Below are 60,948 nucleotides of genomic sequence, written 5' to 3' on the forward strand. Positions count from 1 at the left end.
CATATCTGGTAAGACCATGAGAACCAGTACGTGTTTCCAGGAAACAAACAGTACTCTCCCGTGCATGTGTATCTCTGCGTGTGGTGCCTATAAATAGACTCCGACACGGTGCTTGGCTCAAGTCTCACGCAGGGCCATGGCAGCGTCTTGCCACACTCCCTGAACTGCCTCTGCTGCTTCCTCCCCTCCCCTGGCAAGGCCCAGTCCCATCAAGCACCACCTTTCATCACCCAGAGGGCAGGGCCGGGATCTGACCTATCTTACCATGTTCCCCCTAGGACTCCAAGGCCAGTGTCTGAACTACCGACTAAAGGATGTGAGTTTGGCCAAAGGGGGAGATATGGAGACTGTGTGACTCCCCCGTGACAAGGGTGAAAAGGAGAAGTGGGTTTGAAAACCTAACCCCCCCCTCCTCCAGTGGTTCAGGGACCACCCTGGTCAGAGGTAGTGAGTGGATACGATGACCCTCGTCCCACCCATGGGAAGCTCTATGACCTTTACGTTAGATTAATGAGGAGAGAGGAAACAGAGGCAGAGAAAGATAATATATATGTATATGTATATGCATATCTAGAGATACACATGTGAATATGTAGATACGGTATATACAAGTATATGTATATAAATATATACATGTATACCCACATATGTGTACATATGGAGAGAAAGACAAAAAAGGCACAGGAAACAGGGACAGAGACAGACAGACAGACAGCTAGAGACAGAGAGATGGGGCAACCAACGTGGGTTTTAACCATGGCGATCTTCAAAGCCCCAGCTAGAGCAGACCTGCTAAGATAGGGCAGAATCGGGGCGCCTGGGTGGCGCAGTCGGTTAAGCGTCCAACTTCAGCCAGGTCACGATCTCGCGGTCCGTGAGTTCGAGCCCCAGGTCGGGCTCTGGGCTGATGGCTCGGAGCCTGGAGCCTGTTTCCGATTCTGTGTCTCCCTCTTTCTCTGCCCCTCCCCCGTTCATGCTCTGTCTCTCTCTGTCCCAAAATAAACGTTGAAAAAAATAGAAAAATAAAAAATAAAATAAAATAGGGCAGAATCGATGCTGAGGTGCCACGGAGTCCAGCCTAGTTCCCCTTCCACATCCCCAGCTCAGAAATTTACATCAGTTTCTCCCTCTCTTGTCAACTCTGGGGGGAAAAAAAAGCAAAAAGCAGGAGGACAGCAAAACAGAGAAAACCCAGACTCACAGGGATTCGCAGAGTGAAGCCCCCCGCCCCCCAAGGGCTTACTAACCCCTTCTGCTCCAGGCTGAGGGGGAGCCCACGTTCTTGGCAGTTCTTTGTGAGGCTGAGCCCTGTCCCAGAGGTCGGGGCCCGGATCGGGGAGGGCACTGGGCACCCGCCTCTCCTCTGGAGCACCAGGACCTGGCATGTCTCACCAGGCAGCCAAGTGGAGCCCAGTGTCAGCCAGGCCGCCCTCCTGAGCCACCCAATTCATCAGGAGCTGCAGGGACCTTGGGAGACAGCAGAGTCCTGCTCTTCACATGACTTCCGGATGAGAGATATCGTCCTTTCCCTCTTGGGCCTCAGTCTCCTCATCTGGAAAATGGGAATAAAACACCTGCTACCGCGTGATCTCCCTTATACGTGGAACAACAACAAAACACCAAGCCTGTAAATACAGAGAACAGACTGGTGGTCGCCAGAGGGGAGGACGGGGGCCGGGGGGAGTGGGCAAAATGGGTGAAGGGAGCCAAAAAGTACTTCCAGTTATAAAAGAGATAAGTTATGGGGATGTGATGTACAGTATGGGGCTGCCGTGAATGCTACTGCATTGTATATTTGAAAGCCGCTAGGAGAGTGGATTTAAGAGCCTTCATTCTAAGAACAATAATTTTATTGCAACTACATACGGTGACGATGTTAACTACTCTTATCGTGGTGATCATTTTGGGATATAGACAAATATCAAAATCATTACAGTTGTACACCTGAAACTAATACGCTGTATGTCAATTGCACCTTAATAAAATTTATTCTTATTTATTTTTGAGAGAGAGCACAAGCAGGGGAGGGGCGGAGAGAGAGGGGGACAGAGGATCAGAAGTGAGCTCCGCGCTGACAGCGGTGAGCCTGATGCGGGGCTCCAACTCACAAACCACGAGATCATGACCTGAGCCGAAGTCCAACACTCAACCGAGTGAGCCACCCTGGCGTCCCCATAAAACATTTTTAATCAAAAAAAAAAAAAAAAATCTGCTCTCCCATTTTACAGATGATGCAGCTGAGACACAAAGAGGTTGGGTAACGGGCCCATGGCACTATCTTCCCCAGGATTTGGGCCAGGCAGTCTGGCTCTAGATCCTGTGCCTTTCGCCGCATGTCTTCGCTGCCTGTCTGCGTCACCAGCATCGCGGGAGGCCCGCCGCAGCACGGTGAGAGATATTTGTTCAAGCGTGTGAGGCTACGATATCTGCATAAGATCATCCACTTTGACTCTAAGCTTGAATCCCAATTCCTACATCCGCACTGACTTCGGGTTGAACGACGGTGGTGGCCTCTGTGTCGAGGCTGGTGTGGGGCAAATCTTCAGGTTGCAGGGTCTATACCACGGTACGACCTCCCCTTCCCCGCACCTGAGAAAACGAAGGAGGCAGTAAAACTCCCAGCCTTAGCAAATTGAGATGGTTGTACACTATCTAGAACGTGGCAGGATTTTAACGAAATGCTCAAGAGCTGAATCATTACGCATGGAGCACTTTTCAAAAAACCCCCTGATTCTTGAGGTTTAGGGACTACTAATAAAAGTTTCTGAAATGCCCAACACAAACGAACAAACAAACAAAACCCCAAACCAAGCACCTGCTCTGCTTCCCCCCCGCAGGCCTGCTGTGAGCAGGGATTAAGGTGGTATCATTGCGGGGATTTTGTAAGCTGCACATGACTGGCCCGTGTGCTCCAGGCTGATGCATGCTTCCACGGCCCCCCCGGGCTCCTAAGCGCAGCAGGATGGAGACCCAGCCTGAGTGTGCTTTCTTAGAGGGTGTGTCTGAATCGGGGCTCCCCAGGAAGACCTGTTTGGGGACTGCCTGTCTCCCTCAGGGGTTTGTGTACAGAATGTGGGGTAGGGATCACCGTCGGGAGGGGGCCATCAGAGGACAAGAAAAGACCTTTTTCTTTTCGTGCTCAACCAAGCTACCCACAGCCTCTTTCCTACCCAGCTACCCCAAATCTCCAGACTCCTCAGGGGCCCTCAGATCTTCCGGGAAGGAGCACTCTCCAGGCAAGAAGCACTCCGGGGAGTGTCGGGGAGCAGACCACTCTGCGTTGCCCAGCTCCCATACCCGGAGTGCCCAGAGTGGACCCTTGGAAAAGCTCTGTGCACTCGAGCTGGAAAGGGGGACCAGCGGGATTTGAGGGAGGACCCAGGAGGGCAGAGGCGCGCGAGGACCTGTTTCCAGCGTCTGTGGGAAGCCTCCCGCCTCGGCCTCTTTGTGAAGTTGGTCTTTGCCGCCCCTGGGCTATAACAGCCATCCATTTATGAGGTCTCGTCATCCTACACCCTCGCTGCGCCATAGTTACATGAATGAGGCCCCTGAATTTGACACTTCTAAAATCCACATCACTATGATAACAAAACAGTTACCATTTACGGAGTCCCGTCTGCACGCCTGGCAAGGCGTCAGTCACCTAACACAGCTCAAGTCTAATCCTCTGCACAGCCTCAACTGAGTTGGGGCCCCAACTGAGAGGTCGGGAAGCCGGGTCCCACAAGGAGAAGTCACGTGGCCGAGGTCACGCCCAGTAGCATCATCCAAGTCCCAGCCTCGGAAGCCTGCGTTCTTGGGTAATGACCTCTCCAGGGAGGGCATATGATTGGCCCCTCCACCTCCTGTGTGTTTGGTGCTGTAAGCCAGGCCCCCCAGAAGTTAACCGACCCTGGTACCTGAAAAATCAAAGGAAAACGAGTTCTAGGCCCATCAAGCTAAGTCAGGCCCTGTTGTTCCCACCCAGGTTCTGCCTCGGGCGGTTGGGGCGGTGGCAGGGGCAGAAGCTATCGAAAGAACCAGTCAAGGCTTGGGACGTGCAGTCAGAGCTCCTTGCTGTGTGTCCTGAGGTAAGTTAGTTAACTTATCTGAGCTCCACTTTCTGATCTACCTCACAGAATAAAGGTAGGTGTGCCTGGTCGCCAGCACCACCAGATGTGCCTGCCTGACCCACTGGTCCTAAGTCCCTCCAGGACAGGAATCGCAGTTGGGCCTCGTTCCTGTCACCGGCCTCGACAACTTCTCTGCTTCCTTCAGGTGTCCTTGTAGCTGGCCCTCCCTGGTACCTTTCCCATCAAGGGGCTTCCTCAGGGCCTGTCACTCTGTGGTGATTGTCCAGCGCCAGCCCTGTTCTGTAAGCTCTTTGTGTCCCCAACTTGGGAAGGATGGTCACACAGTGGCTTTTCAGGAAGTGTTTAAAAGGGGGCACTCTGAGGAGTCGGGAAAGCAAGAAGAGAGCCGGCCGCTGACTGGGCGGTGGAAAGGCCCTGAACACTTTGTCTACTTGGCAGGCCGAGTTCGCCTTCTCTGCCCCCGTGGGGCCTCAGGCCTTTCTCGAAACAGTCTGACTCGTCTTTGGGAGAATTGCATCCTGCAAGCTGTTCTCTCCTGCATTTCCTGTGGAGCGGACAGCATTTCCCCCTCAGGCCAGAGCCCTGGGGCCCAGGCCATGCTTCTGAACCTGTCCCCATCAGGCCCACGCAGGCCGGGTCCATTCCCAGGGCTCACTGCTGACAGAGCCCAGGCTGGCTGATTTGACTTGAGCAATTTCTGGCCTCGGGGCAAGACCGTGATCTCGCTGAGCTTTTCGTTTTGTGTTTTGTATTGTTTTGTTTTGTTTTGTTTTGTTTTGCCTTCTTGTCCAAGAACCTGAGAGCTCTTTTGCAACCTTTAGTCCCTTTCCTCTGGCAAGAGAAGGAAGGGAGACTTCTTCCATCCTGGGCCCATTTACACTGACTGGGGAGCGGGAGCAAAGGGGTGTGTGTGTGTGTGTGTGTGCCACAGGGGTCACCCGCCGGGCTGCCTCCAGGGGCTTTCTCTAGAGGACACCCGAGCGGGTCCTTCCCATCGTAGGACCTACAGAGTGACTCCTTTCTGGACTGAACACAGAGGCAAGGTGTTCCAGACCCTTGCCCAGCACCGGGGACCCCATCTCCAAGCCCAGGAAACAGGCTGCCTGGCCACTGCTTGGAACCCGGGACATGGGCTGACGGGAGAGGCCCCTTCCCTCCACTCAGGACAAACCCAGGGCCACACGGAGCCACTGCCCCCGCATTCGGCTTGTCGCACGCTCTGTGCACTCAAGTACTTCTATCTACGCACACACCCAGGGGAGTCAGCCGGTGAGATAGGGTGACTGGCTTTAAATAAACACCGTCAGCTATTTTAGGCCCCTGGGACCGGGTGCGTTTTCCCGGCCTGACACGCCTTCCAGGAGCCAACACCTGCGGAGACGTGCCCAGCTCCCAGCCGGGCGGCGTAGACCAACACGGAGGCCCGGCTCCCCCTGCTGGTGAGTCTGCAGTGTCTTCTCGTCTCCATTGGCCAAGGCCTCCCCCTTGCCCTGTTCTCCCTGGCTGCACAGTGGCCAACGCCACACCGCTGACACCATCGGGCTCCACGTGACCTGCCTGAACAGCAGCTCCTCGTACTCAGTGGTGTGAACACGCCCGAGGTGGCTGTGTGACACGGAAAGCTTCTTTGAAGGAGGCTGAGGAGCCATTTCTACATCCTAGGCCCACTCGTGAGCATCTAGGCCAAAGGAATTACTGATGTTCAACAGGTACGTGGTCAGACAGGGGCAGTGGGACAAGGCGGGCACCCATCGCTGTGGAATCAGTGCCTAGAAGGTAGAGGGTCCTGTGGTAGGAACCAGGGGTCCAGGAGAAGGAGCCTGCCATGGCCCTCCTAAGGGGGGAGCTCTCAATCATGGGAAAAGCAGGCCAGATGGACCTACCAAGAGATCGCATCCTCAGGCAGGGAGCCACACTGAATTTACACGCGAAGGTGAAATGGCCCCAAAGGTGAAGGTTGGGGGACTCCTGAGGCTGAGGCCAGGATGGTGTCTCTGGCGGGGAGCCAGGCCTGGATCGTTCCCTCCATGTCAGGAGTCTCCTGTGTCATCCTCTCCTCGACACCCAGCCTCTCCGGGATTACAAGGGCCACTTACTAGTCCTTCTAGCGAGGGGCCCCTCTTCTGCCTTCTAGAGAACCTACAGGTTGAGACAGCGTCCACGTTCTTTCTGCTTTTCTTGGGCCGGGACCACCTTGGCGTCCCTCCTCCTGGACGCCCCCGTATTTCAGGCTGAAATAAATTCCTCATGACTGACTGCAGCTCCCAAAGAAGCTTTTCCTTTTCAGAGTTTCTGCCTAGGGATCCAGGGCTTTCTCACTTCTACCTGGTCCTGGCTCTCTGCCCTTGAGGCCAGGGTGATATGAAGAGTGTATGGGTGAGCCCCAAGCTGATCCCATGTTATTACTCACAGCACCTCTCCAGCCTCCGGACTTCTTGCTTGGTTGATTTGGTGGTAACCACTGGGGTCGATGACCCCACAGTCCCCCAAGCTCGATCTCCTCACCTGCGAGAAGACTTCCTTCACGGCACACCCTACTTACCCATTCTGCTGTGTGGCCAAGATCCCTTAGCAACAAGTTCCAGTATGGGCCGTGGGTTACCCCTGTTTACTGTAGCATAATTACAGGACCAGGATTTGGAACCAGATAGACTGGGATCTGAATCCCAGTTCAACCTGTTACTCTCTGTGTTACCTTGGGCAATCTGCGTAACCTCTCAGAATCTCAGTTTCCAAATCTGGCAACGAGGATAACACAGTTGACTGGACAGCATAGGGGGGACGATTAGGCACCAACCCTCCACACAGTCAAAAATTCGAGGGTAACGTTTGACTCCCCAAAACTTAATTACTAAGAGCCTACTGTTGGCCAAAATTCTTACCGAAAACATAAACACTCGACTAGCCATTATTCTGTATCCTATATGTGTTGCATACCAGATTCTTACAAGAAAGCTAGAAAAAAGAAAATATTATTACGCAAGTCATAAGGAAGAGAAGCTACATTTACAGCTCTAGAGTGTATTTGTCAAAAGAAATCTGTATAGAGGCGGACGGGTGCAATGCAAAACCCATGTTGTTCAAAGACCAAGATGCCATGGTTGTATGGCATGAGGCTGTGCAGGAAGGGAAGGGGATCATGCAGCGACTCCAAGAAATATGTACACTGGGCCAAGGCCAGATGAATCTGAAGGAAAAACATGGTATATCTTGCTGGAGAGTTAATTTAACCAGAAAAAATTTAGGGAAATATATTCTGAAGGAACCCAGCAAAATGTACACCTCGAGTGCATTTCAAAGAAGCGAGAGGAGGCTGGAAGAAATGCTTTTACTTATGGTCACTTGCTTTGGGTTATGCTCTAAACTTGGGGGTCGGGGGAGCATCTGGTTAAGGGTCACGCTCTCAGCCTTTGGGAGTCTTTTGATAGAAGAGTCTGATGTGTGTGAGGAGCGGGTCCCTTCTTGTGCACAGAGAGACCTCGTCAGGGGAGCTGCCCCAGACTTTGTACAGGCTTTTGCACCTCTGAGATCTTTCCTTGAATAATCCTGACTCTCCCGGGCTTCAGCCACCAGCACCAGGACACGAATCTGAGGCTCCAGTGAAGGAGCTGCGACCGACCGGTGTTCTCTTGCACAAAATCGCTAGCTGATTAAGAAAGGTGGGTGGGGAGAATCTCTTTTCACAGATTCCGGGGGGGTAGGCGTGGGGATGAGGCAAGTCACTATTGGCTTATTCTAGTACTCTGAGGCCCAACCGCAGAAGCCCTGGGAAATTTTTGGGCTGACCCTGGGAGTCAGGTTGGGGAGAACACTCAGAAACTGGTTACAGGAGCCCTGGCCACATTTGAGAGGAATTCCGGAAACCACACATTCCAGAACCCTGGAATCAGAGAGGAGAAAAAAGGGAGGTGGTGCGCAGCATGCTCCGGGCTCTGGGCTGGATGGTTTGCACGTGAGGTTTCAGTTACTAACAACAGCTTGTATAAGGTAAGGTAACATTATCTCCACGCCCAGAGAGGTCGTGAGACTTGTCCAAGGTCACACACCTTCCGTGGTAGAAGCTATTAGTAGTTCCCCAATAATTGTCTACTACTTGTCTAGGCAGTTAGAGCTGCCCAGAAAGGAGACTACATTTCCCAGCCTCCTGTGTGGCTAGGCATGGTCATGTGACTGAGTTCTGACCAGTGAGAAGTAAAAGTCTTGTGGCAGTTTCTAGGAACCTTCCTTAAAGCGGTTTGTTTTGTGCCCTCTGCCCCTTCCTCTTGGTTCCTACTTCTATTTTGCTGTTTGGCAGCTAGGTGCCACCTTGAACCGTGAGGACAAGGGCCACCCAATAAGAACAGCAGAACAGTGATCTGGAAGAAGACTACCTCTAGGCTTTTACGCGGGAGAAACATAAACCACCTTGTTAAGGCCACGTTGGTGCAGGTTTTCTGTTACCTTCATTTGTACCTCACCCTGACTGAGATACCTAGTAAGTGATGGAGTAGGAGTTTGGACCTGAGTCAATGAGATCTTAAACCCACATTCTTCTACCACAATATGATGTTTCTGGGGCACCCATGTGTATTCCAGCTGTATTGCTATAAGGTCTTGGGTGTGAAGCATTCCTTGGAACCATGATGGCATGGGAGGAGGTGGAGGGGGAAGCTTATCTAATGCAACTTTTCACGCTCATTTATTCGAGGCAGCCCAGGGGTCTTTGATGGATCCAGAGGCACCTTGAGGCCAAAGTCCAGGCCCCTGAGAGGGTCGTGGAGGCAATATTCCCCCTGAGATCCAGGAAACTCCATCTTTCTGCCATTGGACTTGCTACACGGCCAACCTCTTGGGGTAGGTGAAAGCTGCATTCAGGTAGCCCCCCAACCCCACCCCAGTCTCCTCTGACAGACTGTGGCCACTTGGGACGCCTCTAAGGAAACTTTGCCAAGGAAGCCTGCTAAAACAGGTGAGCAATGCTCTTTCCATTGAGGAGTGTTGTAGGAGTTTTGTGAGCCCAGAACAATCTCACGTAGGCAAGGCATGGCCCCGTTTGGGGAAGGAAGTATGTTTTCTTTTACCCAATCTCAGAAGGGGTGGTTGGCAGCTTCATTAGAACTTAGTCTGAGTTAAAAGGGCTTTACGATCGTACTGTAGACCACTAGAACCTTCACATCACCGAGGAGAATCTGAAGTAGGAGCCACAACGGCTGGCTCTATATCTGAGAAGATGCTATTCACAAACAGAGAAGACAGTTATCTGGCTGGGTGATCTGGAGGAACTCTCCTACCTTGTCACTTCCCTGGTTCCTATAAGGGGCATTATAATCACTACCTCTCAAGGTTACTGCAACATTGAATGAGATGAAATTGAATTGATGAAAACACGCTAAATTCTGCAAAGCACTTACCGATGTGAAAGATTACCGATTCCACATTTGCATAGTAGAAATAAAAACACTGTTGCTGACACTTTGTGCCCAGCCAGATCCTCTTTCCTGGGCTAGTTGACCCGCAGTTGTGTGAAGACTGGTGCTAACAGTTCACAGGTCTTCCTTTCCAGTGAGTTCCCTTGGCTGAATGGAAGCTGCCTTGCCTGGGGGCCTGCAGTCAGTGACTGGCTGACTCAGGGGCAGGAAAGGCCAACCCCCTTACCTTAAGGTAGGATTATCTCTGGTACAATCCCTGCTCTGGAGCTCCCCTGCAGGATCAGGCTGATGCTGGTCCACAGCTGAGACCACAGCCTCACTTAGCTCCATCCCCTGCCCTATCCTGCTTCTTTTTCTTTCTCCTGAAAGTTCTTCTTCAGTAGACCACATGTGCTGAAATCTGCTTTTAGGGAACCTGACCCAAGTGTTTACCTCATAAAATTGCTCTGAAGATACAATGATATAATATAGATAAAGAAGTTAGTCCCATACCTGATGTACAGCAAGTGTTCAAAAAAATGTTAGACATTGTTACCCAGGAGACCAGAGCATCAGAAACCTTCTAGTGTCATAGTAAGGGATAGAAATCTGGTGGGTTGGTCAGTGGATTGAATTTCACCTGCTAAGGCAATGGGATGAGTGGAGAGGGGCGGCTGAATTTTTCCTGGCTATCACTGGTTCTCTCTGCTTTGGGCAGTCAATGAAGATCAGCAGCGGATGAAAAAATTTCAGTCATTACATACATTTACCAACAGAGGGCGCCATTTCCACACAAATAAGTGCATTTCCTGGGCTAATCTGAACTAGGTTTCATCAAGGCAGCTCAGGTTGGTAGGGATGATCAGTTACATGGCAAAGCAGATTTAGGAAAATATCTTTAAGACCAGCACAGATCATTGGAGAGGAAAGAACAGGGAGAAACAATGGGTGAAGCTGGTGGGGAAGCTTCCCAGGAGGTGAAGCTTAAGCTGGGCACTCAGGAACGAATGGGGTGATGGGACATCACATCCCCAGAGGAAGCCATCAGCCTAGGCTAGGTGATCAGGGCCTGGGCAGGGCAATGGCAGGGAGGATGGCTAAGGGCAGGTGTGAAGGACCTCAAAGAGGGAAACAGGACTATGATTCCAACCAACAGATTATAAGAGAACAGTAGGCTCAGTGACATAGGAGCAGAAGTCAGGAAGGACAGTTTTTATGGAACACTGGCAGCACTTTCTCCAACTGGTCTGACTGCCTTGTTATGGCGTGTACAATGACCTCGCCCTACATAGCACCTTTCCAGCAAGCCATAATTCTGCAGGATTCCTGCTCTGTGAAGATTCTAGAAACCAGTGCAATATTCAGAGATGTTAATAGCATTAGGATTCCATTGGTTCTTTCTATTCAGAGTAGAGAAGGCAAAAAATGACCCACAGTTTTCCCTAGCCTCTGCTCTAGGAGAGAGGAATCATACAGTAATTTGAACAGGGAAGGTTTGATAGAAGAAATATCAACTATTTTGTGTAGGGAATTAACTACACGGTGGGAATAGAAGGGAAGATTAAAGAATCTCCTAGGACTGACAGAGAACACACAAAGAAGAAACACACTTGGAAGGGGAGGGAGCACCCAAGGCTGGGGTTCAGCTCTTGTTGGAGAAAGCATGGTTACAGCTCCCTGGGTGGCAGAGAAACTGTCTGGGTTGTTTCTGGACAAAGCTGGTCCATACTCAGAGAGCCAAGATTGATGAGCAGAGAATGGCAGGTTGGGGCTGTTGGCTGGAAGCCTTCTGTTGGGTGCCCAAGTAATTTCCCCAGGAAGTTGCTTTTGGGGGATGCTGATGAACTCATGGCAAAACCATCTAGGGCTCACTCAGAAACCTTTGGGAAGCTGCTCCTGGGAGAGCACTGAGTCCTGCACTTTACCGGAAACTGGCCCAGTCACCTCTCCTTTGGGAATCACCCTTGTGAAGGTGCAGCAGAATCTTGGAAAACAGGTGGGGCACCCACAGAACTAGCCACGAAGATGCCAGCAAGGAGTGATGCCGAAACTAGCTGGGTATGAACGCCCCCAGGGTTCCCCCCTGGGGTCCTACAACCCTGAACAGAAATTTCCTCTCCCCACTACCTTGTTCCTCTAGCGCTCTCTACCGACAAAGTTTAACATGTACCAACAGGCAAGGGAGAACTGTTCCAGGCTTATATGAAGGGTGGATTTAGAGCTGAAAGGCAATAAATTGTTAATTGCTACAGATGTTAGTGGGTTCCTTTGGGGGCGAGGGCGTAGTGGGAGGGCTCTTCCATAAAATCTTTTTGAAAAATACTACATTAGGAAATATCCCTGCCAGCTAAGAAGTGAATCAAAATGAAGAACTCAAAAAATGAAGTTCTAAAACAAAAGGCAAAGAACAATTAAATCAGTAGAACCAAATAAAACTACACAAACTAAATAATTGTGATTCACATGATGCAAAAGTCCAGAAAAAAATGAGGTAAAGATAATTCTTACAATTATATATGGTATAATAAAGATTTCATCATTATGAACTGGGATTTTAGAATACAATTCACTTTGACAAAAACTGGAAGTAGCAAAGTTAAAATTTTCATCTAGCAAAGGAGACATCAATAGGTATGGGAGCGGGGTGCCTGGGTGGCTCAGTCGGTTGAGCGGCCGACTTCGGCTCAGGTCATGATCTCGCGGTCTGTGGGTTCAAGCCCCGCGTCGGGCTCTGTGCTGACAGCTCAGAGCCTGGAGCCTGTTTCGGATTCTGTGTCTCCCTCTCTCTGACCCTCCCCCGTTCATGCTCTGTCTCTCTCTGTCTCAAAAATAAATAAATGTTTAAAAAAAATTAAAAAAAAAATAGGTATGGGAGCATATGAATTTGAAGACAGGTCAAAAGAAGTCATCCAGTGGAGCAGAACAGAGTTCTGAAATAGACCCACACACATATGGTCAAGTGATGTCCTACACAGAATTAAAAAAAAAAAAAAGCTAACCATAAAAGAAATACTTCTTTTATGAAGTCTTAGAATATGATTTACTCAAAATTAAAGACTGCTGTTCATCAAAAGACTCAACTGAGAAAAGAAATAGACAAAACCAAAGATTGGTAGAAAACAGTCACAATACATGTATCTGAACATGCACTTCTGTCCAGAATATATTTAAAAAACTTGCATAACACAGTAACAAAACCAAACAACTCAAGAAAAATATGGATGACAGACTCAGACACTTTACATAAGAAGACATACAAATGGACAGTAAACACAAGAAAGAGTGCTCAACATCATTAGTCAGCAGGAAAAAATAAAAACCACAGTGAGCTGTCACTACACGCCCACCAGAATATTTAAAATTTCTGAAACCAGCAACAACACATGTTGGCAAGTATTTGGCATAACTGGAACTCTCACACATTGCTTTTGGATGTGTCAAATGGTACAACTACTTTGCAAAGCTGCTTGGAGGTTCTTATAAAGTTAAACACACATCTACTCAATGATCCTGTAATTCCACACCTATATATTTATCCAGATGTTACGGACTGAATGTGTGTGTCTTCTCTCCCCCCCCCAGTTCATGAAAACCTCACCTCCAATGTGATGGAGACTTTGGGGAGTAATTAATGAAGCCTTTGGGAAGGAGAGTGGAGCCCTCATGAATAGGATTAGTATCTTTATAAAAGGAGACAAGAGAGACATCAGTCTCTCTTCCATGTTAGGGTACCATGAGAAGATGGTCAGATGTAAACCAGGAAAAGTGCTGTCACCAAAAACCCAACCATGCTGGCATCCTGAGCTTGGACTTCCAGGCTCCAGAATTGTGAGAAGTAAATGCTAATTGTCTTAGCCAGCCAGTCTACGGTATTTTGTTATAGCAGCCTGAACTGATGAACGCACCAAAGAAAATAAAAACATATGTCCACAAAGAGACTTATACATGAATATTCATAGAAGATTTACATTCATAACAACCCCAAAATAGAAACAACCCAAAGTCAATTAACAGGAGGAATGTATACACAAACTGTAGTATAATTATACAATGAAATACTTCTCAGCAATTGAAGGAAACAAATATTGATAAACACAATACTATGGATGAGTCTCAAAACGTTATGCTGACTGAAATATGCCAGATGCTAAAGGGTATATACTTTGTGATTCTATTTATATGACATTCTAACACAGACAAAACTAAATCTATGACCATAGAATAAAATCAGTGGTTTTGGTGTGAGGGGTTACAGATTGACTGGGAAAGGCACAAGAGAAGTTTCTGGAGTGACAAAGTTGTTCTCCACCATAATAGAAATATAGGTTATACAGGTGTGCACATTATAATAATTCATTTAACTGTACATGTAAGATGTATACATTGTAATGTACATACGTTATACTTCAACACAAAGGAAAAGTAAATAAGATAAATAGGTATAAAATTTAACTGGACAAAGGAGAAGGCAAAACTACATGAATGAAAACCAGTAGAAACAACTAAGAAATAGACCCAGACCCAAAAGGGATGTTGCAGTTATCGGACACATACTTTAAAATAACTGTGCTTACTATGTTCAAGGAGATAGAAAATAGATGAATATTTGCAGAGAACTGGAAACTAAATAATGTGACATAACCGACTTGAAAAAGATGCAAATATAAATTATAAAACTGAAAAAAAATTTTAAACTGAACATAAGAACTCAAAAAAGGAATTTTACAGCAGACTAGATGCAGTTAAAGAGAGAATTAGTAAACTGAATGAGAGATCCAAAGGAAATATCCAGAACAAAGCATCACACAAATCTTGGTGTTGTATTTTCACTTTCATCTGGCTTGAAGTATTTTTTCATTTCTCTTGAGACTTTTTTGACCCTTGTATTACTTAGAAGTGTGTTGTTTAACCTTCATATATCTTATGATTTTCCAGCCATCTTTCTGCTACTGATTTCTAGTTGTTTTTTTTTTTTTTAATTTTTTTTTCAACGTTTTTTATTTATTTTTGGGACAGAGAGAGACAGAGCATGAACGGGGGAGGGGCAGAGAGAGAGGGAGACACAGAATCGGAAACAGGCTCCAGGCTCCGAGCCATCAGCCCAGAGCCCGACGCGGGGCACGAACCCACGGACCGCGAGATCGTGACCTGGCTGAAGTCGGACACTTAACCGACTGCGCCACCCAGGCGCCCCAACTGATTTCTAGTTTAAGTCCATTGTGACCTAACAGCATACTTTGCATGACTATTATTCTTTTAAATAGGTTAAGATATGTTTTATGGCCCAGAATGTGTTCCATCTTGGTGACTGTTCCATGTAAGCTTGTGGGGAATGTGGATTATGCTCTTGTTGAGTGAAGTGTTCTATAAATGTCAATTAGATCCAGCTGATTAATAGTGTTGCTCAGTTCAATTATATTCTAACTGATCTTATACCCGCTGGATCTGTTAGTTCCTGGATGGGTGTTGAAGTCTCCAAATATAATAGATTTGTCTGTTTCTCCTTGAAGTTCTCAGCTTTTTCCTCAATATTTTGATGTCCTATTGTATACACACATTAAGAATTACCATGTATTCTTGGAGAATTAACACTTTTATGTTTATGTAATGTCCCTCTTTATCTCTGATCATTTTTCTTGTTCTTGTTTTCTTGTCCTGAAGTCTGCTTTGTCTGAAGTTAACATCTGCTTCAGATTCATTTTGATTAGTATCAGCATAGGATATCTTTCTCCATCCTTTTACTTTTTCTTTTTTAAAGTTTATGTATTTATTTTGAGAGAGAGAGAGAGAGAGAGAGAGAGAGAGAGAGACTCTTTTTTTTTTCCCCCACAGCCTTAATGGGTTTAATAAGATTACCCCTTCAGGGGCTCCTGGGTGGCTAAGTCGGTTAAGTATCCAACTTCAGCTCAGGTCATGATCTCATGGTTCCTGGGTTCAAGCCGTGTGTTGGCCTCTGTGCTGACAGCTCAGAGCCTGGAGCTTGCTTCAGATTCTGTGGCTCCCTCTCTCTCTCACCCTCCCCTGCTCATTCTCTCTCTCTCTCTTCTCTCTCTCTCTCTCAAATAAACATTAAAAAAATAAGTTTACCCCTTCAGGTCCTATTTGCAGCAACCAGTATTTCTTTGAAATGCCACACAGACCCAGCAGTAGCCAACAGTACTCTTCAGATCTCGAGTTAAAAGTTCAGGTTCTCTGAGAATTTGGTGTTGCAGTGGCACTTGCCCAAAACTGATACCTCCCTACAGCTGGATAACTTTAAATGTACCGGTGAAAAAAAGGCTTTTTTCCCCATTAAGGGGAAGAAGGAAAATCACTCCTCAAAACCCGCAGACCTGGCTGTGAGGTCTTTCCTCCTGTCCCATCTCTTCGAGTTTGCGTTTTGCAGTAGAGCAAGAGAGACTAAAATCTAACCTGACTTACAAGAAACAAGACAGTGATGGCTATAAAGGGAGTGACCAGGAGCAAATGAGATATTCCTTCACCTCCCACATCCAATATATGTGCCTCGCAGAAAAACAACAAAAAATAACGGTCCACAAAATACAACAGCTAAAATTACAAAATCCATTCATCCAACGATGGTGGAAGGCAGGAAGGGGAGTTGCAAGGATAAATAGCACAGGGAGAAAAAAGAAAAAAGTATTCAAATCGCTCCAGGCACGGGGGCCGACAAGTGCTAGAAAAGAGCTGCAGAAAAACCTGTGGTCCATTCAGAATCACCGGTGTCAAAAATCCACATCCTGGGGTCGGGAAGATTCTGCCTTATGTGCACCAGTGACAAAGATCCCAATTCCTCAGAGAGAAGGGAATATGCAGCGGGCCCTTGGCAGAGTGGGTCTTGCCTTCCCAGGTGGAGGAAGGGACAAGGAAAAGAGATCCTACAGCCTCCTTCCGATCCCACCCATCCCCTTTGGATGGCAGGTGACTCAGTGGCCGGCAGCAGCCTTCAGTTTGGCAGGAGAGCGATGGCGGTGAAGGGAATTTCTCTGCAGAGATTGAGCTACTCAGGGCAGACCATAGGTAGACCGTCTTGTGGAAAAGTCTGTTGCTTAAGAAAACCACCAAGGAGAAGAGGCGCCACTGCAAAAGGCATGCCGTGCCAGGGGTCTTTGCTTCATTGCCGCCCATAATGAACAGAGGAACAAGGATGGGGAGGAGGCATCCACTGAGAATATACCAGGACGGCGTTGCTGTGTGGAAAGCCAAGGGCAACCCAAATCCAAAGTGGTGAGGCCAGTTCCTTTCTGTGCTTGACAACTGCTGGTGCCTTTCAATTCCTCTATTGAACCAATGATATTCAAAGCAGTACAGTGAGTAGAGGAGGGACATACGCAGAAGACTAACGAGCTGACCAACAAGGTGGTTGAGAAGGAGACTCACAAACATCCCCCGGATGAGAAAAAGAGCCTGCCGCAAAAGGTTGAAGAGCATGTCAGTAATTATTTGGCTGAGACTAGGGAATGGGTGAGGCTTCCTCCCTGATACCTCAGATGCTAGATCAGCTATGTCTTGAAAACAAATGGCGTTGACAACTTTGCTAAGCACAGAGGAAGCATGCAAAGAGCACTGAAAATGGATGGAAGGAAGAAACATCTCCACGTAGTGATGGATCGCTGACAATTTGGGCTGTTATGGAGTGGAGTACAGAAATGAACACCTGATAAAACAAGAGGAGACTCAACCAGAATGCCCCGCCACCCCAAGTGCAGCACTGGAAAATTCCACTAAGGCTATGCGGCTCAGTCTCCTGCTTCCTTTCTGTACGTTGGGCTGTCCTCGGCGTCAGCACACCTGCTTGCCCTTCTTGGACGCTGCTCCTCTCTCTTTTGCTGAATCTGAGCATGTAGCTTTGAGATGGCACAAATTCCCTACAGGGAGTCTTTGATTTCCCTGGCAAAGTCCTAGAAAAAGGTTTGACACCTGTCAGCCATGTCTTCACCACCCAAAACTTACCAACTACGCAGAGGAGACAGAAGCATCTCAAAATCTCTCATCATGAAGGACCTTCTCTTCAAGAAAGAGGATACTCCGAGTGGAAACTAACAAGATCAGAGAAAGGAACGAAGCATTCAGAATGGAAGCCTGAGAGAGAAAGAATCTGAAGCAGTCTCCATGCTCGGTGTGGAGTTAACATGGGGCTCGATCACATGATCCTGGGATCACGGCCTGAGCCGAAATCCAAGAGTTGGACGCTCAAACTACTGAGCCACCCGGGTGCCCCTCCGTCCTTTTACTTTTAATCTGTGTCTTTATATTTATTATTTTTTTAAAGTTTATTTATTTATTTTGAGAGAAAGAGAATGGGGGGAGGGCAGAGACAGAGGGAGAGAGAGAATCCCAGGCAGGACCTGCACTGTCAACAGGGCTCAAACTCACAAACCACGAGATCATGACCTGAGTGGAACGCAGGCGCTCAACCTCCTGAGCCACTCAGGTGCTCCTGCCTTCTCTAGTTTTAATTCAACATTTCACAAGATTGCACTTCCTCTTTTTTTTTCAGCATATCGGCATACCGTGTACTTCTTTTAAACCGTTCTTGGTGGTTGTCCTAGTATTTGCAATATACGTTTACAACTAACATTACTCCAGCTTCTTTTTTTTTTTTTTTAATTTTTTTTTAACATTTATTTATTTTTGAGACAGAGACAGAGCATGAACGGGGGAGGGGCAGAGAGAGAGGGAGACACAGAATCGGAAGCAGGCTCCAGGCTCTGAGCCATCGGCCCAGAGCCCGACGTGGGGCTCGAACTCACGGACCGTGAGATCGTGACCTGAGCTGAAGTCGGACGCTTAACCGACTGAGCCACCCAGGCGCCCCCTACTCCAGCTTCTATACCATTTCACGAGTGTGCAGCTAACCTTACAACAGAATATTCCCGATTCCTCCCTCTGTCCCTCATAACATTGTTGTCATTCATTTCACTTATCCATATGCTATAATCCCCCAACACGTTGTTGCTATTATTACTTTGAAGACTTATCTATCAGATCCATTAAGAATAGGAAACAGGAAAGATTTTATTGTATCTTTATTTATTCCTTCTCTGGTGCTCTTTGTTATACAGATCTGAGTTTGTGACCTGTGTCATGTCCCTTCTTTCTGAAGAATTTCTTTAACACTTTTTTTAAAGTTTATTTATTTTGAGAGAGAGAGAGAGAGCACAGAAGCAGGGGGAGGGGCAGGGAGGGAGGGAGAGAGGGAGTCCCGAACAGGCCCCCCACTGTCAGCGCAGAGCCCGATGCAGGGCTTGATCTCACAAACCGCGAGGTCATGCAAGTGGGGGTGGGACGGAGAGAGAGGAAGAGAGAGAGAGAGAGAGAGAGAATCCCAAAGTCGACTTGGGGCTCGATCCCACGAACTGTGAGATCGTGACCTGAGCCGAAGTCAAGACTCGGACACTTAACCGACTGAACCACCCGGGCGCCCCTGAAGAGATCTTTCTCTAAACTGTAACGTGAGGAGGAAGTGGGGCTTCCGGAGGGAAGATCTATAACGCCTGACACCGCTCCTCAGACTGGACCCCCAGCGGCTTTTCATTCTCAAGCTAGCCCGCCCTCAGCCTCCAGCAATTCATCACAATCACTATTTAAGGGTTCCTCCCAGCTTATTAAACTTGTAGAATCAATGAGTAAACATATGAGAGTGTTTTCCTTCAAAAGATGAGTGAAATACACAAAGCTTGGGCACGCTAGTTTTTTTTTTTAAAAAAGGAAAAACTCAAAGGCCCAGAATTGAGAGTGAGAATCATACACGAGTGTACAAGGGCACGATGTATGACGTGTCCCGCCGGGCCCTGCCCGGGCCCAGCCCAGGGCATGTGACAAAGCACCCCATGATGGCCTTGGGGGGCCCACAGGAGAGGAAGCACGTCCTCGGAGTCACTCAGCAGGCGGGGAGTGTGGATGGAAGTGCCTGAAATAGAAGCCTGTGCACAACCTCTGAGTGGGAGCTGAGGGAACCCTTCTAGGGCTGAGATGTTCCCACAAGGAGCGGGGGTTTTGTGTGTGTGTGTGTGTGTGTGTGTGTGTGTGTGTGTGTGTGTGTGTTTTGGCCGATCCTGTCTGCCTGGCTCCCTAGAGGCTGAGTGGAACCCATCTCAGGGGCAGTCCCGGTCCAAGGTCCCGAGCTAAAGGCCACCACCGCTGCACGCGTTTAAAACCTTGAGTGATAAGGAGTCTCAGCTTCAAGTTTGGGGGAAGATAAGAAAAGCTTCAAAGCCTGTGGTTGGGACCAAAAGTGCTCCCTCCAAGGGGCCGAAGCGTGAGTTACGCAGAAGGCTGCGCCTCCCCGAGGGATTTGCGTTGAGGAATGACCTCAGCCCAGAGCAGTGCTAACCCTGCAGGCTATTAGCTCCACAGAGACAGCGGCTGTGAATGGATCTCGGGGTGCCCAACGCCTGGCACAGTAGTTGCGAGCTAGAAGGTATACAGCCAACAGGCTCATCAACCATTTTTTTTTTTTTTTTGTAAATAATGAAAGCGATGTTTGCTCATTGTGAATAGTCAGAACGTAATTGCCCGAGGTTGAAAATCCAAAGCCCTGGGGCGCCTGGGTGGCTCAGTCGGTTAAGCGTCCGACTTCGGCTCAGGTCACCATCTCGCGGTCCGTGAGTTCGAGCCCCGTGTCAGGCTCTGGGCTGATGGCTCAGAGCCTGGAGCCTGTTTCCGATTCTGTGTCTCCCTCTCTCTGACCCTCCCCCGTTCATGCTCTGTCTCTCTCTGTCTCAAAAATAAATAAACGTTAAAAAAAAAAATTAAAAAAAAAAAAGAAAAGAAAATGCGAAGCCCTGTCTGACACCTGCTCTGATTTCTTGAAGTTCCTTTTTTTTTCTGTTTGTTTTGGTCCATCCTTCACGTGGGGACTCTTTCATCAAGCATCTGGTGATCCTGGCTTTTCTTGCGCATGCGATCGTGAATCATCGCCATCGGAAGCTCTGGGGCTTGGGAGGTTTCTCATCTGAGGCCCCATCTTGGGGTGATGGGACCAGGACACGGGTATTCCTCTGGGGGCCCCCACACGGCGTTGGAGCGTTGGTGGTCAGAGCTTCAGTCACTTTCCCTTGGCAGTTTTCCCTGAGAATAACTTTTCAATGCCCGGCTCGGGGCTGTAGTGGAGCGAAGGGCTGGGGTCTGAACACCCCACATGCAGACTGTCACGTAATTCTCCGGTCATCCGTCTCTGTCTTCAGTCTGGCGTCCACACCCCCATCCTCACTCCCCTCTGTGCTGAGCAAGGTGCTCCCAAGTCTACAGTCGCTCTGGTCCTTCCTTGCATTTTCTGGCTGGCTCCCAAGACGCTGGGCAGAACCCACTTGGACAGGCAAGGCCACTGGAAAAAGTGGATCTGGGGGTGTAACAGTTCACCCAGAACTATAATTGTCAGCCTCGCCCCACTTCATGACATTCTGCCAACTCCTGCGGCTTTCCAGGGTGCCTTGGCATGAGTCCCCTGCTTCCTGTGGGCTCGTCACCTGCAGTCTGAGGTCTCAGCTTCTCCAGGTCTGCTGAGTTAGGTCCACTTGTTCACTCTGTGTTCATCATCAAAGGTGAACATTTGAACGCATGGTCGAACATTTGTTGACCTCTCTCATCTATTTTGGTCCCCTCTCCCATTTGCTCCGTCTTATGTCATTTTATTCCTTTAACTGCTATTTTGGGGGAGCTTCAGAAGAGTGGAGATAAATACCTTAGTTCAATCTGTCAGGTGCTATGGGTACACCTTGCTTTTCCCCTTTAACAATGTATTAAGGAAGGTCTTTCTTTCTTTCTTTCTTTCTTTCTTTCTTTCTTTCTTTCTTCTTTCTTAAAGTTTATTTATTTTGAGAGAGACGGGGAGCAGGGGAGGGGCAGAGAGAGGGTGAGAGAGAGAGAATCTCAAGCGGGCTCTGCAATGACAGCCCGGCAATGTCTGATTCGGGGCTCGAATTCACAAACATGAGATCATGACCTGAGCCAAAATCAAGAGTCAAATGCTTAACTGACTGAGCCACCCAGGCGACCCCCCCCCCACCTCCCCGCCCTTTATTTCTTTTGTGGAAGATTTTATTTTTAAGTAATCTCTACACCCAGCATAGGGCTCAAGAGTCAAGAGTCACATATACCACCAACTGAGCAAGACAACCATTCCCTGTATTCTTTTTTTTTTTTTTATGTTTATTTATTTATTTTGAGAGAGAGAGAGAGAGGGCAAGAGAGCTCTGCACCATCAGCAAAGAGCCTGATGCGGGGCTTGAACTCACAAACTGTGAGATCATGACCTGAACTGAAATCAGGAGTTGGATGCCCAACCGACTGAGCCACCCAGGATCGCCCCCCCCGCCCCACTTTATTCCTTTTTAATGGGATATAAAATTCCAGGCTCAAGAGGGAACACCTAAGCCTGTTTTAGGTTTATGTTACATTCTTGAATGTTGCAAGGAGCGTAATGGACATTGTTGTACATCAATAATTATGTGTAGAAATATATAAGGGACGGAAGAAGAGAGGGAGAGAGAGAAAGAAAGAGAAAAGGAAAGAGGAGGAAAGGAGTCTGTGTGGAATGTCAGGCGTCTGAACCCGACAGGTGGGGGGAGAGCCTTGGGGGCTGAGTACGCTGTGTTTCCCATCCTGACCCATTCTGCCCGGACCGCAACCTTCCCTCTCAGTTCTGGTACCCATGGCCTGCCCACCGCCTCAGGCTCAAACCTGTTACTGGTAAGAGAAGCAACTTCCCCTTGGGTTATGGTCCACCAGGATCTGGAAACAAGCTGACGCTTGGACGGACAAGGCCACAATCTTCATGGCCAGAGTGGACTCTGTGTGCATTTTGTCCCCAAAGGATGCCCTGACTCCCAGACCTGAGTGTCAGCATGACTGAAGGAACATCAGCCAGCCATCATGAGCTCTACTGTCGCCTGAGACTCAGGCTCATCCGAAGGTGCCTGGATAGGAAAGGGAAGAGCCCAGGAGTCTCCAACTCGGCTCTGCCTCCTCTTGTATCCGGCTTTGGTCAGGTTTGCAAATTCTCTGGCTTCTCCTTCCCCACCTACTCTTGGGAGAGAATGGCTTCTGCTAATATATTAAGGAGATTTGATTTGTCTATTTAGATCATACAAGTATATTTGTATATTTAGGGGAGGTTTGCATGTCTCACATCAAGCAGCTACTTCCTGAGCACTTGACATTGACTGAGTATTGAAGGATACTGAAGAATAACGTCCAACAATCAGCTCACTCAACAGATATTAACTGAGGCCTCCTGTTGTATGTACCAGCCCCTGGGGCTGTCGGTGCATAGTAGCAGGCAAACAGACACGGTCCCTTCTCTTATTCTGAGTTCAGAGGGGTCTTAGCAGGAGGATCTGATCTAAGTTTCTCAAAGACCGGCCGGGCTGCTGTGGGGAGAATGACGAGCAGGGGGCAAGAGAAGGACGAAGGAAGGGCAGTTATGAGGCTCCCTCAGTGGATGGGGCGAGAGAGAATGGTGGTTGCTGGTGGCGGAGGAGGTGGAAGAGGAGGGAGGACTTCTTGTAGCATCTGGTCACGTGAGGGTGGGGGAAAGCGTCATGTGACTGCAGGAAGAGGGTGGACGGTGATGCCTTTTACCGTGATGGGGAAGAACTGGCTGGAATGTGGGAAGGAGCAGTTAACGGACGCATCTGAAGGCTCAGCACAGGCTCAGCCCTGGGAGGCATGGAGAGGCGTGTGGGGAGAGGCCCAGGCAGCTCCAGGGATGTGGTGCCTGTGTGCAGCAAGGGAAGAGGGGCGTCACGCCAGCCACTGTGATCGTGGTCTCCTCATAAGACCTGGTTGGTGCTCTGTCACTTTTAAGCCCTTTCACACACTATCTACTCGATCCACATCGCAAGTAAGATAGGTAGTGTTATCTCCATTCTGCAGATGAGGAAACTGAGACTTGGCGAGGTTGTCACTAACCCCAACTCGGACAACCGGGATGGATGTGAACCGGAGGAGGCTCTAAAATGTCTGTATAGGAGTCTGCTCTGGGGTGGGCTGGGCTGGGGCTTTATCTTGAAGTTTCATTGTATATCAGTCGCACCAGTCTTACTTGAATTTGTGTTTTTGGGTGGGGGGCACTGGGAGAGGGTGGGAGAAACCAATGGGCATGGAACGAAGGGTATAAAGCCCCTCAGGTCATTGGTTGGGAGATCCACTGAGGCACACCCAGCTCTGTCTTGAGCACACCCAAGCAGGGAGTGCTTTCCTATTCTGGATGGAAGGAATTGTTCCCAGATCACAGGAGATGGTGTGGACCAGCATGGCTGGGGAGGAGGCAAAGCCTGACTCAGATGGATCCCTGTAAGATTTGAGGGGCCGGGAAGGCTGCCCCAGGAGGGAGGGGGTCAAGGAGCAAAGGGCTGGTGTGCTATCAATTAGAAGATACCAGGACCTTTCAGCTCTAGACATGGGCCACCTGCACTGGGGGGCTGAGACTTTCGTACTTGAGTTAGAAATTGGGGCGCGGGTGTTCTGGGTCGGTGCCCGCGAAAGGTTCAACCCTAGCTTCACAGGACATGGGCCTGCCTTCTCCTCCCCAGGCCCCCACCTCCAGGCAGCAGCTTTGTATTCCTTGATATTTTGCAGTTTTGATCTGCCTATCAGGTCAGCCTCAAATGTGCCCTACCTGGCCTGAGACATAATTGTAGAAGTCCAAGATAGTAAAGCAACGCACCCCTCTCCTCTCCTGCCGGCATGTCCAGTGCCCTCCCACCCAGACCCCCTTAGCAGAGATGACCCCACCCTGCTGTCCTCAATCAGTGGTTCTCAACTGATGGGATGCATGCAGGGTTTTTAACCATCTCGCTGTCCCTGCAGTCTGATGGGAGGTTTTGTCTGAGATGATCCGTGAGTGAATATCTGGCCAGAACCATCCTGCCGTTCTCCCTCTGTCTGCAAAACTACTAGTTCTCAAAGCTCTCCTCGAGCACCACCTCCCCCGTCTTCTCCCCCACTCGGGCTGGGTTCTGGCCACCACCCCCCCTTTACTCCCAGGGCACCCCTTCATCCTGCCCCTTGTCTTTGCTACTATATACGGTGCAAGTGGTACAACCTTGATTTTTTTTCCCATTTTGGTAGACAATTAAGTCGTTGACATTGATGAAACATCCTTTTCCTACTCAGTTGAAACATTGCTTTTGTTGAACGTGTTTTCCACGTATGCTCAAATCTACCTCTGTCTGTCTGTCCTGGTGCCTGTTCCATGCTTTGATCTCAACGAGTTTATAGTAAGTTTTGAATAGTATGCCCCTGGTCATTGCTATCTTTTTGTTTGAACTCGAGGAGAACTGACATGTTTTATGATATTGCTTCCGTATGCGGGAACATGTTCGGATCTTGTTTATATCCTGCACTAGGTTTTGTAGATTTTACTATCTAATTTATTGTGATTCAATTTAGTCCTAAGTATTTTATAGCTTTTGACACTCCTGTAGATTCATTTGCCCCTGCTTCTATTTCTAATTGGTTTCTGCTAACGTACAGAAAAGCTATTAATTTTTGTATATTCACCTTAAATCCAGCAAATTCTATTTTATTCCTGGTCTATTTTTTTTTTAGAGTCTAGAAAACTGAAGGCTTTTGTAGATATCCAAACATATCTACAACTATTGGCAGTTACATCATAATCATACACACACACACACACACACACACACACACACATGTATTTTTCCCCTTTTCTTAGTATAATAGCCAAAATTTTTAAGACAATGCGGAGCAACATGGTGGTACCCTTCATGCTTTTTTTTTTATTACTTATTTTAATGGCAACACCTTTAGCATTTCAAAGTTTATGGTGTTTATGGTTGGTTTTTAGGAAATAGGGCATATATGTGCGTTTGCCAGAGTACCTGACTGAAATCTCTCCCCCACAGGGGTGCCCATGGGAGCTGATGTTGACGAGGTGTTGATTTTAGCATCGAAAAGACAAGTCAGAGCTCCTGACCACCACAAGATTTTTTAGCAGAGCAAATTAGAGGATCTTATTTCATATGTTAGGTTTCTACTTATTTTCCTTTGGAGAAATGGTCTGGGACAAAAATTAAAAGAAAACAATACAATAATAATCATCAGGAGAAGGAGGAGAAGAAAAGAAAAAGAGAAGGAGGAGGAGGAGGAGGAGGAGGAAGGGGAGGGGGAAGGAGAGGAGAATCAGCTGCATTAATCAAGGTAGTGATGTTAATGTTGGGCTATTGGGTGTCCTAGAGACCCCAGATGAGTTGGGACAGGTCAGTATTTGGAGCAACTCAGAACCCTGGGCCTCTGCAGTGCAGGGTCCTCTTGGGGACAGGAAGCTGAGTCAGAAAATCTCAAAGCTGACATGTGTACGTGTATGGGGGTGGCAGGCAAGTGAAGGAGGCAACCGGCCTCTCTGGTGAAGCAATCTTTACTCCCACATTCCCCCTCCCCTTCTCGTTCACATCCCCGGAGCTGAGGCACCTCTGTAGATCTCAGGTGACCCTGAGCAGACTCCTTTGCAGGACCCCCATATGAAGGGAACAGAAATGACCAAAACAAGGGGCCGGGGCTGCCACAGAGAAAGCAAGGACACAGGGCCCGGGGGCACTGGGCATGGGGGTCCCACCCTCAGATCTCTGACACACACAGAGACTGGGCAGAACCAGGAATAATAACTACCAACATGTAGCACCTTTACAACAATTCTCTGGGCATTTCATTTTACAGATGAAGAAACTGGAACTCAGAGAAGTTAAGGAACTTGCTCGACGTTGCACAGATAGTAAATGGCAGAGCTGGGATTCAAATCCAGGCAAACTGACCCCAGAGCCTGTTGCCCCAGAATGTTCGCACTCAGCCATCCAGGCCACTCGATGGACCAAAGATCCATGGTCAAGGACCAAAGATCAGATCATCTAAAAGCTGCCAAGTTTTGCCTGGGACCCTGGAGTTCATGCACACACCAGACTTTGTCTGCAGACAGAATAAGTAACGTGAACATGGTTAGGTCCCCGAGTGGGTTGTATGGTACTCCTCCCCATCCCGCCCCCCCACAAGATATCTCCACCCAGAATCTCAGAATGTGACCTTATTTGGCATAAGGGTCTTTGCAGATGTAACTGAGGTAAGAATCTCAAGATGAGATCATCCTGGATTAAGGTGGGCCCTAAATCCAGTAACAAGTGTCTTACTAAGAGGCAACAGAAAACACACTGAGACACAGGGGAAAGACCATGAGACAGAGATTGACTTAATGTCACCACAAGCCAAAGAATACCAGGAGCCTTCGGAGGCTGGAAGGCACAAGGAAAGATTCCTCCTTAGAAACTTCAGAGGACAGATGGCCTTGCCAACACCTTGATTTCAGACTTCTGGCCTCCAGAACTGAGAGAGAATGAATTTCTGTCATTTTAAGCCCCCCAGTTTGTGGGAATATGTTACAACAGCCGTAGGAAACTAATACAGCTCCCTATGACTTGTAAGAAACAGGGCATTTAAGGGGCACCCATCTGACTCAGTTGGTGGAGCGTATGACTCTTGATCTCCAGGTCATGTGTTCAAGCCCCAGGTTGGGCGTGGAACTTAGTTAAAAAAAAAAAAAAAGGCAAAAAACCAAAGGCATTTAAAACTACTACTAAGCTCATCCTTGCTATTTGCCGTTATGTACTTTTCTCAATCGATGGATATAAAATACATCCATTGTGTCCATATGCGTCATGTGGATAGTGATGAAATTTGACTTTTATGAAATATATGTTACATTTGCAACCCCATCGTCTTACAGAGAGGGCACGTGGATTCCAGAGGGGGCGGTGAAGAAACAAGCGAGCAGGCTGGTCTGGAGTCCAGTTCCCCTGACTTGTGAGTCATCCCTCTTCCTCCAGAGCCCAGTAAATTATAGATCACTCATAGGTCTTCACCAACTGACTCCAAGGAAATCAGAACCCTCCTTGTCCAGCAGGAGGCTTAGAAACACTTCCTGCTTCCCTCTCTTTGCCTCCCGATTTGGTCATGTTAAGGGCCCGGTTTACCCACCGCCATTGTTCCAGAAAACCAAGAATTGCTAAAGGCCATTGTGTCAGGTTTGCCCAACCCACGCTGTGTGACCTAGCCCTGCGCGCCCCACCTCAACCCCTCTCGCCCGCCTCTGCCACCCCCTGATTTCACCACTCTGGGCTAGGATGGAACGGGGCAGCCTGATAAAAGGAGAGCAGGGTCTAGAGAGTCGGTTGCACAGGCTGGAGACTGGTGCCGAGCCAACGCCATGGCATGGTCCATGGCCCGGGCAGGTGAGTAGGCCGTCAGGGACAGTGGGCGGGGCCCTGGGGGCTGTAAGGCAGGGAGGTGGCTTCTGCCTCGTGGCGCTGTTTGGGAGGGTACCGAAGCATCAGGAGAACCTCAGAGAGCCATCCTATTCCTTCCTCTGCCTCTATTCCTGTGGGCCCCCTTTGGCTCTTTCAGTTCAAGAGCCTTTGTGTTGCAAGGAAAGGCTTTTCTCAACAGGCTGAAATGGACTTTTCCTGTGCCCCCTCACCCCCTCCGGGTCCTGGAAGCCCAGAGTCGGTGAACACCACTGCGGTGGGTGGTTTTGTCTTTCCCACGTTCTTAGGCTTCTGCTTTTGGTCCTCATGCAAGAGATGCCCCCTGCCAGCAGCTTCCCCAGCCCCGTGCTGGTTGTCTTGCAAGAAAGCGGGCAGCCTGGGGGCCACGACCTTGGGTGCCCTTGCAAGTTCTCTTGCCCTTGCAAGCCCTTGCAAGGCTTTATTAGGTGAATGGGAAAATTCAAGGTCATCAGAAAGGTGAAATAAATCTTTTTAAAGGAGTCCTGCCGAGCCTAGGTCTCCAAGCATGTTGGGAACTCAGCTAACCTCCTGAGAGGCATGGCGGGAAAGCCACAGAATGTGGTAAATACTGGCTGTGAGCAGAGGCACAGAGGCCTCCCTGAGAGATGGGATCTCTGGCCTAACCCTTCCAAATTGGCTCTTTCCAGCCCCAGGACAGCCCCAGGTTTCCTGCCTGCTCGAAAAGGGAAACTTTCTCTCTGAAAACCTCACAAGTTAGTGGTTTCCCTAGATCTTTCTCAATACACACCGTCCTCCACTGGCGCTCTAGGGAGGGACAACCTCAACTCACGGAAACTTCCATCAGCTCTAGGACTAGTCTAGGCCAGGGAGGGGCCCCTGCCGTCTGGCCTGGGGGTGAAGGGATGGACACAGTGCCCTCCTGGGTCCCTTTTGGACAGAGGAAGGTTGATTTGCGGGAAGCCATCCTGGGTCTACCCCCCTCTGACCACCTCTACCCACTGTGTTTCAATAGGCATACAAGGCCCAGAAAAATGCAAATAACTTCGTAACCTCTGCCTTCTCTCCTGTGCTGTTACAGGTTTGATAGTTCTACTGATGATCCAATGGGGTAAGTGGTGCCTTTCCTTTGTCGTTTAAATGTTGATTTTATTTTTGAAAGAGAGAGAGAGAGAGGCAGAGAGAGAGGGAGACGGAGAATCCCACGAGGGCTCCTTTCTGTCGGCACAGAGCCTGACGCGGGGCTCAAACCCACGAACCGTGAGATCGTGAACGGAGCCGAAATCAAAAGCTGGACTCCTAACCGACTAAGCCACCCAGGTGCCCCCATAAGGGGTGCCTTTCTTGAGGGTAGCCGTGGATTCCCTCGGCGCCTTCCCTGGGGGAAGGACAACAGTCCTTTGAGGTAGGAATGATGGTCGTTGTCATGGTATGGAGGAGGAAGCTGAATTGCCTGGCTACAGAGCAGCAGAGTTGGGATTTCAAGCCAGGCATGAAAATTCCAGAGACCCTGTTCTTAACCACCGTATTTCATTGCCCCTATAGTACAAAAATCCATGCATAACGTTTTTTTTAACGTTTTATTTTTTTAATTTATTTGAGAGAGAGAGAGAGAGCACAAGCAGGGGAGGGGCAGAGAAAGAGGGAGAGAGAGAATCCCAAGTAGGCTCTCTGTTGTCAGCACAGAGCCAAATGTGAGGCTCGACCTCACAAACCATGAGATCATGACCTGAGCCAAAATCAAGTCAGTGGCCCAACCGAATGAGGCACCCGGGCACCGCAGGATATTTGATATGATACGACAGGATATGATGTAAGAAGAGACTCCGGGCTTCTTCCTAGATGGTCCTACGATGTGTTCCCTGGGTTAACTCTTTGCTTTGGGGAGTTCACCAACCCTCCTCCTGTATCACTACAGGCTGTACTCTCAGCCCCCAGTGGCAAGTTCTGGCAAGTTCTACTCCTAACTGGCCTCTGGCTAGAGCCAGTGATGACCCAAGAACTCCAGCTTCCCCTTCGGGAGCCACCGATCTGCCCAGGGGGGTCCCAGATAGTCCTTCATGTGCTGGGTTCCCACACAGCCTCCTCTGGCCATTTTGCACCTTCTTCCCCTCCCCTGATCTCTCAGTGGCCAAATGGAGGCTGGGGGGGACTGTGGAGAGACCCTGTTGGGACAAAAAGAAATCCTAGAGTCTAGACACTGGCCATAGATGTGCTCCAGTACAAACTCCCCATTCTGCCAAGTCCTTGGCATAAAATGTTGGCTTGTGCAAACCATACCCTCACAGATGACAAGTTCTAGAAGAGCCCTCAGAGACCACACAATCATTTTCAGATGGGGACCCTGGGCCAGGGCTGAAGGGGCAATTGGCCCAAAGTACATTTCTGGCAGATACAGGAGTAAAAACCAGCATTCTTGCTTTCTGGTTATCTTGTCAACCTAACATAGCACCGACCTCAGTGGAGGCCCTTGCCGCTAGATCAACCCCCTGGGAACAGACATCCCCACCCACCCACCCAACGAAAGTCCCCAAACTTTCTGAGGACTCCAGAAACAAGCTGCCTTTTCCTAGCTAAAACAAGCTCTTTATTAGGACCTTATCAGCAATATTCATAAACATAGATTCTCTATAAGAGATAACAAGAGGGGCGCCTGGGTGGCTCAGTCGGTTGGGCATCCGACTTCGGCTCAGGTCATGATCTCACGGTCCGTGAGTTTGAGCCCCGCGTCAGGCTCTGTGCTGACAGCTCAGAGCCTGGAGCCTGTTTTATATTCTGTGTCTCCCTCTCTCTCTGACCCTCCCCCGTTCACGCTCTGTCTCTGTCTCAAAAATAAATAAACATTAAAAAAAAAAATTAAAAAAAAAAAAAAAGAGATAACAAGAAAATGTAAAATATTTAAAGCAAGACTAAACCACAAACTCAGGCTTGTAACTGGGGCCTCTTAAGTATTTGCATTTAATTTTTAAAAAAATTTTTTTAATGTTTTTATTTATTTGTGAGACAGAGAGAGACAGAGCATGAGCAGGGGAGGAGCAAAGAGAGAGGGAGACACAGAATCTGAAGCAGGCTCCAGGCTCTGAGCTGTCAGCAGAGAGCCCGATGCGGGGCTCGAACTCACAAACTGCGAGATCACGACCTGAGCTGAAGTCGGACGCTTAACCGACTGAGCCAGCCAGGCGCCCCTGTATTTGCATTTTAATGAACATTCTGAAGTATTCCAAGCAACATGTTGAAAGTCCTGCCTCTCCGCTGTCAGCCGATCAAGTGTCATGTTTAACACCCTCTGGCATTAGGTAGAGGGGGTCAGTCCTCAGCAGACCCTTCTGACCACCATTTCTTTTCTTGGTCCCGAATGGCCAGGCTCTGCTGCAAAGCTGGTCTGCTACTTCACCAACTGGGCCCAGTACAGACAGGGAGCTGCTCGCTTCTTGCCCAAGGATGTGAACCCCAATCTGTGCACCCACCTCATCTACGCCTTTGCGGGCATGACCAATCACCAGCTCAGCTCCATAGAGTGGGATGATGAGGTTTTCTACCAGGAGTTCAACGGCCTGAAGAAGATGTGAGTTGCACTGGACGGGGATGGGGGTTGGTGGAGGCAGGAACCTCTTTCCAGAGCCAAAAACCTTCCCCAGCACTGCAATCCTGCTACAGACCTGCTGTGTGGCTTTGGGCAAGTCACATCACCTCTCTGGGCTTTCCTGTGCTTATACGGGAGGAGTAGGGGTAGATAGGGACTCCTGAAGGGCCCTTCCATTTAGGTCTAGGTGGGATCTGGCTTGGGAAACTGTTTTCTCTGCCTGGAATGTATGCCCTTCTTCCTCCTACAATCTATGCGTTTTTTCAGCTCCCGTGTTATCATCCTCTTGACAAAGCCACTCTGCGGATACGCCCTGATCTCTCTTCCTGAGTTCTTCATGTGTATGTCTCCCCAGCCAGATAGGAGGCCCTTGAACACAAGAGCATGCTGTTTCTTTCCCAATCTAGAGCTCCCCTCACCCAGGATCTATGCATAGGGACTTACACCTTCCCCCCCACCCCATCAGTGCCCATCAGGCGTTACTTTCCCTTGCTTTCCCAGTCAGTGAGGTGAGCCTGGGGAACTGGCTGGGCATTAAAACCTGCAAATTCTGGCATTTGTCTTATCTTTCCCAGGAATCCCAAGCTGAAGACACTGCTTTCCATCGGGGGCTGGAACTTTGGCACTCAGAAGTGAGTTGGCCACGGCACCTGTATGGCAGAGCCACTGGGTGGTGACCTGACTCACTGGCAAGAGAGAACCCGGCCAGTGGGTTCTGGGAATCAGGCCAGGTGGAATATAGTCAGGGTGGGGGATCAGGAGGGTGGCCTGGACTCTGGGGGCTGACCTTCCTCTTGGGCTCGTGGTGCCTCATCGGGAGGGCTGTGGAGGGGGCTTAGCTCTGACTGTTACACATCCGGTCTTGCCGGGAGCACAGGAGAGATCCTGGCCTCTTTCCAGGCCTCAGTGTCTTCCTCCATGAAATGGGTACAGGGAGAGTCCCAACTAACCTCAGACAACATACAGTGACGACATTTCCTGAGCTCTGAGACAGGATATCTTGTTTGAGAATTTTTGTTCCACTCCTGGGTGTCAAAGGCAGTCTGTGAGAACAAGCTCGGATGCCAAACTGTGGGCATTTTTGAGGAATAGGACGTTTTTGAGGAATTCGGGAGATGATGGAATGGGACATATGAAACTAGACTTTTCCTAGAAAGTCCACAATATATGGTTCCCAAAGTTCTAAACTACTCTTTCTAAAACTTTTTGGATCATGAGACCTTTTGAAAACCTGATACAATTTATGACCCACCTTCCCCAATCTTTTATTGGAATGAGGGGATTCTTAGCCTGGGGTTCCCAGGCACATGGACCCCAATTAAGTGCTGCTATTAATTAAATCAGTAAATGAATAGAAAACCAATTAAAGTAGGATCCGTCTATAAATACCTCGAGACACTTATAGGGATCTTGGGAATCAGGAGATGTGGGGAGGGGGTTCCTGGGGCAGCTTGGGATTTTAAGGGGCTCCAGACTAGTCATAGTGATGGCACAAAGCATTTTACAAGTGTGAGTTTGAAGAAAATGACCACATTGACCCACCAGAGAACGAAAGCAGCAGGTTTCCAGGTTACTCAGCTCCTTCTACTTCCCTTTGTGATCATATTAGAAACTGTTCCCTCCTTTCTAAACCTCTACCCTCGGGTGACAGCCGGCTCTGATTCAGGGGACCACAATTCCCTGAGCAGGGACAAGGCAGTAGGCGTGTGGAGGGAGTTTGGGGAGGCAGAGCTCCTGGCAAGTCACTGTGCCCTGGGGGCCGGACACCCTTCTAGACGGTCCCTTTCCTTAGGCCTGGCTGGTAAGTCAACAGCAAATATCCCAGCAGCATCTGAAGCAGCCCTCCCAGCATCCTCCTGGCCTGAACAGCCAAGCACAAATATCCTGCATAGTTTCTCGTCTGCCTGTGAGGGAGAGAGTGGCCTCCTGTCAGCAAGACAGGCCCATACTGCCCTTCATCACCTCGCAGATTCACAGATATGGTGGCTACAGCCAACAACCGTCAGACCTTCGTCAACTCAGCCATTAAGTTTCTGCGCAAATATGATTTTGATGGCCTTGACCTTGACTGGGAGTACCCAGGGAGCCGGGGGAGCCCTCCTTCGGACAAGCAGCGCTTCACAGCCCTGGTGCAGGTATGGTTGGCGGTCACCCAGTTGGCCTGGGGCGGGGGAACCCAGATTGATGGCCTCACCGGACAGGCCGGTGCTGTTCTGTCCCCAAGGTCTGTTGCTTCGGGTATGTGCAGAGCCCAGACGAGCCCTGCGGTCAGTTTTCAGACTCCTGAGAGTGAACATCTGCTTGGGGCCCACAGGGGCCAGCCTGGCCCCTGCCTTTGTATTCACTGTGAGCCACCTCTGCAGGACCTGGCCGCTGCCTTCCAGCGGGAAGCCCAGACGTCAGGGAAGGAACGCCTCCTTCTGAGCGCAGCCGTCCCGGCCGGGAGAAAGAACATAGAGGCTGGATACGAGGTGGACAAAATTGCTCAGTGAGTCTCAGGCCGATGGCGTGGAACGTGTGTTCTCTGAGGTGGGAGAGACCGAGGTCGGGCTGAGTCGCCTCAGGACTAGAGCAGATGGTCACCCGCAAGGTACCGTCTGGGGAAAGCCCTACCCCTCCACCAGCAGATCCAGGAAGGATTTGCTCACGCTGTCTGCTTACTCCAGTGTCCTGGAGTCTCTCTTTTGGAATCCTTGCCCTTTTCCTTGGGAACTCGGTCTTAACATCAAGCACCCTGGGAGCGCAAGAGTGAAACCAAGAGGACAAGTCGTCTGGCTCTCTGCACCCCAAGGTGTTGAGCGTTAGAAATGCAGAATCTCCGGCCCTACCCCAGGCCTCCTAAAATTAGAGCCCGCGCTTTAATGGCTTTCCCGGGTGATTCACATGCACACGAAAGTTTTAACAACACTGAGCTAGATTTCCCTCCCAAACGGTAAGAGTACGAGGGGGGAACTAGGGAGTGCTGTCTAATCCCCTCTCCCAGGACCAGGCGAGAGCCTGCACCGCTGCCTCTTACCTCGAGGGCCCTTCCCAGGCCACACACTGAGGACAGGCGGGAGCAGGGAGGGACTGCTCACTAGCCCGTCACCCCTCTCTCCATGCCTCCTGCAGGAGCCTGGATTTCATCAGCCTTATGGCCTACGACTTCCATGGCTCTTATGAGAAGACCACAGGACATAACAGCCCCCTCTACAAGAGGCAGGGAGAGAGCGGGGCAGCGGCCGAACTCAACGTGGTGAGTGGCTGCAGAGGTGAGGCGGGACCCCCCCATCCGCAGGTCCTGTCAGGTGGCCTCTTTTGAGCCTCGAGGCCCTAGTGGAAAAGAAAGGCAGGATAACCAAGCAGGGCACAGAGGAGCCCGGACTTTTCCTTTCTTTGCTTGTTTATTTCCTGTCCTGTGCCAGTGCTGAGGGGAAGCCTTACTTCTCTGTAGCCTCCTGGCTGATGTTCGACACAGCAAACCAACTGAATGACATCAAATAATGCAGTGGCTACTTGGGAAGCCATCTTTGAGCTTGAATGTCCAGCAAAAATGACCTCTTGCTTCCTTCACCTCCTCTACCCCATTTCCTTCAAAACAATGGGTGACCATTCACTCCTTGTCACTGATTCACCTTCAGTGACGAGCCACCTCCACCCCCTACCCCAGCACGTGGAAAGGGCAGGTTGGGTTTCAGACTGGGGTGAGTGGTGGTTTCCTGCCCAACTTGCCCTCGCCAAGCAGCCTGGAGGGTTTTTATAAGCCCACTCGACACTTTGAAAGTTAAGAACAACCATATTATTTCTTCTTTTAAAACAAACCAAAACAGCCCTAAATTAAAGTGCTTTTTAATTTGGGGGAGCCCACGTCTTGGTGCATCGGCTAGGGTAGAACAATCTAAGCTTCTGTGGCTCTTTCGCAAATAAGGGAGCCATCTCTGAGTGCTTGAGTCAGGAATCCATAATTCACACAGAGCCCAGACCCCTCCACCCCCATCAGGAAAACTGTATGGGTCCTGGGGGAAGCCAGCCCAGCTCGGCAGCTCGACACCCAAAGACATTCAGCTGACAGGTGAGGGCCCCGAAATCCCACCAGCACCCTGTTCCCCCAGCTGTATGCTCTGGATCCACGCAGGGGGAGGGAGGCCTTTCTCTTCTTACAAGGAGACCTTCTACTCTCTATACTGTGTGCCCGGGACTGCCTCCGGCCAGAGGGGGACTTTTCTGAACTTACACAAGGTGCCATAGAGCTGAGCAGGGGGCCTTGACCTCTGCCTTTGAATAAGCTCCCATCTGATCAGAGATAAATCATGTAGACCAACAAAAAGAAATAAATACGAATACACGTAGTGAAAAATGTTCCTGACTTAAGTGCTAAGAGGGTGCGGAGTAACAGGAGGACTTGTACTTGAACAGAGTGGCTTCCTGGGGGAAGTGAGCCTGTAATCCTGGCTTAAGGGAAGAATCTTCATTATTCATTTATTTCACATACGTATGTTGGGTACCTCCTCATGTCACAGGCTGGGGGTGTTACGTGAAGTAATACACGATGGGGTCGGTCCCGTTCAGAGGCAAATGAGGCAGCCGTGTACTCATTTGTTCTTTCTATTTGAGCATCTAAGTGTCAGGCATTGTTCGAGGCATGAGGGATACAGAGGTAAATAAAACGGACCCCATTCCCTGCTCTCATACTCTGGGTGAGACCTAGAACAACAATAATGGGCATGATGAGCATGATCGCAGCTTTCCTTTACTGCACTATGCTGGGCCTTCCACGTGCATTACATCTTTTCGTTCTTGCCATTTCTGTTGCTTCCATTTTACACACAGGAAGCCCGAGGCTCAGCAAGGTTAAGTTGTTGAGTAAGGAAGGGATCTCGGGCGCTTTGCTCACTGAGGTATCCCAAGCATAGAGCCTGGCCACAATGGGCCATCAATAAATATTTGCCCCGTGAATGGTTGTCTGACTCCAATGGTTGTCTGGGGTCGAGGGTCTAAGACAAGACCTAAAGAAGACAGGACGGTGTTGGAACACTAAAGCCCATCGGAAGCCTGCAGCCTTAGATGACCAGAACCAGGCCGAAGGCAAAGTAAATTAACCCTGCCCCTCCTTCTCCATCACCAGGACTTTGCCGTGCAACTCTGGGTGCAGAAGGGGACCCCTGCCAACAAACTGATCCTTGGCATGCCTGCCTATGGACGATCCTTCACCATGGCCTCCCCATCAAACACTGGAGTGGGGGCCCCAGCCACGGGGCCTGGAACCCCTGGCCCCTTCACCAAAGAGGGAGGGCTGCTGGCTTACTATGAGGTGGGAAAACCCCACGGGGCCCCGAGTATGGGCTGGGGTGGGGGGTGCTCCTACTCCCATAGTTTCTGAGTGAGGATGCCAAGAGCAGCAAATTCTGGCCAAGTGAAGCCCAACCCCTTTATGCCATCTTGGATTAAGGATAATCCAATCCCAGTGCCTCATTGAATCCAGGGTTCTAGGTCACTCAATCTAGAACCTCCTACGTTCTCCAGACTTCCTCAGATAGGAATTTTCCAATCTCTAGTCTCCTCTGGGCAAAGAGGCACAGATGTCTGTGGTGCCCCCTGCCTCTGCCCCAGCTCTGCCCTCTGCTCCTAACAGGTCTGCTCCTGGAAGGGGGCCACTAAGCCCAGAATCATGGACCAGAAGGTGCCCTATGCCTTCAAGGGCAACCAGTGGGTGGGCTTTGATGATGTGGAGAGCTTCAAAACCAAGGTGAGGCCCAGCCCTGCTGGGAGGGGGGTGGTCCTGGATGGGTCCAGGTCAATAACATTGAATGATAGCATCCAGACCCTCTCCAAAGAGGAATCTCCTCTGAAACATTTCACAAGTCTTCGTGTGATAGCATTTTGTATTTTTACCAACTATTGATTAAGAAAAGGCATGATCACAAAAAAATTGCCCTACGTTAAGTACCACTCTTGAAAGAATTTTTATTTTATTACATATATATATATATATGTTTGCATTTAATAAAATACAAATTCTACAGACATATGAAGAGGAGAAATACATACAGTGAGATATATCATTTTATTCAGCTCAATGACAACATTTGTGCATGCTCAGATTACAGACCTTTTGATTTACTTATATGACTCCCCACTCCTGCCCAGTATCAGCGACTCAAAACAAGCGTATTTGTGTGTTTCCATGCCTCTCTCCCCCATGAGATCACGAACTCCTGCAGAGGCACCTGCTCTGGTTTGTCTATCCGGACATCTCACGTCAGCTGTGATGCAGGGCAGACAGTGGCCGGTCCCTCTAGAGGTGTAGACAAAGCGCTCTGGGAGAATTGCGAAGGGAGTGTGATCCTGGCGGCGGGGAGATGGGAGAAGGGATCACGGTGGAAGGGTCTTCGAGAAGGTCTGAAAACAGAAGGGCGAGGAAACTGAGAAGCAAAGACATGTGGGGAGGAGAGGCCAGGCTGGACTCCGAAAACAAGCTGTCGGCCCTCACCGCTGGAGGGGAAGTAGCCAGAATGGGAGACTGGGGCCAGCAAGGGCTCCAGACCAGCCCTACTCTCCAACTCCCCGCATGGCGTGTTAGGCTTAGGGGACGGGGAAACCCACTTGCGGGAACACACAGCCATTCACTGGGGAAACCTCAGGGATCTGGTGGAGGAAAGAAGGCCCTCGGGGAGGACAAAGACTTAAAGACAAGAAATTGTTCAGATCTCTGGGGAAGCTTTGTCATCCCTAGGGGAACTGGACTCATCACAACCCGCAGGCCGTGCCCCCAAATACAGCAGCCCAGCACAGAAAAGACGGAGTTGTCAAAGCTTGCAACCTAGGGAATTTCACACGCCCATCCACTCCCCAAACCCCCTCCCTCACCCTCACCCAGGCCATGCTCCTGTTGAGACGGGCGGATTCCAGAGGGATCAGGACTCAGTCGCTTAGGCTTCCCGCCCCGGGCTGTGTCCAGAAGCCTTGACCACTCACGACCTGGGGGTGCTGGAAAAAGAGCCCTATCTAGATGAGGAAGCGGGTTCTGGGACAGGCCGGGCCGGGTTCCCCCCGGGTCCCTCCACCTGCGCCTTGCTCCTTGTGCACAGGCCGGCTACCTGAAGCAGAAGGGACTGGGTGGCGCCATGGTGTGGGCGCTGGACATGGACGACTTCGCTGGCTTCTTCTGTAACCAGGGCCCATATCCCCTCATCAAGGCACTGCAGCTGGAGCTGAGTGAGTAAGGGGCCAGGGACCAGAGGCGGAATTCGCGGGTAGAGTAGGAACACCCCCTCCCTGAACTACAGGTCCTGGCTCCTTCTGGGGAAATACGCTTATTCCAATCCTGTGATTTCCCAAATTTCATGCACCCCCAGGGGCCAAGGAAACTTTGGAAGCCATTCTCTTTTCAGGCCCTTCTTCCCCTTTCTGACGGCAGCAACGCCTGTCCAGGGCTTGCCTCTGGCGGCCCTCAGCCAGGGAGCTGCAGCTTTGCTCCTCTCTTTTCGAAGAGAGAGCCTGCGCTCACCTGCAGCGCAAGACCCCCGGAGGCCCTCGCCAGTGTGTGGCTGGTCTTTGCAGATGATAGATGGCCACTGGCACCCCCGTGTTTTCTGTTGAGCTGCGCTGCAGCCTAAGTGTGGCTGTGGGGCACCTGGCTGTGCTCTGCCTTTGGGGGGGGGGGGGAGTGGTGAGGTATTGAGCCACGGCCTGCCTGTGGTGGTTGCCCGTGTGCTTGGCCTGTAGGTTTGGGATCTCTTGGGGGAGGCTTGGCTGAATGTTCGCTGTCTCCCCAGGTCTTCCTTTAGGCCTGCCAGGACCTGAAGTCCCCGCACCAGACCAGCCTTCTGAACCTGAGCGTGTCCCCAGCCTCGAACAAGACACCTTCTGCCGGGGCAAAGCTGACGGGCTCTACCCCAACCCTGGGGACCAGTCCAGCTACTATAGCTGTGCAGGGGGGCGGCTATTCCAGCAAAGCTGCCCAGCGAGCCTGGTGTTCAGCTCCTCCTGCAAATGCTGCGCTTGGAGTTGAGTGCCCAGGGCCCCTGCAGCCCCAGCCACCGGGCCAGGCGCTGGGGTCACTCCACAGTCTGCCTCTGCAGCTCTCCCTGGGGGCTCCAATCCTAGAGACCTCCCTGTGGCTTTTCTGTATCCAAGCTTTCTGCTCTCAGCCTTGAGTTCCTTTTCCTATGGTCCTTCTGGACCTTTTACTTGCAAAATAAATCTATGGTTTGCTCCCCACGGTCCCCGGGTGTGGTGACTTACAGAACCTCTCTAAGCACACTGTCAGTTCAAAACTGGGAAGGTGGGGAAGCCAAGAGGCAAGGGTGGCCTGAGGCATGCATAGGTCTGAGCCAGGCTGGAAGGCAGGCCCTTCGGGGTGCCCACATTCCAGTGGGCAGCTCTCAAGGCACTGGTGACCTCGCTGGAGAGCGTTTCCTGCTGGCCTCCACTCGGGTGTTATTCCCAAGATTCACACTAGATGGCAGCAGAAAAGAGCTTTTCCTTGCCTTAGGGCTCTGCAATGGCCACCCAGCATTAAAATAAGAATCCAAACCCCAGGTAGGTATTCAGGGCTCCCTTTGAGATAAATCCTGTTTTAGGCCTTCCATCACCTACTGCTCCTATATGCCAGACAAAGGAGGGACAATTATTATCCTCATTTTACAGGTATTTAAACAGAAGGCTAACTAACCCAGTTCCAAGTCCAGAACTGAGTCCTAAATGGGCCACGTTGCACACACAGTATCCCGGATAACCGAGCAATGCAAATGGTCCCTGCAGCTTTGGGGTGAAGCCTGGTCGTTCCATTGGAAGAAAATCTGCACGTAACCTAATGGTCCATCTTGCCATGCACTCACCCAAGCTGGGTTTTGGGGTGGGACTCAGGCAGGCAGCAGGAGATGGGGACATGTAGGAGAGAGGAGGTGACCTGGCCCTTCACCCTAGTACAGCCGGTACCAGATCCCCATAAAAATGACCTCCCCGCTTCTACGCCCCGCCTGTCCTTGGGCCTTTACAAATCTGTTCTTCTTCGGCCCCGAGCACAGGTCTGCTCACCACACATGCCCTTCCTTTGAGGTCTCAACTCGAAGGGGACGCGCCACATCCAGGCCTGACAAGAGCCTCCTAACTGCTCAGAATGGCGTCCAGGGTGGCGGTTTCCTTTTGGGGGGTGCAGAGCTGGCTTCTGGCTCTGTCACCTGCTAGCGGTGTGACTTGAGGCCAAGAAACAGAACCTCATCACCTCATCTGTTGGGTGGAGTTAAGCCTCGTCATCATGATCAGCACTCACTCTTCCCTCCCTCTTCCCATCTCTGTCCTTTCTTTACCTTCTGCGGGCTGGGTAAGTCAAGAATCTAGCAGAGAGTCTCCTTGTAGCAGAATTTATGGGTCCCCAAACAGCCCAAGTCCCCCTACATCGTCACTGTGACATTGGTGCTACCTTCATGTTGAGGACAGTTTTAAGCAGGGCTTCTCTCTGATCTTCTCCAAACCCAGGGTCCCTGTGTCGGCTCAGGCCAGTGCCACTTGTCACCCTGCCTCCTGCCCCTCCCTTGTCCAGGCCAACCTCCATCTAGCCCCCAGCTCAACGTTTCTAAATTTTGGATCAAATCCTAACACTTCCCTTACTTAAGAGCTGCCAACAGCTTCTGGCGAACAGAGAGTCAAGTCTCCATCATCAGCATAGAGTCAAAGCCCTGCATTAGGCCCCAGCCTCATCCCTTGGTCTCATTTCCTTTCATCCCACCCCAGTTTGGTGGCCGGGTCCCCAGACCACCTTGCTCAGCCATGCTGGCTTCTCATGAGAAACCTCCCATAGTCTGTCATCACCCCTGTGAGGTTTGAGCCCCAGCCCCAAAGCAAATACTACTTTTAAACTAAACTTTCTCCCTTGACCTATCAGACCGCCCCACCAGCCCCACACAATCCACTTATAGACTAGGGGACGCACCCCTGTACAGAGCCGGCCTTTCGAGTCAGGTGCAAATGCTGCTTGAGTTGTTGGGGGGATCAGCTTTGAGTAATAGCGTTTGAAAAGGATTTTTGTGTCACTCATGTCTTGGTGGCTTAACCCACGAATGTCTGGCCGCTCTCCCTAACAGCGATGACCACTCTCAGCCCCACGAAGGACAGGTCCCTCCGACCTTCTCTCTGAGGACGTTCATAGCGTTCACCACCATGTCTAACACACCTGCCGGAACCCAGGCAAACAGTTAAGCCCCATCCCTTCTCCCAACTGGGACCAAGCTCTCCTGGTACACCTCCACAGGTATCCACTTCCAAATGTACCACACCCTACGTGAGCAGTGAAACTCTATTGTTTTTATTGTGGTTTAATTTTGAAATCTAGCATATAGACCAAAGAGTGTTTCAAATATGTATGCTCGGTATCTCCCATGAGTCTGTCACCCAGGTAAGGAAACAGAACATTACCAGTACCTTCAAAACTACTGATGCGCTTCTCCCTAATCCTACACCCTTCTATCTCGATTTCGATTATTCATTCCCTCGTCTTCTTATAGCTTTATCAACTGTGCGTCTATTCCTAGACTAGAAGTTGTTTATTCTAGACTATTTTGAACCTTATAGAAATAGAAACGTACTGTGTGGTGCTTTCTCTGGCTCACTTCTTATCTTCACTTAGCCAGAGCTCGCCCTATTCACTGCTGCATAATTTTCTACCACATGCCATGCCACAATCTCTTCTTTCTGCTATCAGGACACACGGGTGTTGTTTCCAGTTTGGGGCTAACGTGGACCACATTGCTACAAACACTTTTGAGCCTGTCTATTGGTACCCATGTGTACAATTTGGGACACATGCGAGTTCAACTTTCCTAGGTGTGGGCAGAGGTTTTCCCAAAGTGGACATACAACTACTCCCTACCATTGCACCTAGTGAACCCCTTCCTCACCATTCCTACGCCCTACTTTATGCTGATCTGTGAGGTGTAAAAATGGCATCTCACTCGAGTTTAAACTCACATTGCCTTAATTACTTACATTTCAGCATCTTCTTACGTCTACAAGCTATTTGTGTATGTTCTTTTGTGAATAATCTGTTGTGTCGCTTGCCCATGTTTCTATTGTGTTGTCTCTTTCTTATTGAAATGTAACAGTTCTTTACATATTCTGAACACAGATCTTTGATGTAGGTTTGACCATATCTTTCCCCAGTTTGAGGTGTGGCTTTTCGTTTTTTGAGTACTGTTTAATGTAGTTACCTTTGCCAGTCCTATCCCTTATGGTTTGTGCTTCCTGCATTTTGTTTAAGAAGTCTTCTTCTAGGGGCGTCTGGCTGGCTCAGACAGAAAAGCATGTGACTCTTGATCATAGGGTTGTGAGTTCAAGCCCCACGCTGGTTGCAGAGATTACTTAAATTAAAAAAAAACAAAAACAAAAAAACAGGGCATCTGGGAGGCTTAGTCGTCGGTTAAGTATCTGAATCTGAATCTTGATTTCAGCTCAGGTCATGATCCTCTGATTCGTGGGATCAAATCCCACATCAGGCTCTACACTGACAGCACAGAGCCTGCTTGGGATTCTCTCTCTCCGCCTCTCCCTGCCCCCCTTGTGCCCCCCCCCCAAAATAAATAAGTAAACTTAAAAAAAAAAGAAAGAAAGAAATCTCACGATTCATCGGTTCCAGCCCCACCTCAGGCTCTATGCTGACAGTGCAGAGCCTGCTTAGGATTCGCTCTCTGCCCCTCCCCCACTTGTAATGTCTCTGTCTCTCTCAAAATAAATAAACTTTAAAAATTAAATTAAATTAAATTTTCTGGCTAATTGTTGCTAACCTATAATAACATCACTGATATTTGGAAACTGATGCTGTGTCCAGGAAACTTTTCAAACCCTCTTACTAACTTTAATGATCATTCTGCAGAGTGTTCTATATAGACAATCGTATTATCTGCACGAATAAGTTTTGTTTCTTCCATTCCAAGCCTTATGCCTTTGTTTATTTTTCTAGTTGACTGTGCTAGCTGAGGCCTCCAATACAGTGGTGAATAAAAGCAGGGATAATGGGCATCTTACCTTGTTCCTGGCCTGAAAGGGGATGTTTGCAACATCTCACCGTTAAGTATGCGATTTATCGTAGGTTTTTCACAAACGTCTTCTATGAGACTAAGGAAGTTTGCTTCTACTCTTGGTTTCCTGAGAGTTTCCATAAGAAAGGCTGTGAATTTTTTCAGGAGGCTTTTATTTTCAATAGATTTTTGCTTTTATTCTGTTCATAAAGCAAATTACATTCATCAGTTTTCCCCCTGTTACATTCATCTTGCATTCCTAGGAGTAATCCAACATGGCCCTGATGGGTTATCTTTCCCGTGCATCGCCGGATCTGGCCAATACTGTGTTTCACATTTTTGTGTTTATATATTAATAACAAGATGGGCCTGCGTGTTTTCTTTCTCACACGCTAGGATGCCCTTGCCATCACCGCTACCGGCCAGGTTAATAATAAACCGACTTAGGGTATCAATGTTTTGCTGGCCTCATTAAACGAGTTGGGGAGCTTCCCTCTTTCCACTCTCTGGATGAGTTGTGTCCCAGGACTTCTCTGTTCCTTGAATGGTAGCTGTCACCAGGAAAGCCATCTCAGCTCCATGCTTTCTTGAGGCTCATTTGTAAGTGCTGATTCGATGTCCTATAGTGGTCGCAGAACCGTCGCATTTCTGATTTTGTCTTGAGCAGGCCGAGAGCTGAACTCACTAAGGGTCGAGAGGCCTGCAGTCCCCTGGTTAAAAAGCCCTAATCTGAGATAAAGTCAGGGAGGTTGCTGGTTGTCTCTCCCTTCCATCTGTCCCTCCCAAGTGGCCCTTGACGGGGAGCAGCTAGAGGTCGCCCGGGCACCCCCTTGCCAGGTCACGCACCTGCTCCAAGGCCAGGCCCTGGTCCAGTGCGGAATTACCACCGTGGAGCACTCCTTATGCTCATCCCACTGTCTGCTGTCGTGTTCAGAGCTTGGTGCAAAGAGAAAACAGCCAGATTCTTCTTCATTAATTTAGCGATTTGGGCAAAAAAAAAAAAAAATGTGTTTAAAAACTTGTCACAGGGAGAGAAAGATGGCTTCCAAAGGCCCACTGTTGAATTCCTTTTGGGCGTTGCCATTCTATTTAGCATGGGAGTGGGGAGAAGGGAACAGACATTCCTGCCAGGCCCCAGCCCCTCGGCCCCTACCATATGGCATGTGAGATCTGGCCCCGGCACCACCCGCTCCCTCCTCAGTGTGCCCTTGCCATTCCAGCTGTTGCCCAGGCCAGTGATAAACTGATGAGACCAGGCAGCCAGGAGGCCAGGCTTAGCTAAGGACACCCTCCCAGTCCTCCCACCCCCTTGGGCCCTTCATTCCAAGAAGGGACACTGAAGGGGCCACCTGAGAATGGGAGGCATCAAAGGAAAATGGCAGGAGGACCCAGTGCCTATAACTTCTGCCATCACTACAACTTGCCCTTGATCTTCTGGAGCAGAGCCTCTAAGGCACCAAGGAGCCAGACCCCTCCAAATCAGACCAGCCGCACGGGCTGGGGGGTCTTGTTTTCCCTAAGCACCTTCCTGGCATCTAATTTGAGATCCTTGATCACTTCTCGGCCTTTTGGGCAAGATCAAGTGTAATTTGAGATTCTTGAGCTGTAGTGATAGTTCATGTGACCTTATTTCGGCCTCTGTGAGGATGAAAATCTCTACCTTATTCATTTTTAAAGTTAACTCTCTGTTTGTCCCACGTGGCTTCTCTGTGTCCATGGATAAGTCTTGGGCCGCCTTCCAGTGCACAACCCAGGGCTCCCCTCAGCCCTGCCCCACTGAAAGGCAGACCTTGAGCATAAGGGGCTCAGACTCTGGAACATGAGCCAGGGCAGGACTTGAAGCTAGACATCTGGGATCCCTAAAGTCAGAGTACAGAGAGACTGTCCCTCTACCATGTTCCTACTGCCATCACCACTCAAAGATGACTTGGTATGGAGGAAAGTACACTAGGCCTTTATCTCTGCCTGTGTGAGAGAGGACTTGGGCAAGTCACTTAGCTTGGGTCCTCAGTGTCCCACCGAACAGTGGGCAGTTGGACTAGATGACCTACCAGCCACAGCGAGCCACCACCAGCTACTGGATTGTCCCTTCCCAGAAAGTAGAAAAACAAGGGAGAGCTAGAGCCTCCATTTGGCTTACGTATTGGCCCCTCACCTTATTCTCCCAACCACAAGGCCCCTTTCAGTACAAGCCTTGAACAGCATGTGGGGGTCTCTCTCTCTGTGGCTCCCTCTTCCACCTGATGCACGCGCGCGCACACACACACACACACACACTCACACTCACGAAACCTGTCCTTTCTTGACCTTTGTTTACAGGCAGCCGCAAGAATGGGAAAAGGACATCTCACATTACCCTTTATGCCAGATCCTGTCTTTGCACATCTCCCCTGCAGACTCCAGCCAGGCTGCCCTTGCCCTCCCATCTGCCCTGTTCCACATCTGCAGGGAAGCCACAGATCTGAAGCCAGCCAGCGGCCGAACATGATGTCCAGGCTATGTTCCAGAGCATCCCTGGAGTGACTCAGGGGTTACTGGCCTGTGGAGGGCGTCCAGATCTCCACTTTTCAGCCAGTGGAGAGACCTTCTCCTGGCGCACCAGTCCCCGAATGCCTTGAGACAATCTCTTTCTAATCCTTTAATCCAGTGGTAGGAGCCATTTTCTATTAAGAGACAGTGATCTCAGTGGAAAAAAATAATCATCCGAGGGCCATAGGATCACAGAAAATTACTTAATTTAGGTGCGGAGGCTGCTGCTAGTTTTCCATTAACAGGGACGTAACAGCATTCAACACACCTGACTTTTTTTTTTTTTTAATTTACATCCAAGTTAGTGTATAGTGCAATAATGATTTCAGGAGTAGATTCCTTAATGCCCCTGACCCATTGGGCCCATCCCCCCTCCCACACCCCCTCCAGTAACCCAATGTTTGTTCTCCATATTTAAGAGTATCTTGTGTTTTGTCCCCCTCCCAGTTTTTATATCATTTTTGCTTCCCTTCCCTTATGTTCATCTGTTTGGTATCTTAAAGTTCTCTTATGAGTGAAGTCATATGATATTTGTCTTTCTCTGACTAATTTCGCTTAGCATAATACCCTCTAGTTCCAGCCACATAACTGCACATGGCAAGATTTCATTCTTTTTGATTGCCGAGTAATACTCCATTGTATATATATATACCACATCTTCTTTATCCGTTCATCCATCGATGGACATTTGGGCTCTTTCCATACTTTGGCTATTGTGGATAGTGTTGCTATAAACATGGGGGTGCATGTGTCCCTTTGAAACAGCACACCTGTATCCCGTGGATAAATACCTAGCAGTGCAATTTCTGGGCCATAAGGTAGTTCTATTTTTAATTTTTTGAGGAACCTCCATACCAACACACCTGATTTCTAAAGGAAGACAAAACCATACTCAACAATCGGTATTTAAAAATACGTCTTGATTCTAAATTTGGGGCAGTCGAGCTGACGGGATTTGAAATAATGTGAAGGAAAGTTGAGAGTAAGAAACTGTGGTGAGAATAAAAAGAAATGTAATCAGGTAAGAAAACGATGGAAGGAGAGGGGTCGGGTGGTGGAGAGGAAGAGAAGGAGGACAGAGCCAGGAAGCCTCCGCGGGACAAGGGCTAACTTGTCCCTGCTTAGCTCTGGGCTCCCGGTCGTCCCTCATCCTGCAATGCCTGGTGTTTAGGTTACTACCTGGATTTCAGGTTACCATTTGTAGTCAACAGCGTGGGTGCTTATTTCCATTATACCATCTGCTTCACAAAAATTCCACAAATTAGATATTTTACAAAGGAAGAAGCTATGACTCAGAAAAGTTGCCCAAGGTCACACATCGGTAATAATTAGAGTGAGGACCAAATCCATACCTTGGCCAGAACCTCATGCTGTATGTACACACTCTGTCCACACATATGACTGTGTCACCACCATCTCCCTGCTGAACTGTGGGTCACTTGTGTCCATCACCTCCTGTTCCCCAGGATCCGGCCACTCTTGCTTTCCTTCTGTTCCTGGTACCCATTAAACTCATCCCATCTCGGTCCCCACCTTCCCCGACCTCAAAGCTTTGTCCCATCTGTTCCCCTCTCTGGGACAGCTCATGCCCACACCTCCCCCTGCCACCTCAACCCCACTTCAGGTCTCTCCTTAGCGTCGCTTCTTCAGAGACCCCCTCCCCAACCACTTGACTGTCACACGAGCACATCACTCTGACTTATTTTTATCAGTGACGCTTACCACTACGTGATGTTTTCTTTGTTTATTATCTATGTCCCTGGGCTAGGACAGAATCTCTGCCTGAGCAAGAACTGATCCAGACTTAGGACTAGATCTCCAGTATCTAACATTACTTCTGGCATAGATGTTTAATAAGTATTTGTTGAATGGATGGATGGGTGGATGGATGGGTGGATGGATGGACAAACTACTCTCTATCCCTTCATAGATTCTCTTAGCAGAGGTGCGTTTTCCCAGGGAGCCAATTACATCAAGCCCTAGACTGTATTTCCCACATCAGCACACATCCCCTCTGCAACTTTAACCAGACCTCATCCACTCCACAAGCATGTCCAAGCTCTTTGCTGAAGCTGTGGATGGAGATAAATGAGACTTGACCCCAGACACGAGGCTTGATCTTCTGTAGTTTACAGAGTCCATGAGGGGAGATAAAGCATGCCCACAAAGCATTATAATTAAAGATTAAATGAGCCATAAACAATGAAATAGGAACACACTAAACATGTTCAAAGGAAGAAGAAATCCTCTCTGAACGACGGAGCAGTGAGAGCTTTAACAAATAGAGGCACCAACACAGAGACTGAGCCTGAAGGCAGGTTCAGAGCCTCCTCAGTCTCCAAGGCAGAGTATTAACCAGGCAAGTGTTGAGAGCCAGGATCCCCAGGGCTTGTCCAGACTGGACCGGGTACGGGGCACAGGAAGGAGGCAGCGCGAGGTAAGGATGGAGGGAGAGGTTGGAGCCAGGCTATGCGGGTTTGTGGACTCAACATAACCACAGGAGAGTGAGCCACGCGGGCACCGTGAGCCAGGCAGCCAAGTACCCAAGAGGCGCCCAGTCCGTGGCATTCAGCAGCTGCCAGGAGTGGGGGTTTGTTGGTGGAGGGCTCTGGCCTGCAGTGACGGGGGGCGGGGGGTGGTTACTGGCCTCGTTTCTCTCTGAAAAGCTCAGTGAGACAGATTTCTCTTTTCCTCAAGCAGTGTGAAATACAAGCTGGTCAACATGCATGATTTCTCAACAGCAGGATTCATTTCCTGCTGCTTCATTGTAGCAGTTTTGGGGACGATATCCCGCTATAATGGGGGGCAAGGCTCCAGGCTACAGCCATTCTGCCGTCCAGCTAATCCTGTTTCAGAACACAGTTCTCCTCCTAAGGGAGCGAGCCGGTCAGGACAGAGGAGGGGACCTAGAGGGCTGGAGGTGGGGTGGAAATGAGGAAGGAGCAGGGCTCCCTAGCGTCACTCATGGCCTGTGGGGGCTCTGGAAGGAAGAGGCCGGTGGGTCCAGGGGATTTAGGGAGTCTCAAGGAAGGACGCCGGATCCCAAAGAATTCTCAGTCCCTGCATCCTTTCTCTCCACCTTCCTGAGGTCCACGTCCCCTTCCAGAGACTCAGCCATACCTGTTTCTGGCACCTGAGACTACAGACGGATCTTCCAGTGCCTTCTTCTGGGCCCATCTCTATAAATACTATGCCACACTGTAATGTAAATATTGGCTCTTAAGGCTGCTCCTGCATAAACTGTGAGCCCCTTGCGGGCAAGGGCCTTGTCCTAATGCCTTGGCGTCCCCAGCCTCTGCTGCACATGCCCCAGGCCACCACCTGTGGGTTTGCTAACTGGGTGAATGGGGTGGTTGCCCCCTACATCTTCTGGGTCTATTCCACCTCTGCGGGACCTCTACCCATCTGAATGCCTCAGGGCTTGCCCAGGGCTTTCTGCCCTTCTCTCCTTAGATCATCTCTTCCATTTCCAGGGCTTTAAATAGCATGGTTATGCTAATGGTTCCCACACTTGCGTATCTCCAGCCCAGACCTCCCCTCTGAGCTCCAGAAGCATACATCCACCGGCCTACTTGCTCTCTCCACTCCGATGAGGTGTAAACAGCTCATCTTTGCCCGAAATAGAATCCCTTATTATAAAACCTGTCTGCACCTCAAGGGTGCCTCACTTTAGAAAATTACCCAGCACCTCTCCATGTGCTGAGGTGGAACCCCAAGGTGATTCCTGTTTCTTCCTTTTCCCTCAGCTCTTACATTCACCTCCTCAGTAAGGTTGATTTTCCCCTCCAATAAATGTCTAGAGTCGGCCCTCTTCTCCCCATGTCCCCCCCCACCAGCCTAGTCCAGGTGGCCACGCGTCTTGCCTGGACCTCTCTGATGGCTGTTCACGCTCTCACTTCTTCCATTCCAGTCCCCCTCCAAAGCTGGTCTCGGCAGACAGCAAGAGTGACTTTTCAAAACACAAATCCTGTGGCGTACCCCCTGCTTAAACATTCAATGGCATTTGACAACACTGAGGGCCAAACCCCTTCATGGTTTACAAGGGTCCCTGACCAGACCCTTCTCTCTCGTCACCATTTTCTCTCTTTTTTTTTTTTTTTTCCTCACCCCTGGGACCTTGCATATGGTGTTCTCTATCTAGATCATTCTCCCTGCTTCTGGACATGGCCAACTTCCCTCTCATCCCTCAGATTCCAGCTTAAGGCCACCTCCCCCGAGACGACTCTCCGACCATCCAAACTAAACCCCACTCCACACCCCACCCAGCTTAGCCCTGGACCTGGCACCTCATGGGGGCTCAGTAACTATTCCAGAAAGAAAAGGTAGGTACAGTCTCCATCCCAGGCCATCTCCTGCAAGCTCCTGTCTTCCTCCTTCTCGGCTACCCAGGATTCAGCGCCCGCTCCCTTTATTTTTACATTTCTCGAAACTACCCACACAAACACCATATTGTAGGGTTTCTTTCTCCTCCAAAATTAGCTGCAGAACTGGACAAAGACTCCTTGGCTGCTAGCTTCCTGGCTGTCTCTTTCGGTTTCAGGGTTTAAAAGCTAGTCCTGCAGGGGAACAGTGGGAGAATGGAAAATCACCAACAGGGAGAAGTGACGGAGTCCGGAGACCAGCCGAGTTCTGACAGTCATGGCCATGCTCTATAGTTAGCTCCTGACTTCCTTTCTTGGCAAGATCTTACCGGTTATCTAGGGCAGTCCCCGTTTCAACTGTTCCGTTCCATTGTCTGACTATGTATCATGAGTTTTCTTACAATATGGTCCCTCTACCCCCTCTCCACCTGCTCTCCCCACAACCAGGGTGGCCTTTCTTAAACGACCCGCACACTCAAGAGGTGAAAGGCCATAGGTTCCAAGTTCAAGCCCTTGACCCACCACATTAAAGTCTGTGTGACTTTGGGGAAAGTATCCTCTCCGAGACTCAGTTTGCTCAGCTGTAAAGTAGGAATAGACTAGTACCTTCCTCCCAGGATTTGGCAGGGGATGACTGGCATACAATGTGTTGAGCCTTTGGCACTCATAGAAAGCCCCCCTTCCCTCTCAGGATGGATAAATGGCATGAAATTTTCAACCAAAAGACTCTTGGGGCCCGGTGAGCAATTTAGTGCTTTAACCGAAAGTGTAGGTAGATAATTAACATGCTGTTGAGTGACGGGTGCTTTCTCTCAGTTCTCCTGTGGCCTGACTGGGGAGCCAGGTCATGTCCATAGGTGGGGAGCACAGGCTTCCTGATGAGGAAAAGTGATCAGTTGCAGCCACCAGGGAAAGGACAAGTATTTATTGGAAACCAGAGCTCAGAAAACTGGCCTTAGGCAGACCAGAAAGGGTTCGTCTCTCAGGCCTGGTTCTCCTGGGCCCCAGCTTGCGAGCCACGGTGCATCCCCAAACAGGGGATGAAAGATGGCCTCTCCACGTGGAACAAGGAGAGAAGATGGCACCGGTCACTCAGTGTGCACGTCCCCTTGGTACCCTGGAGCCTCCCCTGAAGGCTGTCTGAACACCTGGTTCAGGTTCAGTTCTGCAGACAGACAGTGTGCCACCTCCTAGGCCAGAGTGTGAAGGGATGACCAGTGTCTCCAAGGCCCCCTTGTGACAACCTTTCAAGGGGAAGGTGCATGCAGGTGATTCCTGGGGACAGAGGAGGGATCATGCAGCCCCGTTGCCCCTGCCCACGTGGCAATTCTATTCCCGGGGCTAACCCACGTGGTCCTGCCTGGAGTTTGTTCTTATTAAGGAAGCTGGCACTTCCTTTCAACGTGTCAGGGGCACCAGGTGCACACCATGTTCACATCACCTCCCGGAGGGGCCCCCTTAGCAGGAAAAAGGGCACTTTGTGCTTCAGGCCACGTCTTTTGAAACAAAACCGCAGGCCGGGCCCTGGGGCGGGCAGCTGGGAGACCTGGAAACAAAGTCACCTACTCTTGGCTTCCTTGTTCGACAGAGAAAACCACCTCTGTACTCTTTTCCTGGGGCTGCTGAAACAAATACCACAAACCTTCATGGCCGAACACAACACGTATCTGTTATCTGACAGTCAGAAATCCAAAATAAGCTTACGAGGCTAAAGTCAAGGAGTCAGCCCGGCTCGTTCCTTCTGGCCCCAGGGCAGAATCCATTTTCTTTCCTTTTTTTCACCTTCTAGAAGCTTCCTGCATTCCTTGCCTTCCATCACCACATCCCTCTTCTGTGTCTGAAGGACTCTTGTGATTACCTTGGGCCCCGTGGGTAATCCAAAATAATCTCCCCTCTCTCAGCTCTCCTTAACTTAGACACATCCTCCAAGCCCCCTTTGCCATGTAAAGTGATACGTTCCCAGGTGCTGGGGGAGTGGGACAGGGGTGTCTTTGGGGAGCCATTATTCTGTTGACCACAATCTTCTTACCATGTAAAGCTGTTCTCTTCCAAACCTCATGCATGCATTTCCCAGGCTCCAGAAGGGACCTTATGTCATCTCAAGCCAAAGGGCCCAGACTTAAAATTCCTAAGACAGAGGGTCTGCAGAAACCTCCAGCTGCTTCTTTTAGTGTTGAAGGCCCTTAAAGGAAGTTCTCACTGTTCTCTGAATCATCTCCTGGCTATGGTGAAAGAGATCCATGTAGCTCTGCCCAAGTGTTCCTCAAGTTCAGTGCATAATGGAGGGGCCACGGGAGCGTCTCAAGTGCAGAAGATGGAAAGCCCACGGAAGAGCCAGAAGTTGAGGTTGGGGGTGGAGGAGGAAGGGAACTAATACTTGCTGTACCTCTGCTTAGTGTGCCAAAGACTTAATACGAAGTCTCTTTTAACACTTACGACAATCCTGAGGAGATACTGAGGCTCGCAGGGGTGGAATAATGTTCCCAAGGTCAGCAGGTGGCAGAGCTGAATGGGAATGAGAGGTTTCTTTCTGCACCTGCCACAGTGTAGTGCAGGGTTCAGCTCACTGGGGCCCTGGCTTGGTACCTTACCAGCGTTGCTTTTCTCCTGGCATTAGAAACAACCCCAGAGAGGGGACCATCGCTTATGGTGACAAGGGCTGTTTAGACAGGTCAGAGCCACACACTAGTAGCTGAGGTTTAGAGCTTCTGGAAGTGAGAGGGTGTGTGTGTGTGTGTGTGTGCATTCCATTAACTTGTACTTTTTTTTTTTAATGTTTTTTTATTTTTGAGGGAGAGAGAGAGTGCAAGCGGGGCAGGAGCAGAGAGAGAGGGAGACACAGCATTCAAAGCAGGCTCCACGATGTCAGCACAAAGTCTGATGTGGGGCCCGAACTCATGAACCGTGAGCTCATGACCTGAGCCAAAGTCGGATGCTCAGCCGACTGAGCCACCCAAGCGCCCCACATTAACGCGTACTTTGAATGGAGAGGAGAAGGGGAAGACTGTCCTAGTGGATGGGAGTGTATGATTGTTAGCCGGACAGGAAGGGAGGCCCAGTAAAGGGTCACTAAAAACACTGTCTGTTTTCAAAACATTCCTCGACACGGTGGCTTGAAATCACCATCATCATCATCCAAAGACATTTACCAGAGACCTTTGTCCTTGGGCTGACGAGATCTGTGGAGAGGCGGACCCCTGCACAAATATGGCGGTGGAGAAGTTCAGTGGAAAGAGACACAGACTCTGCTCCCAGGAGGCACCAGATCCGAAGAGGAAAGGAGGAAAGAGATCCTATCCTCGGGGAGATCCATGTGCGGCAGATGGAAAAGAGAGTGCTCAGTTTAGAAGGAGAGCTGGAACACACAGGAACCAAGCACATCTCCACACAGGCAGGTGTTCCCAAATCCCCACAATGCAATGGTTGTAAAGCCAGAGCCAGAGGAAAGAACCCTTAGAAGTGAGCTTGGTGAAAGAGGAAGGTTCCAGGAGGAGGTGAGTCTGGAAGCAGGAGGGAAAAGTGAAGTGGAGAGTTGAGAGCAGAGCGCTGGGGAGGGAGAAGAAGTCACTCATCTGAGGGGTCCGTGGAGGTAAGAGAGGTGGGCGTGAGTAAGCCTGACCGCCGGCAGGGAGCTGCCCGGATGAGCCAGAGTGGTCATCCCTTCTTTAACAAGACGGGCAAGGGCAGAGGTTTTATAAAAAAAAAAATAAACACACGTGTCTCTGATCTAGGGGCTCCGAGATGGGCGAGGAATCCCGGCCCCGAGTTCTTGAGTGGTGCCTCACCCAGCTTTCTCCTCCTAGTCCGCTGCCCAGAGGACGCAGACCCGCAGGGGTCCCTGGCTCCCTTACAGAGAAGGCCCCCCACATGGCTGTCCCACCCATCCAGGCAGAAATGGTGTCCGGATCATTCCCCACCCTGTCTACTTACCAAGAAACTGATGACAGGTCAGCTGAAGGGACCGGTAAGATCACGTGTCCATTATCTTCATGTGGCTTCTCTAGAGAGACCAGTTTTCATGATCCTCTGACTTTAGTTAATGTACCAAACGTATGTGAACACTGCAGGAACAAAAGGTGAAGCTGTGCCTTGTTTGTTTGTTTGTTTGTTTGTTTGTTTGTTTTTAAGATCTTATTTTTTAAAGTAATGTCTACTCCCAACACGGGGCTCGAACCCACTACCTCAAGAGTGGCACCACCGACTGAGCCAGCCAAGTCCCCCCCCCTCCTTCCCTGTTTCCAGTGACTAAGCACTTCATATGCCACAGTCAAGGGAAATAAAAAAAAAAAGGAAAAAAACCGACAGGGCTGTCGTAACTGGCTCTGTTTCCCCAAACAATAAGCCTTGAATACCTCCCAGAAATGTGGACTCTCTAACAAAAACAACACTTGATCCCTGAGTTTTGCTGTGCCGAAATCTGAGGGCATGTTCTGAATATGACAGCCATGTGAGAAAGCTGCTATTTTCCACCACCAATAGACTGCTGTAAACACGGTCATCTTGGTCATTTTTGATTTTTCCCTTTAAATACTCGTGTTTTGTATTTGACCTGCTGGCTGTCAGAAAAGCAGCCCCCTCACACTTTTCACAAGTGATTGTTTTCTTCCCTTTCCTAAAAGCACTGGTCTCTGGTTCTCCCCTGACAGCTTACTCCTAGGATTCCCACCGATGGCGTCAAGGTCACGCACACCTCGTCCAGACCCAGGGCCGTGGAGCCCTCACCCTCCCCTGGCTCCTCTGGGGACTCTCCTTTGAGCTGACGGAGCTGCATCGGGTTCTCGGCCAAGTTCGTTTCTGGTTCTGAGGGAGCTACAGCCGGCTGTGCCCACACTGGTGGCAGGAGCAGTGCCGACCACCGTGCAATCAGCCTGGCCACGGAGCGGTTTCTGTCCCGGGGCAACCCACGGGCGTTCTGGAATCGGATTCCCCTGGTACGCTTTTGCTTTGGTGAGGGGAATGTGTTTGAGGATTCTGGGAGGAATGTGGTTGAGGATTCTGATGGTTTCCGGCATTTGAGAATACAGAGGTTGAAAAAGGGTTGTGTGTGCGTTTCTGTAACTCTTGATCGGGTTCTGTGTTCGCATGTTTCGTGTTGGTACGGGTGGAAGTTCTGTTCTAATTTCAGAAGCTCTTCCTTATCCCGGAGTTCTGGCTTTTTTTTTTTTTTTAATGTTTATTTTTGAGAGCGAGAACGTGAGGAGGGGAGAGTCAGAGAGAGAGAGAGGGGGACAGCGGATCCGAAGCAGGCTCTGCACTACAGCAGAGAGCCTGATGCAGGGCCCGATCGAGCTCACGAACCGTGAGATCACGATCTGAGCTGAAGTCAGATGCTCAACCAACGGAGCCACCCAGATGCCTCCCAAAGTTCTGGTTTGTATCGTGTACTCATTATGGTCCCAATAGCTGTTGATAGTGACAAAGGTGAACACCCTATACCAAAGATGAAAGGAAACAAAAAGCTCTCTTGAATGTCCCTAAGCAATGAATGATTCAAAATTAACCTCTCTTTGGAAACTTACATATGAGGTTAAAAGGAGGTTATTATTGTGAGGGATATGGGCATTATAAGAGAGAGAACGTGTGCTGCTAAATTCAAAAGGAAATCCCCAAATTACTCGGACTTTCAAGAACACGTCCTTCGAATGACCTGATGGTTGCTTGATTATAGGACTTAATTGATCAAGTTTCTTAAAAGATGCTGGGAAGTGCCTGTTTCTTAGATTCTCTTAGCTCCTCCAACTTGTACAGGAGTTGGTAAAATGATCTATTTTACATAAAGGAAAACATTTTGAGCAAGCGAACTGATACAGTTTATTCACTCCTGGAGGAAGTTAATAGGTCAGATTATGGTTAAGATCTTTTCAAATCTAATGGACTAAGCACCTATTGCAAACTTCTTTTTCCTAAAAGAAATATTACCCTATCAAGCACTCACATAAACGTGAAGAATCCAAAGATTTCTAAAATATTTTTCTACTTTCATGCTTTAAATCTGTTGACTTTTTGAGAATTTTTTTCTTGCTAAAACTATTTAAGTTTTCTTGCTAAAACTAAAATTTATAATTTGTTGCTAAACTATATAATTATAAAAAGAGGGGGGGGGAACATGGCTTAATTAGTGATCTTGGTTACTAGGGTATAAAACAAGCAAAAGCATGACTGTTAAAACATCTTAGGGGCGCCTGGGTGGCTCAGTCGGTTGAGCGGCCGACTTCGGCTCGGGTCATGATCTCACGGTCCGTAAGTTCGAGCCCCGCGTCAGGCTCTGTGCTGACAGCTCAGAGCCTGGAGCCTGTTTCAGATTCTGTGTCTCCCTCTCTCTGACCCTCCCCCGTTCCTGCTCTGTCTCTCTCTCTGTCTCAAAAATAAATAAACGTTAAAAAAAATTTAAAAAAAAAATCTTAAAAGTTTTAATATCTCATCTATAATTGTGTAAGCAGAATAATTTGTATAATATTATAATCAAGACGATTCTTTGGAAAAATTAAACTGGTTTAATAATTTGGGTTTGTAAACAGCTCTATGTCTTCTCCCTGATTCTACCACCATCATAAAACCAATGTGAATGCAATATTCTAGTCTGTACAATGTGGGTTTATTTGCCTGTAGAAAGTGCAATTATTTTGAATTGCCTAACTTTTCTCTACCATTTTTCCTGGTCATAAACTAACATCAATTTATCTAAGATTACAAAATTGCAAAATACAGAGTTCAGGTAAGTTAATAATAAAGGGTAGTATCTTTATAGAAAAAGATTATTCTGTAGAATGCTAAAAGGACACACAGTGTTAATGTGTCAGATTATAACTTCCAGAGCCTTAGTTAACCATAAGACCTTAAACTAATATTAATTTGAGTTAATAATAAGCAATTTTTGGATACTCGAATAGCATCATTTTAAAATACCCCTGCTGTTACTTAATACAGCATAGCATAGCCAGCAGTAACAGGTTGAAAGCTTGTATAAATGCCTTTGGGTTATGTTAATGTACATACAGAGTTTTAAAAGAAAGATTAAAAAAAAAGATCAGTTATAATAATATGTACATGCAAGATAACAGATATATTTTTTAATCAGGAGAAAAAAAAACTTTTATCATAAACTAAAAATGTCTGTGTGCAAAACATAAAAGAAAATAGTAAGAGACAAATTTGAGGTTATGCAACAAGCTTGGATGGTCCAAGGGGAAAGTAAAATCCATTTTCTTATGTATAAAATAGCTATAAATAATGAGTTTGAAAGGAGAAATGACGTGTTAATTGTTTAAATGGGTTGGCTTGATGTTAATTAAATTATCCATGAGTATTGTATTCTTTACTATAAATTGTTACATTAATGATCTATGCAAAGAACACACCCAGCATTGAGATCTGCTGCCCGTTTTTCTAACTAATATAACCTACTCCCAAATAATGCAAGTCCCTTTTTATAAACAGATTCTGTTAATTCTTTGTTCTTTTGGCATATTTTTTTTACATTTTAACATAAAGTCCTTCTTTTGGAAAACATTAATTTTCCTAAATAATTACTACCTATTTCTGCGTGTTTTTTTTTTTTTTAAATATTGCTGGGGCACCTGAGTGGCTGCCTCCGACTCTTGGTTCGGGCTCAGGTCATGATCTCACAGTTCGTGAGTTCGAGCCCCACGTCATGCTCTGTGCTGAGAGCACAGAGCCTGCCTGGGGTTCTCTCTCTCTTTCTCTCTCTGCCCCTCCCCCCACTCACTCTCTCTGTCTCTCTGTCGGAATAAAGCAACTTAAAAAAAATTAAAAATATATTGTCAAAGCATTGTTTATAACTAGTTTCTGCCGTCCAATAATTAAGTTCATATCTCGTACTTAAATTCATAACTCTTTCAAATTTGACCTTGCCCAAATTCGGGCCCCTCATGCAGAAGAGTAAAACTGTGAAGACATCTTTCACACCAAACCATTGATAGGTTTTCGAGACGGCCATCGTTAACGCATGGACTTATTTTTTCACTTTATGAAATGGGATATATGAAAAGTAATGAGTTCTGTTTGCCATTCTCCACATGGTTGATTAGCCCGACACAATTGTCAGAGTCGTCCTATTTATTCCTGCTCATCAAAAAGAAACATTCAGTTTTACTAAGTATTTATAAGTAAAATGCATTGGTTTAAACATTTCCATGATTCTAGTGAAAACGATCAGGTTCACATTTCACTTTGAAAAGGAATAGTCTGATACTCGTGTACAGAGACTGACACGATAATTGTCAACACATTCATTGACTTTAAATTTTGTCCCTAGGTTTAATTATCCTCGTCAATTGGTAACATTCTTACTTTATGGCATAAAATAAAGGCGCTAGGGATTTGCTAATGCCCTCGGTCTCACAAACTGATTGCATATTATACCTTAATAAAAGACTCCCAAGTTCCTCCATTCTTGTTGATTAACTAGAACCATTTAATCTCATTTGTACAGATGATAATTAATCTTATAATTACAGATGATATTTCCTTTTTCCCTGCATCTAATAAAGGCCGCTGCTACAAGCTCAAGATTAGGAACGAGTCTTCTGGAAGAAATAATAGAAAAATGTCAACAAAGAACTGCTCATTGGGTTATCACTACAACAGCAGAGCTGAGTGGTCGCATATGCAAACAATTTAAAAGCATAAAACTTTGCAGATGTAGTCTACCTAACCCAAGAGCAGCAAAAACAAATATTAGTTACCTAGGACTAAATGAATTGGCTTCATTATGGTTAATACTTACATTAACCGACATCAGGGAATTCTAGAGGGAATTGATACGACCATGTAGGTTATTTACATAGGTTCAATAAGAATCTGTCCTTTTTCTTGGATATTGACCATGCCAAAAATCCCACTTAATTAGGTGTGACAAACCCATAAGGAACAAAGACTACGATTTACATGGGGGAATGACACCTATAAAGTCCTCCCAGGAAAACTTCTCTGGGACAGCCCTTATGACTCAAGAAATTCCAGCCTTACAGGTAGTAAAAATATTCACTTCCTGGCAGTCCAGAAATATTAACACATACGGGAATTTTAGAGAAAATCATGCTAATAAAGATAGTAAAGATCCTTCTGACACATAAGAGTCACTTATAACCCGAGGAGCTTTACAAAGCCTCCAAACAGAAGTTCACCATAAAGCATCAGTATCACACAGCTCAAGTTTTGTTAGCCATTCAAAAAGAAAGCGTTTATGCATTAATCAATGCTGCTTGGTATACCTATGGAAGTAAATTTTCATCAAGTAAAATAAAACATTAATTTGAAGGGGCGCCTGGGTGGCTCAGTCGGCTAAGCCTCCGACTTCAGCTCGGGTCACGATCTCACGGTCCGTGAGTTCGAGCCCCGCGTCAGGCTCTGGGCTGATGGCTCAGAGCCTGGAGCCTGCTTCCGATTCTGTGTCTCCCTCTCTCTCTGCCCCTCCCGTTCATGCTCTGTCTCTCTCTGTCTCAAAAATAAAATAAACGTTAAAAAAAATTTTTTTTAAATAAATAAAAATATTAATTTGAAGACATTGAGTTAATCGAATTTAAATTTTCTCAACAGCAAGAACTTGCCCACGAGGAAAGAAAAACTGTAGAAGCAAAGACCGACCCTGCTCCATTCATGACTGAGTACCTACCACTGGGGGTGCAGTTGGTGGGGTGTGGACATTGTTCATGGGAAGGTAAACCAAAAACAACTTATCCTGACTGGTTTAGGCCTCCAAAATAATTAGCTTTGACTCGTTCTCAAAAGTATGGATGCTCTGACCAAAACAATTTTATCCCTGATTTTGATGAGGCTAAGTGAAGAAAGGTTGTAAACATGATGAACGTGTAAGAAGCAGCTGATTTCCACCATGAATATGGTAGCCTTGGTCATCTGTTTTTCCCTTTAAATACTTGCGCTTTGTATTTGACAGGCCAGTCTCTCTTTCTGAAGTCTGACTCCTTTTCCATTTCCATTTCCGTGTCAATTCCCCAAGTAATTGTTTTCTTGTCTAAGTGTTTCTGAGTCTCTGGTGGCGTGTGCTATGTGCCAACAGCAACACAGAGCTGGAGCTGAGGTTTTGGAAACGAATTTGAACTCCCACCTGGCCGAAGTTCCTATCTGGAGGAAAAATTCGTCCGCCAAAAAAAACACCCTTCCCTTCAAATATTTGGTGGGAAGTTCACACCGCATCTGTTTGCTCTGACACCCTACGCAAAAGGAAAGGATCCTCAAAACGGCTACACACAAGAGGCCACCCTAGGGGTCCAGGAACTTGTCCTCAGAGAGGTAGTTCTGTCCACATTCAGGATCCTGACCCAGCCTCGCCTGTGCCTCCCTCACTCCCTTCCCTGCCTCAAACGCTCTTGAGTTCTTCTTCTAGTTCCTGGAACATGGCGGCCTCTTCCTACACTGGCTCTTTCTGCTTCTTCTGCCTCACATGCTCTTTAGGCAGGCCGGCACCTAGCCTTCCCTCCTACCTCAGTTTACACATCACTTCCTACAGAAGCTTTCCCTGACACCCAGACCACCACCGCCGCCCCAGTATAAAGTCTCCCGACCTTCAGAACTGTTTTGGTAAACTTCTCCCAATTGTAATAAATTACTTCTTTATGTGACTCTCTGTTTCATGTCTGTCTTCTTGGCCAGACTGTATACTTCAAGAGGATGGGGACTGACTTTGTTTTTACTCATCCTTCTGTCTCTGCCACCTCCGACGGTGCAACAAAAGTGCTCAATAAACCTTGGTTGAATGAGTAAATGGATAACCAGTGTAGCATAG

The 60,948-nt window shown here is 48.7% G+C and overlaps 1 protein-coding gene, 1 long non-coding RNA gene and 1 pseudogene across 5 annotated transcripts; 1 reads left to right on the forward strand and 2 right to left on the reverse strand.

Moving 5' to 3' along the window:
• The first annotated feature begins 5,501 nt into the window (after window positions 1–5,501).
• CHIT1 (chitinase 1) lies at window positions 5,502–39,500 on the forward strand. 4 transcript variants are annotated; one of them, XM_019432081.2, is made up of 12 exons: window positions 5,502–5,782; window positions 27,201–27,277; window positions 28,799–28,828; window positions 31,081–31,282; window positions 31,876–31,932; window positions 33,270–33,435; window positions 33,664–33,788; window positions 34,412–34,535; window positions 36,405–36,590; window positions 36,912–37,025; window positions 38,368–38,494; window positions 39,055–39,500. In XM_019432081.2, exons 1-12 carry the CDS (start codon window positions 5,772–5,774, stop codon window positions 39,288–39,290), a joined length of 1,455 nt encoding a protein of 484 aa, XP_019287626.2. In that variant the 5' UTR covers window positions 5,502–5,771; the 3' UTR covers window positions 39,291–39,500. The 4 variants fall into 4 exon arrangements, with proteins under 4 accessions (XP_019287626.2, XP_019287642.2, XP_019287649.2 ...); XM_019432097.2 differs by lacking the exon at window positions 5,502–5,782 and adding an exon at window positions 23,115–23,247 and having other exon boundaries at window positions 27,201–27,306; XM_019432104.2 differs by lacking the exon at window positions 5,502–5,782 and adding an exon at window positions 23,115–23,247.
• Window positions 16,387–17,423, reverse strand: LOC109256638 (etoposide-induced protein 2.4 homolog; annotated as a pseudogene).
• LOC109256658 (uncharacterized) lies at window positions 37,581–58,744 on the reverse strand. Its single transcript, XR_008424579.1, has 5 exons — window positions 58,566–58,744; window positions 54,114–54,244; window positions 44,140–44,260; window positions 43,301–44,022; window positions 37,581–37,678 (listed from the first exon to the last, which is right to left on the reverse strand). It is a non-coding gene; the product is annotated as an uncharacterized LOC109256658 (long non-coding RNA).
• Between the last annotated feature and the right edge of the window lie 2,204 nt (window positions 58,745–60,948).

This window comes from Panthera pardus, unplaced genomic scaffold, assembly GCF_024362965.1.
Source record: "Panthera pardus isolate Hobbes unplaced genomic scaffold, ASM2436296v1 HiC_scaffold_21, whole genome shotgun sequence".
In the NCBI taxonomy this organism is placed as follows: domain Eukaryota; kingdom Metazoa; phylum Chordata; class Mammalia; order Carnivora; family Felidae; genus Panthera; species Panthera pardus.

Bases quoted from the DNA above. Each gene is read 5' to 3' on its own strand.
- CHIT1 (XM_019432081.2), top strand. The intron at 33,436-33,663 runs GTATGGTTGGCG...CCACCTCTGCAG, and splicing joins GCTTCACAGCCCTGGTGCAG to GACCTGGCCGCTGCCTTCCA. The intron at 34,536-36,404 runs GTGAGTGGCTGC...CTCCATCACCAG, and splicing joins CAGCGGCCGAACTCAACGTG to GACTTTGCCGTGCAACTCTG.